General features: G+C 33.6%; 2 protein-coding genes across 9 annotated transcripts; one reads left to right on the top strand and one right to left on the bottom strand.

Annotated features, from left to right (window-relative positions):
* Positions 1 to 6,958: 6,958 nt before the first annotated feature.
* Positions 6,959 to 12,072, bottom strand: LOC132627289 (RNA-binding protein 2-like). Of its 8 annotated transcripts, none has more exons than XM_060342547.1 (7): positions 11,929 to 12,072; positions 11,719 to 11,822; positions 9,221 to 9,420; positions 8,844 to 9,123; positions 8,687 to 8,748; positions 8,524 to 8,605; positions 6,959 to 7,382 (listed from the first exon to the last, which is right to left on the bottom strand). In XM_060342547.1, exons 1-7 carry the CDS (start codon positions 12,045 to 12,047, stop codon positions 7,276 to 7,278), a joined length of 954 nt encoding a protein of 317 aa, XP_060198530.1. In that variant the 5' UTR covers positions 12,048 to 12,072; the 3' UTR covers positions 6,959 to 7,275. The 8 variants fall into 8 exon arrangements, with proteins under 8 accessions (XP_060198530.1, XP_060198529.1, XP_060198535.1 ...); XM_060342546.1 differs by having other exon boundaries at positions 9,221 to 9,426; positions 11,929 to 12,070; XM_060342552.1 differs by having other exon boundaries at positions 11,719 to 11,817; positions 11,894 to 12,051.
* A 31,411-nt stretch (positions 12,073 to 43,483) lies between these two features.
* LOC132627288 (PH, RCC1 and FYVE domains-containing protein 1-like) lies at positions 43,484 to 50,932 on the top strand. Its single transcript, XM_060342545.1, has 9 exons — positions 43,484 to 43,980; positions 45,027 to 45,113; positions 46,176 to 46,265; positions 46,371 to 46,457; positions 46,547 to 46,666; positions 47,079 to 49,187; positions 49,282 to 49,428; positions 49,725 to 50,260; positions 50,509 to 50,932. Exons 1-9 carry the CDS (start codon positions 43,933 to 43,935, stop codon positions 50,666 to 50,668), a joined length of 3,384 nt encoding a protein of 1,127 aa, XP_060198528.1. The 5' UTR covers positions 43,484 to 43,932; the 3' UTR covers positions 50,669 to 50,932.
* The last annotated feature ends 21,157 nt before the right edge of the window (positions 50,933 to 72,089 follow it).

Here is a 72,089-nt window from a genome sequence, read left to right as displayed (position 1 = left end):
AATGTTTTGGAAGGAAGGCGGGACAAAATTGGGTGTCAACATAAGGTATGAAACAAATTATATTAGGAAATTTCTTTTTGTTTTGGGCTATTAAAGTAAATTGGCGACACATATAATTTCTCACTCAATGTTACATTTAATAATTAGGTTATTAGATGTGTGCAAAAAAAAAAAAAAAAGGATGTGATTATGATTAACTTTTCAAATTTAAAATGATACTTGGTGGTTTCAGGCTTAACCTCCTATATATACCCTTCCAGTAACACATAAGTTAAATTAGGTTTGCTCCTTAAAGTTACTCTTCCTGCCATCACCGCTTCTTTCAAAATTATTTTTTCTCCGTCTTCCCTTTCTGATGGAAGGATCTGTCATTATATATGTATATTAATTCCAAACGTCTCCATTTATTTAAATTATTTTTTCATTTTCACTGTGTTTTATAGTGCCACAAATGTATGGGAAAGGATGAAGATATAATTTTTTTGTGTGAACTGATTGAATAATCTTTTTTAGTTTTGTTTTCGGCTGAATGATCTTATGTGGCTTTATTTTGTGATACACCGTTTTATGACCCAATTTGTGATATTTCTCTACCATTTTGTTGCATAAGTTACTTTCATGTTCTTAAATTTTTATCAATATCTTCAGAGAACTTATATCATTAGTGTTCTTATTTGTAAATCTTTTATGTCAATGCAGGTCATATTGCTTACTTATTTTCATATCATATTAGCAAAAAATAAAAAAGAAACTTTATTATAAGCATTTAGTTTACTTAGTTTCTTTTTGAGTTTTTGAACATCTCATAATACTTCGAATTATAGAAGGCATTAATTTGTTTTGTAGTGTTTGAAACTTGGATGGAGGAGTAGGAATTGGAGATGGTAGTGCTTAATTTTTGTCGTAATTTCGAGCTATTATTTGATCTTTTGTCTGATTTTATGTGTTTTTTATTATTGTTTAATGATGATGATAATTTATCTATTAATCCATTTTTGGAGAAATATGACTAGATTAAGTAACGTATAATGCAATAACAATAGACAAAAATCGTAGAAAAGAAATTTTTTTCTAAAATTATCTTCTTAAAGTGTAGATATATTTGGATAAGTTTTTATTTGAATATGAGATGAAAAAGCATTTGAAATATCATTAGAAAAGTTATATTATGGATAAAGTCACGTAACTGAAATCATAACAGAAAAAGTTAAAAGTAAGAAATATTGAACGACAAAAGTATTTCAAGCTTTGACAATGTAATGATACCAGTAATAAATAAAATACCTATATCGATAAACAAGAAATACAAATGTAAAAAACTTTAATGTAGAAATATAGAGGAATATGACTTAAGAATATATAAAAAGATTAAGCATAAAATTAAATAGTTAATACTTACCGCGCATCGCGCGGGTACGTACACTAGTATATATAAAAGGAGAGTAGTCTAACTTAATATTAAGTCAAGTGGCATAATATGAACAAGCCACTTGGCAACAAATTCTATTTGTATTAATTATAAAAGAGGTTATTAATTGTAGTTCAAAATATTACCTAATTTAATAATCTACTACTAATAATAATAATAATTAATAATAATAATATTAATAATAATAACAATAATAATAATAATAATAATAATAATAATAATGAACTCACGTAATGTACTCATACGATATTATCAACACATAGTAGTAGTGGTTGTTAATAATAATAATGAACTCGCCTAATATACTCATACGATATTATCAACACATAGTAGTAGAGTTGTTAATATAATAATAATATATATACATATATATAAATATATATATATATATATATATATATATATATATATATATATATATATATATATATATATATATATAAAAGGAGAGTAATCTAGCTTAATATTAAGCCAAGTGGCCTAATACGAACAAGCCACTTGGCAACAAATTCTATTTGCATTAATTATAAAAGAAGTTATTACTTGTAGTTCAAAATATTACCTAATTTAATAATTTACTAATATCTATCTATATCTATATTTTAATAAAAAGAGGGTAGTCTAGCTTAATATTAAGCCAAGTGGCATAATATGAACAAGCCACTTGGTAACAAATTCTATTTATAATCATTTTAAAAGAAATTATTTGTCGTTATTAAATGTACTCGCCTAATTTAACGGACTTGATTGGAGGAATATACTCAATTGATATTCTTGAATCTAAAAAATACTCCTTTGAATGGTAAGGTATAATATTACATGATAGAATTTAAAAAATAAAATAAAAGTATGTGTGTATATATATATATATACTATTTTGACTTTCTAGATCTTCCTAATGCAATAAATAACGTACTACAATTCGGTATGATTAATTTTTGAATTTGAATTGAAGTTTAAATTTGAATATGTGATATATAAACTTAAAAGGAATTCTATGTCAATTTGTTACCAAAATTATTTCTTATTGAGTAAATCAAAGAAATGACAAGCTAAAAAGCCACTTAACATTTTAGGATAATATTTCTTAAATACGATATATATACATTATAATATTCTATAACATCTCAATAAAATTGACTTTAGTTATTGAATCTTGCAGGAGAAAAAAAATCTGAAGAAGTAAGACTTGCAAATAAATCCTACCTTTTTTTATCCGCTCCTTTTGACTTTTTTTTTTTTTAATATGAATGATCCAAATCCACATTTCGAATTCGAATTTAATGGGTAGAATTTTTTAATCAAGGAATCATGACATGGCAAATTAATAAAAAAAAAATACTTGACATTTTTAGGGCAATATGTTTTTGCATAGGATGTATATACATTATAAGATTCTATAATATCCCCAACAATTGACTTTAATTATTGAAACTTAAGGGAGGAAAAAAATTTCGAAGAAGTAGACTTGCAAATTAAACCTACCTTTTTTGGCTCCTTTTGACTTTATTTTTTTAATTCGAATTTAAACATAAAGCTTTTGAATCTATGGTTAGAATTTTTTAATCTAATTAAAAGATTAATTTTTTTAATTTGAATTGTGATATAAAAGGACAATGAAGGATAATTAATTGGCACATCTATTTGATTCTTATAATGTATTTATAAAAGATTTAGTTGGCACATCTCTTTTCATTCTTCTCAATTCTCTCCTTTCTGTCTTCCTTATCTAAATTTTACATAAGTTTCTTATGGTCTTTGATGCAAAAAAAATTAGATATATATTTTTGTTATTTTTCTGTCAATTCTCTGTTGACTTATATAATATATACTGTAATTTTATGCAGGTCGAGATACGTATTTGCTGTGCAACAACTACAAATGAAAAATCATCAAAATATTATTGAGTTACAACAACCTTAAATTTACTACCCTATAGTTCATTATAAAGCTTATTTGTTTATTCAAATTGGCATGTATTTTGTATATCTCCATAGTCAAAAAAAAAAAAACTTTTGTTTTTATACTTTTAATCTTCTATATTTAAGTATTGTTTATATTACAGTACATACATCCGAAAATTCTCACTCGAGAATCAATATATTTGGCAATGCTTATGACTGTTTAGTATGCATAAAGGCTCACAAAGTTTTTAAATATTGTTTTATTTGTAATAATTTTATTTATTGGTAATTTATATTCAATTTTTTTGGGGGATCAAGACGCAAAAGATCAAAATTATGCCAAACTTTGAAGTAAAAACTTTATTTCCGTTGTAAATACCGGATAATTCCAGTAAGTATTACTAATTCTCCACTACTTTTTAATTTATAAATTTTCTTCCCAAGATTTTTAATTTTTTTGCTTTAAATTATGAAGTATTTTATGACAATATCAAGAAATAAGTACTAGATCATGCTATTTTGAAATCACCAATTAATTGCAAAAGTGAAATATTTTGGTCACAAAAGTTTCAAAATAGCGTCCGGGAGAGAAAAAATCCACCATAAAAGTTGTAAATAATGCTCCCTGAAAGACTATGTTGGTTGCTTAGTATAAGGTATAAGCATTGCAATTTCACTTTTAGTATTCATACAACAAACAATTATCATGTTGATGATTTTTATTCTATTAAAGTGCGAACATTCCCTGAGAATTTAAATTGAGAATGGGTCTAATAACATTTAAAAAAAACGTATGTATTCAGTTGAGTTCGCATCTGAATGTCATTTTAAATTATTGTTTGCGGAATAGTTACCAAAACTATGTCTATGAGTATAGACATCAACAAATCCACATTACTAAGGTGCTACTAAGTTGATAATTGATCCATATGCAAGGAGTCTACAAGGTTAGATGTTCTTTTCTCACCTTTATTTTTTAATTTATTATTTTTATTTTAAAACTTGCTTTGTAATCATGTATTCACTGTATATTTTAAATATTTGGCCATACTTTTTTATTTTTGTACTTTTTTTTTTCCCCCAAATTTTCAAGGAGCTGTTGAATAAACATTGTTCAGAAATATCCTTGATACACTAATTACTGAGGTTGATCCTTATTGGTCTTTTATCATCTTTAACACTCTTAGTAAATTTAGCACTAAATATCACAAGTTTAGATTGAAGTTGACGATAAGTAGATATGGGCAAAGACTGGGAGAACAAAATATAGAGTAGTACTTAAGGTCTAGGGGCAACTATTGAAGCAATTAAATTTGATATGATATTATAAATAAGATATTAGTACTAATTTCTTACGATTTTTTTAATATATCGACCACACATCGCGCGGATATATGTAATAGTTAGTATAAAATATAAACACACTGATTGTTATACATTAATTATATTTGCTAAATTTATATTTAAAAAAAATAAAGATTAGGGTTGTTTTTTGTTGTGGGCGTTGTTGGATTGATTTTTAATGTGATCCTCTATATAAATAAAGGATCTTTAGGAAACCTAGTTACATTTTTTATAGACATTTTAAAATAATTACCATAATTATCAGTATTTTTATTTAGTAGCAACTTACATCATATCGCTTAATTGTAGGCTTTAATTTTGGGAAAAACTTATCCTCCCATCTCCTGATATTCTCTCACTTTTGCACACTCCATCCAAATAAAATCATATATTTTCTTTCTTTAAATCTCTTTCATTTTCTTATTCTTGTTCATAGCTTTCTCCTTATCCGCGAATGTCCCTCTCTCAATTCACTAGGAACCTTTGAAAACTAATGTTTGAACTTTGTGTTTCTCGTTGAAATTGAGTTGGAATCACTAGTTTGCTTAAATTTGACGTACAAACACTCATTGGAACAATTTGAGTGCGAAATTCAAAAACTCCATTGTTGGATTTTAAGGAAACTTGAGGAATGTAATAGTTGAATTTGTTGGGATTGTTGTTTGGAAGTTGTGTATAAAATTTCAGAACATCTGGTGGAGATTTGGTCAAAAAAGGAGACTAAAATTTAAGGAATTTGAAGAAGAGCGGAAGTACAACTTGTTGTATATCCGTGTATATGAAGTATAAGTGATATGTAACGTGCATGTCATATGTATATCACTTTATGTCATGTGTATATATTGTATATACCTGATGTATCTTACGTGTATCACTATTATATACATGACATGCATGCGACATACAATGTTGCGGTGTTGATTTTCAGCCCTGAATTTTGACTTCAAATCACCTCCAATCTTCCTCAAATTGTATAAAGTCTCGTCCAAATGTTCCCCACGAATTCCAAGTACACCCACTCAAAAACACCAACTAAAAATTTGTATATACAAATTGAACGTGCAAATGAGTCTTTAATAGTGATTCTTCAAAAAAATCTGAAAAAAGAAGTAATTAGCCAAAGGAGTTTCTGGCATAAGTGAAAGAAAATGGAGAGAAGATTGAGACAGCTCTAGGAGTTGTGCTTGAAAAATATGTAAGAGAAGATCTTTAAAAATAACTAAATATGCGTTTTGTTGGAGGTTGTATATATTTTGTAACATTTTTGTTGATATGTTTTGAAAAATGGATGTGAGTTATTATTGATATTAGTTCAATTTCGTTGAGCAAGAAAATACCAAATAAAATGCTTAAAATATACTTATTTAGTTTGTAAAACCATATCTTAATAATGAGATAATGTCAAATATTATATGAGATAATTCCGTCAAAAGGTAGAGGTAAGGTTTACATACACTCTACTCTCCCCAAACCCCACCTGGTGGGATTATACTAGGTATGTTGTTGTTGAAGTATTATATAAGATAATAATTCATGACAAACAATGGAACTAGATGGAAGAAACTATATAGGCATAAGCCAACTTCCCAAGAAATCAATGTGCACGCTTTTCCTATAGATATCATCAAATACAAGTGTTCTGTTTTCAACTTCTTGTCCATTACATGTCGCACAATAAATATAAATAACACTGGATATTCTCCCAGACATAATATCCATAGGACAACTCACTAGAAAGACACATTGCCATTTCAATGCCCAAAACTGGTAACTAGCAATTGTTTTTGGTAGGAACTAACGAACGCTAATGGTAGCACAACCGAGGCTAGAGGAAAATCCTTTTCGTATGCTTTGAACTAGTTTAGTCTTGGTACAACATTTTCTATTTGAACACAAGGAAACCGGTTTCCATTAGGAGTTGCAAAATTAGCCCATGACTAGCCTAACCTATCATACATGGGACAGCTTAATGACCAACCCATGACCCGCTATTTATTAACTCAGCACATTTTGATTTGCTCAAGCGCAATTGATCAAAATATTGAATTGATTTGGACCAAGTACATATTACAAATTGACCTATGAACCTTGTTATATATTTAAACAATTTTATTTTGTTTGATATGGAACTCAAGCTAAATTAAGTGACTGAATGCTTATACCCTCCCCCAACTACGAGGGAAGTCACACTTTAACTTCCTATCTTGACCTAGCTCACATCGATTGTTCTGCCCACTGAACTACGCAGAGGACCCAAAGAGTGTAACATCAAGAACATCACTTGCCCAGAAATTTTCACTAACTCTTAAAAATTCACTGTCTGGAATAAACTTAGAAACATTTCTTCAACTAGAAGTAGTACTACAACCTGCGTCCGCCTATCAAGTTGTACGCTCTCAGAAACAAAGTTTCACTGGCTTTAAAGGCCTGTTGAAGCAGAAAACTCCCGCTTCAAAAACCAATAGTGTGCATATTACCGCGACCATGGTTAGCACCTGCTTTTGAGCCAATTGTGAATTGCATATTCCAGTAACAGTACATAATACATAAGTCAATTCAGACGGAGCAATATGTAAATAAAAAGCTGGTGGAGGTTATTTATCGCTTCCCACGACTTCCTGAGCCACCAGACCTCGGACCTGGAAACTTTGAGAACTGCAACCTCAAGTAGGCCGAATCAGGATCATGTTCGTCCATTTTGTAACCTGGTAAATCGTCAGCAGAGACCACTGGTAAGATTATTCCACAATAAACCACATAGATGATGGTAGTAAGTTCCAAAAAGTTGTTTTTTCATCCGAAATATAATAGCTATTGTGCAAGTGAGAGAAGCATGAAAGACCCGATCAATCATAACAGGAAGTATGAGGAGAAGATTTTCCCGATGGTGGGTAACAGAGTACAGGAGCAAGAAACCAAAGAAGAAAGGAGACCATGCCATAGCTGTAGATAGAAGGTATGCATGTCCTACAAATGGCCTCAAATGCAAGTAGTATCATATAATCATGTGAAAAATTAGATAACCAAAATAGGGGAATGAGAATTTGACACAGCGGCATGTCCTACAAATAAATGATCAAGAATGCAAGTATCACAAATTAATGTAAAATATTAAACATTTAAACCAAACGAAGCGAACGAGTACGTGCGAATTGTCACAGCAGCAGCTAGAGAGTAACCCCATCCTCTAAATAAATGATTGGACTGCAAGTATCATGTACAAATTCTGTAAAATATTAGCTATTCTTAACCCAAGATTGACATCAATTTTGAATGGCAGACCCAACAGCAGTCCTACAAGTCAATCTGGACCTCTAGGAGTAATAAGTGGAACTACAGCAAAATTTCTTAAATGATTTGGATGTTTTATTTCAAATATAGTTACATATTTTACACAAGAAATGGGTGAAGGAAATGGGCAGGATCAGAAGACAAGGACTACAAACAAAAGTCAAAGGAGGCAGTGCTTCTTCCCAAGGTACATTGCGCATAGGGACTTTTGCACGTGCACATAGAGGAGAGATCATCAATGGATATTATACAGGTCTATGGCCTTACAGGAAGATAGTGTATAAAGCAAATGGGTTTTACTCTACAGACTACCCCACAATTTGACTACATACAGGGATGAAGAATCAGAACTAAAGTACTCGTGCATCCGAAATATATTGAACTGCAATGATCTGTTGGTTGAAAAAGCAAAGAACGAGAATGGCACTTAAAAACACTCCAGCAACACCCACATACACAGAGTGATCATCATTGATCACATCACTGCAGCTGAGATAACTAGTCACTAACGGAAATTGGGCAGGGGTTTATTATAATTTTGAAAAAAAAAATCACCTTGCAACGCACTCAAAGCAGTAGCTGCACAAGCTGGATCTACGAAATCCACAAAACAAAGGATAAGAGGATCTCCACCACGCTGCAAAATGAAGTTTTTTATCAAAATACCACCTGGTAGATAAATACTATACTAATAGAAAAGGAATAAACATCAACTCACATGTTTTGATTCCTTTCTAACAAGTCTGACTTCTTTGTAGCCCACAAAAGGACGAAAAATATCTTTTAAATGCAGTTAGGGAACAAGCAACAGATATATTCAGAAAATAAGTAGAACTGTCCAATAATGATCCAGTAAATTACATCTCAAAGGATACGGGCTACTTCTCTCCTGGAGCTGTCTGAAGGAAGTCCCTCTATATAGAGGGTGTTAGAAGCATCAGGAGGGAGAGGCAGTGTTTCACGAGGCCTCGGCATAGATTCAACTGGCATTTGACCACTAAATACCATAGGTCTTCCATTTGGTGCTAGTTCTCGCCCACGAGCTGATGGAAGCGGATCACGAACAGGAAGGGCAGGTATGCCACCACCACCTGCTCTAGCCAATCCAACTCCCTTGTAGTTATTAGCATCTCCGACTGAAAGAGAAGAAAGTTGCTACAAGAGGAAGAGGGATAAGAAAACAGGATCAAAGTTAGCACAAAATCTAAGAATGCCTGATTAAAGGAGGAGCATTGTCAGCTTCAGTGATTACCGAACTCTGAAGATAACGATCATATGCTGATCCGATTGACTGTGTGTCCACTACTCGAGGTCCACCACGATCATATGCTGATCCAATTGACTGTGCTCCGATTGACTGTGTGTCCACTACTCGAGGTCCACCACGATCATCATCCCTTCCTAAGTAATGATGCATTTCATGAGCTTGTGACATCCCAGATGGTGGAAGATCTGGTACTGCAAAGAAATATGGTCAGACCACATACGCTTATCACAACATATAACAACATGAGTGCGGAATGTTACTCGCACGGTATATAGTTTGTCCTTAAAAGGAATAAATTTTCATTTGGCCTAAGGTGAGATAAAAATGGTCTCATTGCACATAAAAACTAGTAAAGAGGAACGAGATGAGATTGGACAACTATTTTCTAGACAAGGAGCTTCTGCAGTAATGAGATATGAGAAGAGGAAGTAAGACTAAGATGCAGAACTCTGCTTTAGACAGAACACTACTCAACAAATCCATAACCACTATAATCGTACAAAGAACTCCAACTCAGAAGGGGGAGAAAGCAAATTATTAGAATTCATTGGGTTGGTTGTGATCAAGTCAAAAGGGCTTGTTAAGGTTATAACCAATTGAAACACACCACAAAGTGGTAAGAAAAAAGAAACATATGAGGTTAAAGTTTGAGGTGGAGCTAAAATCCTCTTCATTTGCCACAAGAAGGATCGATTTCCAGCATTTCAGGTTTTCCATCCTCCTACTCTTCTTCTTCCTCTGTTTTTCTATCCTTGTTTAATTGACTCGTGAACATTCACTCCGTAAAATTAACTTTACTTTATCTTTTTTTTGCGTTTGGGACTATACATCTTAAGGTCTTTTGGCAGAAAAAGTCTATAAACAGGAGAATCTCAAAGAAATGGCGTCTTCCTTTGCTTACAAAAACAAAAAAATTCCGCACGTCTGATTTCTACTCACATGTGCCAAGAATATTAAAAAAGAAGTAGATCCAAATGACGATATGGATGAAAGGGGTGTAACTATATACAACACATGTGATGCCTAAGCATATATAACTATAACTGCAAATTGGTATGTACAACCTACATGAAGTCCTAGAATAGAGGGTCAAAACTCAAGATATGTCCTTGCTAATTCTAAACTTTACTCCTGATAGAGGCGAATCTATGATTTCTAGAACATGGGTGCACTACTAAAAAAAGAAGGAAAAAAAAGTATTAAGTGGGAATTGATCCTTAGTCCTCAAGGTAAACAACTCAACATTCAACCAAGTGCACCATTTAGCCTTCTTGTAGCATGGGTGCCAGCAGATTATATCATACCAATTTTAGAAAATATATATATATATATATATAATAGCTAGTTTTATGGAAAGACTATGGGTTCACGTGCCCCATAATTTAGCCTATAAATTCACCTTTGTTACTCCAACCTCAAATCGAGTTTTGTGTTTCCTTAAGAAAACACCATTTAATAGAACGATGATTAATTTAGCCATAAAGCTTAAGTAATTGATTAAGCTACCTTCGTAAGAGCCAAATCTTACCATTATAATCGGACAATATTAGCCATATTGTTCAGGCCAAGAACACTTCAGCCAGGACCAGAACTTACCATTTGTTCCCTCACAAACCACCACATGTGTTTTACCGTTTCCAATATAATGCTCAACAAACCTCCACCCTCCCAATGTTTTTCCGTTTCAAAACATCCACACGAAAACTATATAATCCACAATACAACCACTAGACTCTTCGATGTTTTCAATCCGTCTATCTCCAACCGTTCCGGAGCCAGGAATCGCAATAAAGGGATTCAAAAAAATGCAAGAATGCAACACCTAGTATTCAAACCTATGACAAAAAGCAATTTAGAACTCCCTTTACCACTACATTTAAATTTTCCCTTATGCCATGGGGATCCAAAAACTTATCTATAGACACCAAAAGATCTATTCTTTGCTATTTGTACAATATAATTTTTCAGTTCAATTGAACTTAGCTTCTCCACTGTCTCCAAAGTTGGATGAAAACGTAACACATCCTACAAGACTATTTCCAGCTAACTTACAAGGAATTTCCCTCGTTTCAAAAGCCCATCACATATCAATCTACAACTTGAAATATTCCAAATGTAATTCCCACGACGAAAAAAAGAAAATTAGTTCTGGGGTTTCATACTTGCCCAATTTCTTGCAATTAAAAGCCAATATCAAAACAGCACAAACAATTATTAGGAAAACGTCCTAATTATATAAGCTACAGCTTGAAATAGTCCAATTAGTTCTAGGGGTTCATACTTGCGCAATTTCTTGCAATTTAAGAGCTAATTAAAATCCAATTCCAAGAAAGAATATTTAAAGCAAAAAATTAGTTCTAGGGTTGCATATTTCTTGCAATTGAAGATATAATTACTAGCCAATTTCAAAGCAGCACAAACAAATTATTAGGAAAAAGTATATTTAATTTAATAAGCTACAAAAAAGAGAGTGTTTATTTTACCATATTCAGAACGAGGCCGTTTAAGCAATCCAGCAGATTGAGGAGGTAGCTGCTGCTGCTGCTGCTGTGGTTGACGATTCCAATACGCATCCCCCATCTCTGCACTTTAATAATAATAAACAATAATTACAAATTCGTATATATAGAATTAATTCACAAAAACACAAACAGAAACCTTGAGGGTCTTTGTGAAGAACCCTAGCAAACTACCCTTGTACTCGGATGTCGATTTGCCCAAAGCTAACTTTGTTTGGGGGAGAAGAGATGCTTAGGGCTTTATTTTCCCTGTATCTGCTGCACGGCAGGTGTATCATTTGTCTTGTTAACATGTTTGTAACAGCCAATAGTTACCTGACACGTAAGTAACGATGAATCACAAGCTATTATGCTGTTTTTTTTTTTTGTTTTTTTTTTTTTTGGGCAAAAAACAATATTGGTTTTTTCCAAATCTTTTTTCTAGAGCCAAACTATGTAAATTTGACCACTATTTTATTATGTATGTATTTTTTTCATCATATTGACATGATAAAAAGTTGCAATTTATAGTATTTTTATCTTATAATTTGTGAAATTGGGTAATAAGTTGAATTTGTAAGTGAGGTATAAGATATGTGGACAAACTTTAATCTATTTTGGTTTTTGAGGGAATATATATGTATATATATATGGATTCGTGTACAGTGATTTATATATACGAATATATGTGTTAATAACTTGGACAAATATGTTGCGTATGTCGTTATGGATGATTAAGTAAAAATGATATTAGAAAGATGAAGCTAAACAATAATACTCTACAGATTCGGATTAAAGAGAGAAATAATATTTTGACTTTCTATTACAATGCTCCAGATTTCAAGAAGCTAACCATCAAAAGTAGGAAAATGCCCCCTATTTATAGTTTTACCTTATGGGCCTTGCCTACAATACAAAGCCCTTTTAGAATAAAGAAAACTCTAAAAGGATAAGATTGTGCCGTACGGTCTGCACCCGTACGGTTGGCAGCACAGCGTGGCAGAACGGTCTTGACGCGTGGCATTTTGTAACTAACCAAATGGACTAACCGCCAGGATCAACTCGGCCATGGAGAAACCGGGCTAACGCCCACGATCAACTCGGCCATGGAGAAATCGGACTGGCCGTGATGAGGAGTTTGCCCCGGATAAATCGGACCATACGATTTTCCTCCGATTTATTCTGATCAACCACTTCTGTTGCAATACCCCCGGTCCGAAAGAAAATCTTTACGTTCGTGCTTGTTTCTTCCTTTCCTTGATCCCTGGCCTCACCGATCTAGCATTAATCCGATTTTTACCGTATACAATTTTATTATATTTTTTATGCATGTAGATTGCTTATAGAAGGGGACTTTGATGAGTTACTGAATAACTCAGAAAAATGGAAAGGCAGTAGCTTGAATCTTCGACGAACTTCTGAATTATTGAACTGCCTGAATGAGCGTCAAGTTACTGATTTAAGTTTTAAACGATGCAAATACAGTATGCCAATGATAGTTGGATCCTAGAGTACCTTGAGACCCAAGTTACTCACTCGCCTCGAATACGTTCCGATCATTGTCCTTTACTCTTTACTTTAATATTTATCCTATTATAAGATTATTTTTTTTTCTCAAACACCTATTAGAAGATAAAACCGTTTAAAGTAGAAGCCATGTGGATCTCATGATCAGATTATTTCAATATAATTTCTCAATGTTAAAGGCAAGATCTTTCTATACTGGACGCCATTCCTTTACTTTCAAAAGAAGATACCATTCTGAATGATGTTCATCTTGGTAACATCTTTAGGGAAGAGGGAGGGGGGATGTACCATTATAGCCAGAATTGGAAGCATCCAAGCATTCACTAATTATCCTTTTAGCTACTATGTTTTAATCAATCAAGGACTTTCTTTTACTGTAGAATTCAATGATATAAGAAAATGAGAGGAGGATCATTGAGAACTCGAATCACGTATTAGTTGTCTTAACGAGGTGACGTTGAACATTAAATTCTTTCATGATTTTCCCCTTAAATAAAAGAAGAAAAATAGATTCTTTCATAATTTTTCCCTTAAAGAGAAGAAGAAAAATAGAATCAATGCACGAAGAGAGAAGTTAGATTTATGGCCAATCTGCCATTTGTGAGATTACTTTCTATTTTTTTTTTAAAAAAAAAAAACTATACTACCAAACAAATCATTTTCTTGCTTTATTATAACTGTATTCAAAGTAATGTTCTTAATTTAGATGGTAGGACTTATCTTGATAGCATACCTAGGAATTCAGAAAATTATGCAGTTATTACGTTATTCCAACCTTCAAAAGCACCAAACTCAAATGACCTTCATCCTTTCTTCTATTAGAAATAATGACATATTGTGACTTGTGAGTAATTCAATTCATGAGTTTTGGTAGATGTTTTTACTAACTCATGTATTTCCGAAGAGGTAAATAAACTCATATTTGCATCATACTTAAATGTAGTAAATTTCTTTAAAAAACTTTTGGCCTATTTGCTTTTGTAATACTAATAACAAAATTATTGCTAAATTATTATTAATCGCCTGAAACATTTATTGCAGGAAATTATTGGCCTTTATCAATCAAGCTTCATGAAGCATCATCAAGAAGTTGATAATGTCATTATTGTCTAAGAAATTATTTATCATTTCAACAAAATGAGATATAAAAATGGTAATATGATTATTAAGGTTGATTTAGAGAAAGCTTTGACTGATTAAAATGGTACTTTATTCATCATAATTTCTTGTATTTTAATCTCCTAAGGAATCTTATTAGTCCTATTATGTTATGTATCACTACCAATTCTCTTGCAAAATGAGGTCAATTCGGGCAAACATTTGTACAATTCCAGCAGAGTTAAAAAAAAAAATTGACTTAAGGCAAACCTCTGCCTTAAGGCAAAAGAAAAAAAAAATGTCTTAAGGCTTGCCTTGCGAAATTATTTTTTTTTATTGAGCGGGGGTTCAAACCGAGAATCTCGGGGCATTTTCGGTCATTTTTTTAAGCGAACGACAAAAATTAAAGACCAACAATTTGAGGGGAAAAAATGAAAGACCGTCGCCTTTGAAGGGAAATTAGTGCAAAAATGCAGACCAACGAATAAGGAAACTTTGACCCACAAATTTTCATTAAATGAGAAGCAGGACAAAAATTAAAGACCAACGATTTGAGGATAGAAATTAAAGACCAGTCCGTATCAAGGACAATCCGCGCAAAAAAAAAGTTGGTATTGTTATTGTTGTTTCCGGAATTTATATCCACCGCTAACAGAGGATAGGGTTGGGATGGGTGGAATGACTTTACATTTGTTGTAAAGTATAGGGTGTGTGTTAATTTTAAAGTAGTGATAGGTCTAATTTTTAGGATATGGTAGGAATTTGACTAATTGCGATAAATAGTTATTGATTAATGATAACAGGTGTAATATCAGAAGTGGTTAAATGAATGTTACTTAGAGCCCGTTTGACTTATCTTATAAGTTGTTTTCAGCTTTCTAAAGTGTTTGGATGGTCAGCTTATAAGCCATTTTATGCTTAAAATAAGCCAAACGGGCCCTTAATATTTTTCACATGGCTACTTGTGAAAATTTCCCTTTACTACAACTCGAATTATGTGGGCTTATTAGACAAAACTATTTCAGAACTTGGGTCGAAAGTTTAGATTTTCATGGGCCTGAATGAGTCCACTAATATTGATTGTTTTAATTTTTGTGCACCTTTTCCCTTACCGCTTTACTCGAAAGTTGACTTCAAATATCTGAGTTTTAAAACTTGGCGTCTGAAAATGATATCTATTTGAAATGTAAAATTTATTTTTCTCTTGTTAGTAATCCAAAAGGGTAAAATTTTGGTGTCAATATTTTTCAGATATGTCCTTTTACCAACTCATCATTTTTTAGTAAGATTTTGAGAAGAGTTAAATATCACTGTCTATCTAAAGAAAGAATACAAAGGGCTAATTTATTGGCATATAAACTGTATAGGTGGAGGGAACAAATTAATGGGAATAAATGAAGACAAACAAATAACTAACTAGGACAAACAAATAACTAACTAGTACAAACAAATTCTGACAGGAATTTTAATTTGGTATGACATTTTTATTTTACAGTATTTTGATTTTGAAGAAATTTCATTTTGGACAAATCCCAACGTTTGCCATTAATTCAAGTACTACTTGTCAGTTATAACAAGAGAAAACATGAGATCCAAATGACCGTAAAATAAGGACATTTTCTATTCAACAAATAGAAGCATTCAATGAAATAAATACACTATTCTACAAACTCACGTGAATTATATTAATATACTTTACATCGCTTAGTCGTATTTTGGGTCCAAGGAATTTTAATTTTTTCATACTGTTTAGCATGTGGCATCCTTATATACTGCTTGTTTTTCTTGGGGAATTTAATAGGATTCCATACTTTTTCTGTACTAAAGCATCCTGGCCATGTCCCATAAATTAATTTGTCACATATCTACTTCTTTTTCACAACTCTGCCACCAATTTCCTAACTCCACTTTATAATGTTCTGGTCCCCAGGAAAATTTGCTCGGAGCTGATGCATGCATTGAATTATGCTAATTCATTATTAATAATAAAAAATAATAAATTGAGATAAAAATATATGTTAATTTATCTGACGAGAACAATATGTTTAATTAAATCCACTCTAATAGTCTGTTTGGCCAAGCTTCTAAAAACAGCTTATTTTAAAAAGTAGCTTTTCCAAAAGTACTTTTCAAAAAAGTATTTTTGGCTAAAAGCAGTTTGTGTTCAGCCAATTAATTTAAAAAGTACTTTTGAGCAGCAATTAGTGTTTGGCCAAACTTTTAAAAAAATGTTTTTATGTGTATCTTTCTCAAAAATACTTTTCAAAAAAGTGTTTTTGGGCAAAAACTATTTTTTTAGCTTCTGAAAAACTGTTTCTGCTACTCCCCAAAAACACTTATTTTCTCCCCAAAAACTTGACAAATACCTCACTTTTTTTTAAATAAGCACTTATTAAAAAAAATAAGTATTTTTGGGGGAAAAATAAACTTGATCAAAACAGGCTATAAATCTGCCTCAATCAAACATTACAATAGTGTGCTAGTATATTTTTTGTTTACCCTGTCTAGAATGTTGATTTATCCTCGTTTGCTTGTCTCCTGTCCTCTATTTAAATATAGTTAGTAGTCAATGTGGCTGAAATATCAAACCAAAAAAATGTAGCTGAAAAATGGAAAGACAAAAAAGACTATTCAGTAAAGTGGCTAAATCACACAGTACTATAGGAGGCAAGTTCGATCTAGCTAGTTAATTAATTTCCTTAGCAACACTCTGTATAATAATGTTACACCAACTCAGCCTGTGATGCTTACATCGAATATTTTCTAGCAAGATCATTTTATTCTATTATCACCGTTAAGTTAATTATCTTATCTAACTAATTAAAAGGTTCACAGAGCAGATGTATTTCCAGAACGTAAATTCTTCCTATGAGCATATTTTTCATTGTGATTAGCGTGACATGGGTAAATTCCACCTCACTTCTCAACCTAGATACTCATCCAAAAATACTTGACGGGCAGTTTGAGGAAACCATTTTCAGTGGAAAATATTTTCGAGAAAAATATTTTTCATGAAAAATATTTCCCTTCATATCAAACACACCACAAACTTATAAGATACATGATACAAGAAAAGTGTATACATAAAAATAAAAATAAAAAGTAAATCTCCAACAATAAACCCAAATTTAAATAAATCTTAAAAACGGGTTAGAATTGGATTAGTATTGGGCTAAGTTGGAGATTACTTTAAAATGGGTTATGTTGGGTTGGATTAAAATCAGCCCAATATGAAATTATATTAAGTCCAAAACCCATAAATTTTGGGTGGATTGGACGGCCCATCACCTTTTGGGTCATATTTGACACCCCTAACATACGGGATCCAAAAAAAGAAGAAGTTAGATTACATTAGCCCTATTGCATGCAACCTTAACTTACATTTTCTAAGAAGTTGTTGAACTCGTTATTCGTGACGCAAACATAAATTTAGAGGAGGGATTGAAAAATTAGTATCCTGAATGTCCGACCTAGGATTTACACTTGTGACCTAAATTAATAAATAAATTGTTGTGCATTATAATTTTTCGATAAAAGGGATCCAATACTTCCACATCCGCCCCTTCCCGTAACCTCCTGATTACATAATGATCCATCAAAAAATAGACAAATAAAATAAATAATTGAAAAGCTAGAAATCAATTTCAAACCCTTGGAGACAATTATCCATGAATTTTGGCCTTCCGGAGGTGAAGAAATGATGATCATGAAAAGAACCATTCACGAAAATGATACTTTTATGTACTTAACCTTAGCGTCAAGCTTGGGTTTTACCAAAACTCATCATTATGTGATTACAAGCCAATTTCATAATTTGTGATAATGAAAACGACCCACGACAATTAACCATCACTCCCCTACCCCAACCCCACACCCCAAAACATCAAATATAAACAAAATAAAAAAAACGCTCACCCTTTAAAAACGTAAATTTTTGACGACCGTTTCTATCGGAGCGCTATCAGAAATATGAAATTTTCGACGGATGATCAAAAACACTTTCGATGAACCAATTTCCGAAAGATCCTAACAAAATTTCGCATATGTTAAATACTGTCGCGCGCGTATATATATATATATATATATATATATATATATATATATATATATATATATATATATATATTATTGGCAATGGGAAATACAACTAGCTAGTCTAGTGTTCCTCCAAAGGGATGAAAATCAATAACAAATCAATAAATTAGAAAGGTGTTTATGTCAAGAAAAGGGAAGACAAAAGGGTCCATTTCTTAAATCTACGTAGACATAATTCTTCTTTATGCCTTGATTACAACTGTGGTTTCATAGTAAGGGCCTAACTTGAAGTATATAAGATTTTGATAAATAAATAAAGAAAAAAGAAGATTTTGTTCTATTTGGAGTTAAAGAGTGGTCCTTGTTTGCATGTTAATGCTACCATACATACAAAAAGAAACCCCTACATAGCTTATAGCTATAGTTGCTCTTTCATTATGCAGGTTGGATTGAAAATGATATGAAACCTATAAAGGGAAAAGTAGAAGAAAGCCATTAGACTTATGAATTTATATTAGTAATTGCTTCTAACTATATCGATGGAATGGGATAGAAATGACAACTTAAGTGAAAAATAATAACTTAAACACATAGGCATATCTAGAATTTAAATTTTATGATTTAAATTTTATGGGTTCAAATTAAATTCATAATTTGATCACTTTCATCAAATACACTGCGTTCAGAACTTGTTATTTAATTTAGTGAGCTTTTTAGCACATATACACAGCCCAAGTAAAATCTATGAATTCAGATGAACCCATAGCTATCATGAACCGGAGGGAATATTATTTTTCTTTAGATTGGATGATAAGATTTATGTGGTCCATAAAAAAAATAAAAAAAGTATTCTCAAATCAAATGCTCTTGATCAATTGGTAGCTGAATAGATGGATTTAGTCGTTTATATAGAATTAAATTTTAAAATTTCTTTCTTCATTTTGAAAAATATAAGAATCTTCTTGTCATAATCAAAATTGGGGCAGGGCTAGCGTGATTGAGACCAGACAATAACTACATGTCGAGCAAACCCTGAGCTACCTAACATGATAAATAATATTGTAAAACTGTCTGATTTAACTGAAAAAGCCAATGTAGTTAGCAACGCAAAAATATTTTAGTTTGAAACTGAATGCTAAAACTAAGAATAAGAATCCACAATCACCTACTAAAATCAATTATGGGACTCTAAGAATATATAAACATACCATCTTCGGAGCATATGTCAATGTAAGTACAAGATTTAAAGGCTAGACATTTCCGCATTTATCTATTGGTGAGCTCCGTCTTGTTTCCGCGGAGTCTTTCCTTTTGTCTTCATATCAGTTATTTATTTATTTATCATGGTGTTTGAGAACTAGCCAATGAACCCTATATCTTGAGCAGTTCATCAGTCATGTTGGTAGAGGCTTCTTAAACAATATCAATTAGGCTATGACGTCATCTTACATATATCCATTTGTTAGTATTTCAAAAAATAGAAGTAAGCTTTCAATCAGATGATAAGTTTGGAGCACATACTTTATAAGATTAGAAAACATTGCATTGTTGCATGAGCATGACAGTGTCAGAATTTATGGAATCGCATAGCTAAAAAGTTCGTTTGGTCAAGTTAAGGCATCGAGTGCCAGTCACGACTTGATAAAAAATTGGGGCGTGATATTTGTGATTTTCTAGGCCCAAAAACTTATTGTGCGTCAAACAACCATAGCGCCAAGCCAAACCTGAATTTTTTTTTTTTCCAGGTATTGTGTGACACACACCTATAGTACCGCAATACTGGAATATTATGTTTCAGTTCATGAGATGGTTGTGCAATGCATAGCCCCTATTCAGGTATTGGGATATTTTATTTTGCTAATTTATATTTTAAGACACCCCCTCGATTTTGCCAGGTTCAATATTATATTGTATGCTCATAAATATGTTTTAAATACTACAATACACTCAAGTGAATCCCAACTAATTATACGACATTACACGCCTTACACATTTCTCCTTTATTCAATAACATACTTGTTTATATACAAATTACGATATATGTAGAAAACAGTGAATTTATGTAGAAAAAATAGGTACGTGAACCCATGGTCAGCCGTTTAACGTTTTTCTTTTTATATTATCTCAAATTACCCAAACATTTTCCTTTTTATATTATCTCTAATTACCCAAAAGGCAAAAGCAGATGCGTAGAAGAAGTTGAAGCATGGAACAACCAAAGATCCAAAATACGGAACAACCTAACATCAACCTGCAATGTATCGTGAAGAATTTCTTCTCCTTTCTTTATTCCAAATCAAAAGGTCTTGTTCTCATAGCTAATAGCTTGGAAGTTGGAACACTTGAAGTGTTTTCTCCATTCTCATATATATTCTCTATTATGGTATTATTCTTTAATCCCAAAACAAAAAACCCTAGAATCATAAGGTGTCCGGTAAGTCTTAAATTCGAGTTACATCCACCTTTTTGGTCTTTTAATTGATTTTTGAATTTGAGTTTCTGAATTTCATTGGCTCTTTTGCGTTTCCGAATTTTGGGGTTTATGGGTTTTGACTTTTGGGAATTTTATGGTTCTTTTGAGTTTGGGGTTTATGCGTTTTGCTAATTTCTTGGTTATTTTGAGTTTTTGAATTTTGGAGTTTATGAGTTTTAAGGAATTTGAGAAATTTTCATTTTCAGGTTGGAGTCATCATTTTGTTTCGAAGAGGAAGTACCATTTGCACTATAGCCGTGAAATCTTGAACCTATGAGATCGTATTTGCACTAATTTTCTAGCTTGGTAATGTGAAAGGGGTGTGATTCCTCTATGTTATTATGAATGTGCAAGAGTATGATTCCCCCCCCCCCCCCCCCCTTCTTTTTTTTTAAGGCGAAAGGGGTGGGATTCCTCTATTTTATTATAAATTTGCAAGGGTGTGATTCCCTTATTTTTTAATGTGAAAGGGCTGTGATTCCTCTATTTCATTATGAAAAGGCGATTTTCTTATTTTTGATTGTGAAAGGGGTGTGATTCCTCTATTTTCTTATGAAAATGCAATATTTTTTAATGCGAAAGGGGTGTGATTTCTCTATTTTAGTATGAAGTTGCAAAGGTGCGATTCCCTTATATTTTAGTGTGAAAGGGGTGTGATTCAACTATTTTATTATGATAAATGATAAATTTGTGACTAAGTTGAATAGTAATTTAAATTTATAGGAATCAAAATGGATAAATACGTGACTGAGTTGTACATTGGACAAACAAGTTCTAGTCGTTCTCCATCCGTTAGTTAGCATATATCTCCGAAATTCAAAGAGAGACAATTCCACTCCACCCCGGCTTCAAATATCGTATATTCGTATTCTTGAGTTGGAATCTCTTCACTACTAAAAAATTACTGAAAACCGACCTAAAAATTGATATTTCCGACCTAAAAAAACTTGAACGCGATCCCAAAGAAAGAAGACTCATTTCTCAGTATAGTCCTGATATTCAAAATGATGTCAGTAGATATTTCTCACCAAGTTGATATCACTATAAAATAATGATGAACTCATCCTCTAGAACTTCTGAATTTACCTCAGAAAACCATTAAAGATATTGTCCCCAAGCTGAAAGACTAATATTTCTATTCTACTTTTCAATTTTACCTTCTTTTGCGTCAACCTGAAGAAATGCAATCTTGAGATCATCATTTTTCTTTGTTTAACTCATAACACTATTACAATCTTTCTCGAGATGTTAATTTTTACATTTAAGGAAAATAATCACTTATAAAAAATAGTCCAATCACTTATAAACTAATTGCCCAATCACTTATCTATGCATGCATTATTATATAGGGCACCTGGGAAAGGAACTGAAACCTTCGTCATCTCCAAGAACAGATATCCTTCCTTCTATAACATTATTTTATGTGTATGCTTATGCCTGAAAACCCCCTATGAAATAAAATTGTCTCAATAATTAATCCCTTTAACTTTTTATACAATTTCAAAGACAAATACAATTTCAAGGACTCCTACATTTCAGTGTCAATTTTAATATCTCACTCAAAGCCTGAATAAAATGTGAAGCAATGAACGGTAATTTGGTTTACTCTGGGTTATGCCACCTCTATTTTAAAACTATTGTAGATATTTCCCTGAAAATTTAAGAAACTATGCTTACTTCACTTTTTTCATTTGCATGATTAAAATCTCCCTCAACTTACTTTCTGACATTATTGTCAGAAATATAGCTGTAAAATAGGTTTAGTGTTTAATTAAAAAATAGTAGTAATAATACTATTCTATTTATGTAAGATTTTATACATATCGCATTTGATATTAACCAGAGAAAGTGAATACGACTGAATTTTATCTCATAAGAATAAATAAAGTAATTTAATTTTAATATTTTACATATCAAACTAACTTTGCAATAATTATTACTAACAAATCATATAATTTAAGTTAATATGTTTACTTTATATATAATCTTTATCTAGCGCTCATATAAAAGTATGAGAGATATTAAAGAAGGGACACTAATTTAGAAAAGTTGAAAAGCATAGAAACAATAGGCAGAAACAGAATTTAGGAAAAATGACATATAATAAAATAGTTGGAATTAAAACAAAAAGAAAAAACAACATAATAAAGTGGAACAAAAGTGGCATTGGTATTGCATAATGTCATCCACAAGCAGACCAAAACTGTTAGGTTGTGTCACAATCAATTAGGCCCTTCTACTTTTCTTTCTTTAAAGTTTGGCTTCTTGTCCGCAAAGTTTGCATTTTGCTCTTTACAAAGTTAATGCTCCCTTCCTCCTTTTCTTCCCCCCCTTTTTTTTTTGTTGGATTTGATTTTTCTTTATTAAAATTTATCTGATGTTCGATATTTGTTTTAGGGCTTCAATCAATTTAAATTCATATTGCGTAATAAGTAGAAAAAAAATCTTATTTTTTGGTATTTTCAAGATTCGAATTCGGAATGTCTAATTAACAATAGAGGGATGAATCTTATTCATAGTACCACAACTCTTAAAAAGCCTTTGGGTAAATGTAATAATTATGTGAATGCGACTACAAGATGCCAATATTACCATCATGGCAATCATAGTGAATATATGATAATTGTTGAAAGCCGTCATTTGAGTAAATGCGATAATTATGTGAATGCAAAAGGAGAAAAAAGGTGATGGCCAGACAGAAGTAATAATGAGACTCGAGAGAACACATCAAAATGGAGGAGTAGGAGACGAAGTTCCATGCTTTAACTGCATACTACATAGTCCTCCTATTTATACAATTGAATCACTTATAAAGTAACTACATATATTTTTTTATAAATAAATATTAACTACTAACACAATAAATAATAATTAAACTGTTATAATAAATTAACCTATACTAATTATACAAAATATTTATAATATCGGTATATATAACTTAATTTTACAATTTCACTACGAAGCTGTTTGGCCATGAGAATTATTCACTTTATTTCAAAATTAATGTTTGGTTATAAAACCAAATTTAATTTGGAATTAGATTTCAAATTTTAAAAGTGCTCCAAACCTGCTTTACAATAGTAGGATTTCACTGGATATGTTTGTTGGAGTTATGTATATATATGTTAAGTCTTGATTGGTAATGCAAACCCAAAGTTTCATTATGGGTTCTTTTTCTTTCACTTCACTTTTGTCCTTCATAAATGCAAAATGTCCCTCATAGGTGGTGAATTTCTTTTCTTTCCACTTTAAAATGAGAAGTCCTTTATTGGGTTAATAAATGGGCTAGAATAAGGGAGTGGTCTCGCGCACATGAGAATTGGGCTTCGTAGACAAAACGGGTCAATCCCCCCACCCCCCACCCCATCTTTTTAGGTATACGTGATTGGAAATGACTATGGAACCTTGGGGAGCGAGATCGGCTACAATGATTTGCATCCCTGTCGGGCCGAAATCGCTTTCAAGTTAACGGTTTTGTGATAATTTATTTATTGTTTTAACTTTCTGGTTTGAATCAATATTGTACTAATTGTTACTAACAATGTTGTTATGTTGTAAATACATTTAATTTGTATGTCAAAACTGGGTTCGGAACCTAGATGACCCAAAAAAAAAAAAATGAACCAAAATATCCCAAGAAAAAAAAACTGGTACCAAAGTACCCTTAGGACTTAACTGTAATGGCTCAGTTAAGTCCTTTAGCGCAATAAATTACTGCTCTATACTGACTTGTATAACGCAGGAATTTCCTGTGTTATATAAGTCAATAATTTCACTGATTTTTCAGTAGATTCTACTGCCCCATCCGTACTTGATTTGACGTAAAATTGCATGGCGCAATAATTTGTTGTGTTATATGGTACCTTTAAACTCATTCAAACCTTATATAAAGCGAATTTTGGACGAAAGGAAAACACAAACATTCATCCAACTTCTAAATTGGTAAAAACTGGAGGATGTTCCAACTGTTAGGGTTTTTATATTTTGGGATGGAGAAATTATTTATGAGTCTAATAATTTGCGTTATGATATTCTCCCAAAATACCATGTTAGGTTTTCACTCGATTTAAAATATTCAAGACTACTCCAAGCCTTGTATAGTAGACTTAAAGTTAGTAGGCGAGAATTTGATTTAATTGTGATAGGGAGATGTCCAATATCTTTTCACCGCAAGGATTAGTTAGTTATGGCGTGTGGAATATCGTAGACGATGTCTATTTGACTGATTATTTAAAGGCGTCGGATGATTATGGGGAATGTATCACTGTGAACGTCCTTGAGACGTATGTCGAGAAGGTCCTCATAAATCGTTTTGAAGTCCCTGCTAGAGCTCCTCGGGAAGCCCCAAATAGAACTCATCGAGAAGTCCCGTCTAGAATTCGCCGGGAAGTTCAGCCTGAAGTCGCTGATGCGGAGCCTGCTCATGTTAACACTTATCCGAACATGAGTACTTATGAACACATTTTGAGGAGTCAAATGTCTCTTGAAGCTTTAAGCCAGCAATTTGATGGACAGTGGTAAATATTTAATATTATTTTTAATTATTATTATTATTATTATGTGTAGTAACATATGTTTATTATTTGTATGGTAATAATGATGTTGATTGTAATTTTTAGGGTTATAAACCTAATATGAATAATATCGGCAGTCCTCTCAATCATGATGGATGAATCAGGATGGAACATACTCAGCCTATCCAACTATTCAAAACGATTCTCCTTCCTCGAGTTTTAGTGCAGTTGATTACTATCACTAGGTCTACTTTTTTAACATAAATAGTATTATATTGGATGTTTAGTAGTTAAAATACTCTACTTTCTTATGTAGGGAACTTTTTACACAAAATGAGCTCGTTGCACCAAATGTGGATCATTCCTCTAACTCATGCAATGTTTATCGAAAGGTCCATTATTTTTACATTAAATAATCTATATATTTTAATGTTTGCTAGTTAATATATTTTACTTATTTTCTGTAGGAAAATACTTTTACTGGATGGTGTTGATTATCCGAATTATATAGAATCATCATCGAGTGATAGTAACGACATACCTAATGCGGAGGAATCAGAGGATGAAGTCCCTTTTCAGCGAGTGAAACTGAGGATGAGGATGATATTAATCCTCAATGTCAAGTACAACTGTTAAAAGCGATGATGCAAAGTCCGTCGCACCAGGAAGAACTGAATTTGCAGCACCCAGTTCACTAGCAAGAGTCGATACGGCAAAGCCAATTTCAGCAGCAAGAACCGATGACGAAAGAAATCCCAATTCAGTTTCCCTATCTTGATCATCTTCAAGATCGCCCTGATGCCTTTGTTTTTACTAGGGATAATGATCATATTCGTCAAAGATTGTGGAAAGAGCCAAATGATCTTGTAAAAGAGGATGTTCATATTGAAAAATACATGATATTCACCTCCAAAAAGTCATTGCAAAGGGCTGTTAAGATTTTTTGCATCCACAAGATGAGGGAGTTCAAAGTTGATGATTCCACTCGAAAATATTGGTGATTGGTCTGCAGGCGAAAAAATAAGAGTTATCAATGGATGCTCTAAGGTAAAGAGACTGATGATAAGATGTGGACTATTGTAAAGTTCTACCCAAAGCACACTTGTGATATGGTTGAATGCCCAAATGATCATTTCAATCTAGATATCAATCAGTGGCGGAGCCAGGATTTTCTGTAAGGGGGTTTAAAAATATGAAGAAGTAAACATACGAAGAAGCCAAGGGGGTTCAACACCTACCATATATACACACAAAATAATTTTAACCTTCAATATACACTGTAATTTTCTGCCGAGGGGGTTCGGATGAACCCCCTCGGTTACACTTGGCTCTGCCCCTGATATCAATATGATTGTTGTTGTGCTAGTTGGAGACATTGCATAAAGCCTAAGGTACCCCCTTCGCTCAATTTTATTTTAATTTTGATGTTAATATGAGGTTCCTTGCTGCTAAATGTTGATATTGAAACTTCTCCAGGTTCAAAGTTAAAGACTACATTACAGCTGTTCTGAAAGTATATCGCAAAATCATAAGTAGGCGAAAGGCATATCTTTGGTATAGGCGTGCACATGAGATTGTCTATGGAAATTGGGAGGGCTCTTTCAAGATGTTGACGAGATATATGGCAGCTCTACAATACTTCAATGTTGGTACTGCTGTTGAATGGAAGCTCAAGTTGAATCCTGGTGTGGCCGGTAATATTTTTCAGTTTATGTTTTGAGCATTCAAACCATGCATTAATGGTTTTGCTCATTGTCGACCTGTAATATCAATTGATGGCACACATGTGTACAGGGTATACGACATCAAGCTACTAATTGCAGTTGGAATGGATGTGAATGGTCTATATTCCCCCTGGTGTAATTGCAGCTAATGAGAGCACAGAGACATGGAGTTTGTTTTTTACCTACATGAGGCAACACGTTATTAAGGATCGAATGGGTAAATGTGTTATATCAGATAGAAATGCTAGCATATTAAGAAATAAGTGGGACTTGTATGGGTGGCAGCTGCCCTTTGCCCACCATCGTTATTGTTCAAGGGATTTGAAGGCAAATTTTTAGAAGACATATCGAAGCCCAGCACTGAACAATTAGATGTGGGCATCTGCAATAGAGCATCAGGAGAAGAAGTTTCATTTGCGGATGGAGTTGATTAGGCGGGCGGATCATGAGGAAGCCTTCTATTGGTGGAATAAAATCGATAAAAATAAATAGACATTACACAAAGATGAATGTATGAGATGGGGGATGCTAACAACAAACAACTCTGAGTCATTCAATGGCTTGTTGAAATCTGCACGGGGGCTACCCGTTACTACAATAGGGAGAATGACTTTTAGGCAAGTTGTGGAGCGATTCGTAGCTAGATCAAATGTGGCCAAAGGATTTGTGGCAGACAGTCTGAAATGGATAACAAAACCAATACAATTGTTCGAGTATCACAAATTTAAGTGTTAGCAACACTCAATGACTGAGTACAACCCGACATAGTGTATATTTGAACTTATAACAAGTGTGCACCAAGATCGTGGAGGTAACATTTACAAAATTTGTGAGATATCAAGAACATGCACATGTGGCAAGTGACAATCATACCTCATGCCATGTGCTCATGCCTTCAAGTGTTTTCATACCATTGGAAGGAAGGCCTCGCAATATGTGGCTTCAGAATATACCGTAGAAAATTATGTAAAAACGTATGTCGGTTGGTTGGTGATGATAGTTATTGGCAACCAGAGCCATCTTCTGTGGTTGCTAACAAAGCATTTATTCGTAAATTGAAAAGGCGAGCATACTCCCGTATTCCTAATGAAATGGATGTTCAATTTGGGAGATACACTCGAAAATTATGTTAGTCTAGATCCCCACTATCATCATTAGGAGCACTCACTTGGTTTACGCAACAATATGGCACTCTACAATCTAATATTTGTGGTAAATATTTTGAAAAGCCTATCCTTTCTTGAACGACTAGAAAAACTGGATAAGAAGAATCTCGGTGAAGGTTCTTATTCTCTAACAGTTTCCAATGCTCTTCTTCATCCGCTCCATGAAAGTTAAGATCGTCCAAAGCATGATACATATCTAATGCTTTTTGCACTTCTAAAATTTCTTTCATCAAGTGTTGGATGACTAGTGATTCATCCTTGAATTTGGAGGTTTGAAATGTGGCCGACAATGCTTGTGGCACGACCAAATTATGCCAGCGACATATTACCTCATAATCATACCTTTTCGAATATAATTCAACCCATTGGAGAGTTTCACCCAAATTTGAACTCCCTCGGGTTTTGAGGAGTGTGCATCGCCCTCAATGATGTGTCCAGCAACTTTTAATTCAACATGGATACAAAGAAGTCGGTTTTCTAAGGGCCGAACAACACCATACCATTTTTCATCTTATAAATCTATGTCACATACTAATATATCTTTTCCAAAATAAGATTCAATTGTGTTTGTTTCTGTCCTACCATGAGATTCCTTGAGCTACCTCCGCCTTTTTGTCTACTTCCAAACCAATTATTGAATGTAATATTTCTAGGCATTTAGAAAATGTGTTTTTTTTTACCTCAATGAATACAATTATCGTTGTTTATAACGTCATAAATCCACCATGCATAACGCATTCAAAATTAGCATATATAGGTGTGTCATATAAAGTGGTCAAATGTGTGCATTATGTTGTCAATCAGTGTTGTCATTCAGAAATGTCTTAAATCCACCATGCATAACGCATCTAAAATTGATGCTATATAGGTGTGTTATATAAAGTGATCAAACGCGTGTATTGTGTTGTCAATCAGTGTTGTCATTCAGAAACCTTATAAATCCACCATGCATAACACATCTAAAATTGGCCTATATAAGTGTGTCATATAAAGTGGTCAAACGCGTGCATTGTGTTTTCAATCAGTGTTGTCATTTAGAAACATCATAAATACACCATCCATAACGCATGTAAAATCAACGTTATATAAGTGTGTCGTATAAAGTGGTCACGCATGCATTGTGCTATCTATCAGAGTTGTCATTCAGAAACATCATAAATCCACCATGCATAATGCATGTAAAATCAGTGTTATATAGAAATAAAGTATCAGCGAGTGTTATATAACGTAATTGACGAATAACTAGCAACCACACAAAATCGAGTTATTATGTTATTTTTTAACCAATTTAAAAATATTAGTCGTATTACATCGTTCTGTCTAGGAGATATATTCGAAGCAATGGGTAGGACATGAGAATTGGGTGAAGATTCTGAATACTCAAATAATCCAAACGAGAGATACAATCAACGTTACAAGAATACAATGACAGATGAGTGGAATTGGCGTGTTAGGGAAGTTGTAGCACTGGAACAAATCTTGAGGGCATTTAGACTTAAATGCCCCAAAAGTCATGCTACGCCAATGCCTCGTAGCACTCCACAAGAGTTGAATTTTACTTTTAATTGTTTTAGCGAAAAGAACAACCGAATGATGATATGTTGCATTAGGGTTGGACATAGTCGAAATGGTTACGTCACATCCAAATGAGAATCAGACTGTGAGATGTCCGATGACGATGATTCCCCATGATATTATTAATATTTGTTTTAAATAAAGTAGGTGGGGTCATAGTCCATGATTCCACAGCCTATTGAGTTTGATACTTATATAAGTAGCCTTTCGCTACCTAGTAAACTACTAAAAATTCAATGTCGAATAGTAGAAATATAGATTGGTCGGTATTTTTTCCAAAGGAATCGAATAGCAGTGGTGATGACAGCTCAAATCATAGCAGCTATTTCGGTGATTCCTTAACCAATAACAGTGAATTCGTGCTACACGATTTCAAGCCCCACCTTTTAATAGAGCATAATGACGATTTTCGCGAGCTGAAATATTCTGATCCATGTGAATATTATTGTGATTTACGTCGCGAATGGGCATATTGGTATGCCGAGTCACAACGTCTTGTTCGTGACTTGGAAAATCTTAACGCTCCAATCCCAACAAGATTCTCAATTAGCATGTCTAGAACTGATCAAAATTCTTGCGAGGTTGCGGTAAAGAGGATTAGGAAAGAGAACAACTGAATGCTAGCACGACGTCGTAGATTTTACATGCTCAAGTTGGTTGAAGAATAAGCATCATCAATCGGTAGACAACTAACATCTACAGAAACAAGATTTGTCTTAAGAAACCCCATATATTTATCTGAGGACGATATCGACAACTTCAATTCTGATGATTAAGAATATTGTGATTTTAATTAGATTTTTAATTTTTGATGATATCATTAGTTAAAAGGAATACTAGTATGTTTAGTCTTGCAGCTATTGTTATATTTTATTATTTACTTAAGCGTGTTAGAATTGACAAACATTATATACATAATACAAAATGCAACAATTCAATTTTTTTTATATAGAAAACACAAATAAACTACTACATAAAAAGTGACGATTACATAATACATTAGAAAAATCATAATACATAAAAAGTTAAACTACTAAAAATAAAAACAAACTACATAGGAAATAATAAACCTAGCCGACAATGCAACATTTCAAAATTACAAATAACAACAAGAGACCACAAATCATCCTCCAAAATTTCACTCTCTCTTTCAAAGCATTTGTCTCGCGTTGAGAGTCTCTAAGATTATCCTTGAAAAGACTCTTTTTTTCTTCCAATTCTTTTAGCAACATCTCTAGAAGTTTAATTTTTTCTAGAGCTTCCCTAAGTTGACACTGCAAATCAAACTTCACGGTATATATATTGCTTCGTGAAGTCGCGGTATCTCCATCAACCGGTGGCTTTTTTAACTTCGGCGCCACTGTTTTATCCACGAGAACTTGATGTCCCCACCAAAAATATGAGCACCCACCATTTTCCTTATAGGATAACAAATAAAAATAAGTTTTGTAAAGTAGAAAATGTGACAAAAACTCTATAAAAGTTGCAAAATAAACTTACTTCGGGCACTTTAGTACGCCAAAAATGACGGCCCGAATTTTTCTAGGTCCTTGATATTTTGAGCTGGCAATATACGCCGTAATAACATATGTGGGGTTCTATAGCATGAAACGACGATTCAGAATTTTGAGACATGATTTATAGGGGGTAAAGTATGGCAAAAGAGTGAAAAATGGAGGAGAATGGAGAAGTGTTGGCAGATGGAGATTCTGCCCTAGTTTTATTAACTTGTATAACGCAGGAAATTCCTGCCTTATACAAATCAGTATAGCGCAGTAATTTACTGGGCTAAAAGACTTAACTGAGCCGTTACAGTTAAGTCTTTTAACGCAGTAACAGTTAAGTCTTTTAATGCAGTAATTTACTGCGTTAAGGGTACTTTGTTACGAGTTTTTTTTTTCTTGAGATATTTTGGTTCATTTTCTCTTTTTTTGGGTCATTTAGGTTTCGGATCTCATCAAAACACCTCAAGTATCATAGATTTACGAAAAGAAATAAGACTACACGTAGTGTAGATAGTAATTTAAGAATCGCATTTTTATAAGCAACTCATACTTCAAAGAAAGAAACTTATGTGACGTGTGTGTGGTGGTGGGGGGGGGGGGGGGGGGAGATCCACAATGTTTTCACAAATATATTTGTTGTGACTTGTGATGCACTTAATATTTTACCTTGAAGATTTATCTTTTAGATCATTTTTTTAATATTTCGTTGCAATGTGGTTGAACCGGGTGATAGCTCAGTAAGATACGTTATTTCTAATTAATGATAAATAGAAAGGTGAAAGAGAAAGAGTATCATGTGACATTTGATTTCATTCTTAATATAGAACTGAACATGAAACTTGGTACATCATGATACTTTTTAGATAATAAGAGTTTACAATAATGCAAACACATTTTTGAAAATACAGCAAGTGACATGAATTAAGATAATTATAGAGAGATGACGTACGTCTATCGATATAATAAATCAATTTCTCCAGTTTGGAGTAAAATAATTTCCTCTTACGACAATTAAGCATGGAAAATCATCACATTTAGGTCGTCAGCAGTGAAAGAGTCTCAAGAGTCAAGACTCTATCGTGGAATAAAAGACTAGCCCTACCAATTTTGGTTCAAATGGTTTTCTTCAAAAGGAAAATAGAATAAGGGTACCTCTTTTATGAGATATTAAAGTTTATACGGGAAAGGTTTAATTTCCTTTTTTGTCAAAGTCATATGCTTAAAGCTTCATAATATCATATTTAACTTGCAATTTATCTAAAGCATCTTTCGTAATCATGAACTTGGTTACTTGCTAATCATGAAATGTGAGATTGTCATGTCTTGGTTCTTCCACTATACTTTCCAACCATCCATAATTGGCCTTTTCGGTTTTTAAGGTGTTGGGGTTGGAGGGGATGGTTGCCGATTAAAATGGTTGAATCTCAAAAGAATTAATTAAGCCATATACATTGTTATCGTATTTTTTTTTTAATTACACCATCAGTCGTCTAAAGGACATTTGTAGGTGATCCACATAAAAAATGAAACTTGAAAATTGAGAATCTTTCTTTTCAGACAACAGCACAGTAACATCTATACGGCAATGTAGTCCTTTAGGGTTTAAGAGTCATGTTTAGGGAAAATTATATAATTATTCTCATTTCTCTCTGTAGTTTTATACTTTTTTCTTATATTAGTTTTTTCACATATAAGTTAATTGGTTAAGTCATACTAAATTTATTATGCAGATTGTAGTATACTTCTCTTTGTTTTTTATTTATCGTAATTTAAAGTTTGTAATTATTAGTTTTCACATGTCGCTCTATTAGTTCAATCCCAACAATCCCATTGTCATTCAATTATTGTATTGATTTTGGATTTTTGCGTTTCTATTCATGGCAATTTGGATTCCTGGAAATTAACAACAACCACCAAATGGATTGAACTAACACCTCAAGATGTTGGAACTGAAGTTTTATATGATCACGGCGCTGGCAAGTCATTCACTTTGAAATTGTTTATCAAATGAAAAATAAATTCATACTTATATAGCCATTTATTGATTGGCATCTTGTCCAAAGCGAAACTTGTCACGTCACCCATTGTTTATGTAGCTCTTCCTTTTAAGATGTTAAATAAAAACGTGACATCATAAGTATTACAATAAATATATATGCGTTTGACCAACTATTCACCTTTATCTCATTAGTAGACAGCCTACCTTTGTTGAGTAGAGTCTTCGTGTGATATATATGGGGTAGATATAAAATGGTCCCCAATGTTTGGGGTAGATCTAAAATGGTCTTGCAGAGATAGTTTTAAGCAGTTTTGATTGTTTAATTTGTTAAAAATAAAATATTTTTAGTCTTCATCAAATATTTAATAGATTTTGATGCTTAGATTTAACAAAAACTGAGGCAAAAAGATTTAACAGGACTTCATATTTTGAAGTGCAATTTTGCAGTTTTTTGGTCTATTTCCAAAAGTTTGCCGTGGAATTTTGAGGTATAGTTTTGCTATTTTTTTTGTCTATTTCTGGAGTTTGATGTAGTTTTTAGTGTTTCAGTTTCTCAAATTTGACTAGCCTTTACTGGGATTTTTTTTTTCCTTATAGTTTCTGTTATACTTAACAATTATTACAATTTATAATATTTGACAGTTAAAACTGTCCAGAAGTATATTTAAGCGACTATTTTAAAGTTACGCCCAAATATAAGGACTATTGCCCAGATATTGCTTCATTTCCCTATTATTTTGAGAAAGTGAATTGTCTTACATTCGAGCTAATTTTTTTTTTTTTTTAAAAAGAGGATAATCTGAACTTTTTTTTTTCATTTCTATAATTCATCTCAACCTATAGCAAAGCAGATCCAAAAAACCATTTATGTTCGTGCATTTTCCCCATATAATAATTAATTAATAAAACTTTGCTAAAAAGTATTCTTGTCATTTGTCTCAGTCAAATAAACTAATTATAGAACACAAAAATGAGTACACATTTACGAAAGAAAGTAACATCAAACCATTGAAAATTTCAAAAAAATGCATAAAAATAAAAATAAAAATTACTTATTTTTCATTTTCTCTTCACATCTCATATTGTTTACTTTATTACTTATATATTATATATAAATAAATTCTATTATGGCAATAATTTTATTTGCTTACCAAATATTAAAAAACAAGTAAAAGACTATCTAATTTTTAATAAATTGTTTTCAGAAAAACATCTTTAACAAAATAATTTCCGTGAAAAATATTTTTTTTATATCAAACACACCCAATGTTTACCGCCAAGGGAAAAATACTGGATGGAGTATAAGGAGACGTCAAATACTTATGTAATGAAATCACGAGAAAAGGTCTGCCAAAAGCATACAAATATTCTTCTGGCTGACAGTTCTATTTGAATCTCCAAAGCTTGCGTAATTGAAGAAACTTATGAAGATTCAGAGGGAATCATCATCTTAGATGTCTTCTCCATGACGTGTGAATCTAGATGTAAAACTTTATCTGAGCTCTTTTGAGTTAGTCTTTATATGTTGCACATTTTCTGCCTCCCATCATATACTCATCTTTTTAATTTATCTTAAGGAAAAAAATAAACAAGGGAAGAAAAAAATCGCAAGGAATAAATATAAAAGTGTAATAACATGAACCTTGATTTTAGTATTTGCATTTTAAATGTGTGTATATATATATATATATGAGTTCGTATTACTATTCATGATTTGCGGTGACGGTATGGGAGGTAACCAAGGGACTCGTGATGATTACTAACACATTAGAACCCATAAATCAGCAAATTATTGTTGTTGTTCAGTTCTGGTGCACGACGCGATCGCGAGGGGTGAGACTGCGAATATAGGCGGATCCAGAACTTAAACTTTAGGACTTTAAATTTATTAGCGTTGAACTCATTTAGATAAAATAGGAGCTCTCGACTGTTGGTCCAATTGAATGATTTCAAAACAAAGCATTGATGTAATGCTTCTCTAATACCCTATAATGATTATATTGATTTTGAATTTTTGCCATAGAAACATGAGATTCAAGTGACATAATTGGTGGTTTTTGACATAGTTTTCAATTAGGAAATTATGAATTTGACCAGGCTAATTAAGTGTAACGACCCACTAGGTCGTTATGGGGGTGACTTAGTAAACTAGACCTCCGTTGGGAATTTCGAGGCCGCGGGTGAGTCTGTAGCTTGTTTTTATGTATGTGTGATGTTTAGTTTGCATCTGTAGGACCTCGGATTGGTGTTGGATTTTTGGGTGAAAACTGGTGAAAAACCCGAGCTACGGGTAGGGCCTCAAATCAACATTTTATATTCTTGTTTCCGAACCCATTCCCCACATAACTTCAAAACAGTTCCCAAGAACTCTTGTGGTGATTTTCTAAGGCTAGGGCTAAAAGACTCTTGAAAGGTAAGTCTCAACCCTTTACTTTGTTCATTCCATCATCACATTAAGTTCCATGATTAGTTTAAGGTTCGTTAATGGTGAATGAAAGGGCTAAAGTCCTAGAACTTAAGAAACCCTTAGAATAATGAATGGGTTAGTGATTTTATTGTTGTTTATTCATATGAGGTTATAGATTATCATTTCGTAGTGTGGGAATTCAAGTTCTAATGGATGAGAATGATGTATTGAGACTTAGGGTTTCATAAAAATGGTAACTTTGGCATAAAAACTGCTTGTAACTGGGATGAATTGATTAGAAAACCCATGAATGGAATAGTATGATGGCTGGGGTTGATTTTATGATGAAGTCACCCTTAGTGATAGTTCACCCATTTGAAAAGGGTAGAAGTAGTTGGGTTATCTTCCCCAATTGTTGTTTGTTTGAGTAGATGATCCATTACTGACTTAGTGTTATGATCGTTACACTTTGAATGTTCTGAAGCTTTGCGAAAGGGAAAAACTATTGCGGAGTGATTGCATTGTCCCATCTCTACATTGAGGTAGGTTACGGTCTACTTGAGATAGACTTTGATTAGTTGATTGTATATATTATGAAATTGATAGGAGAAGCATGATTAGGGCTTCAGACATAAAGTGTAGTTGGAAATTCCTAAGTTTGACATTGATTGATTTATTATGTGATGAATTGTTATGATATGATAAAGAAAAAGTTAATGAATACTCTTCTTGTTGACTTGGAGTAATCCCTTATTCATGCTATTGATGAATTGATTTTTAAGTCTTGATATGACTTATGACATGGTGACTTATGTTCCTTGATATTGATTTATTGACTGGTCACATTCCCTACTGATTGTTGGAACCGAAATACATTGAAATGAGAAAAAACATATAAATATGAAAATGCACATTTGACAGGGGGTGAGGATGTGGCCTAGTTATGGACTCGTGATCCGATGTCAGTTCCAGAGCGAGTGGTACTGGACACCATGGGTCCCCTGCAACCTGCAGGTCATGGCTATTTGGGCAAACAATACCATTCAGCATGTGTGTATGGATATATAACAGAGATGAGATAATTCGTGAGATACAGTTGTTTTGGTAATGACATGGGTTGAGTTAATCTTATTGATTGCTATTTGTGTGGGCTTATCTTATTTCGGTGTTGCTTGATTCCTTGTTGATAATTTCATATGGTTACGTGTTGTTGTGCCTATCTGTCTATTCTATTGATTTTATGATTTTATGCATGATACTAAATATAGTAGGCCTATGATATCTACCAGTATATAGTGTTTGTACTGATACTACCTTGTTGCATTCTTTTGAGTGCAGATTGTGATCCAGCGACATACATCTATCAAACCTCATATTTAGCGTGAGGCCAGTTCCGACAGATTTGAGGATGAGCTCCTATCCATGTCAGGCCGCCTAAAGATCTTCTCTCATTGATGTCTATTTTCATTCCAGACATTACTTATGTTATTTCAGACGGTTGGTATTCCCTTAGACAGTTTATGTTTTAGAGTCCTTGTACGATGACTTTCGGATTTTGGGGTTGTAATAGTTAGACTTCCGCATTCGTTATTTATTTATGGCATGAATAGATGGTTTGGGTGATTGTTATTTCGTTTTATCCTTGATTTGTCTAAAAGTGATTAAGTAATTGGTAATTGGTCGGATGGTTAGTTAAATAGATGGTTCGCCCACTAGGGGATTTGTGTGGGTGCCACCCACGACTACTTGGGTCGTGACATTAAGTCATAATTAAAACTTGATTATAAAATGAAACCGTGAGCTTACGAGTAATCTGATTCTATAAATTATTTTGGGGTTGGACTAGTTTGATCTTGAATTGACTTTTCATTGATTTTGATCTAGGCTTGACCTACATTTTTGGGACTGACCCCAATTAGTGTAATTGATGTTGTTTATCGATACTACACATAAACTGTGGCCTTTGAATATCGATTTGGTGGAAAATTCGCATGTTTGGATTTGGAAAGTTTGTCGATTTTAAGGTAAGTGAGACTCGAACTTCTTGATTGCTTGCGTTTTCAAAAGCATAATTTTTAACTTGTACAAATAATTTAAATTATCTAGTAATTTGTGGGATAAGAGCATGTATTTTTTATAGCTAAACCGAGTTAATTTATAAATATTTTTTCTCTCAAATCTATGATATATCCTCTAATGACTTAGCATGGCACACTGAAGGTTGACTATTCTAATTAGCAGCCAAAGTGCCTACCTGGTGTCATTTTTACAATTAAAGTAAATTTGCGCAAAGAAAGTTCACTCAAACATAAAATGCTTTATACCAAAAAGTCTTTCATCTCGAATGTTTGATATATGCGAGACCTTGACTAAAGGAAGAAAAATTACCATCACCTCACCAGTATATTTTTTTAAACTCGTATTTACAAACAAATATAATTTTTATACAGTACATATTTTTTATACTAACAATATGTTTCATATTTTATAAACATATCATACTGTTATTATCTTCTGAGTAAATTAATAATCTAATTTTCTTATATTATCATTACATATAAGTTAAACTCATTGCAAATTCATGATAATGAGTTTTAGAAGAGAAAAAGTGATACGACATAAAAACACACATGAACAATACAAAGACAATACTATCTTATGATTTAGACCTTACACCTACACATATAAGGAATATATGGATATAAGATAGCTGATATACGCGCTCTTATAACGTGCATTCACTTTGTAACTTCAGTCATTATTGAAGGATCATAAGACTCTCACATCATTTATGTAACTTGACAATTTCATTGTAGATTAGGCGTGTTTCTATGTCTTAATCCGGGAGAAAAACTCGAGTATAATCTCTCATTCTCATTGAAATGAGGGGGTTTGGTCATCTTCAAAAACAAAGAGGGTCCACATGGTTTTCTACTTGGTGGGACCCTTGTTGCTTTGATGATCATCATTAAGCCTACAATGGTCGCTCACCTACAAAATCCAAGATGGAGGGCTCATTCTCCAATAAAACAAAATTCTCCAATTTCTAGAAAAACTTCTCAAAAGCAAATGAAGATCACATTGATAATTACTTTAACTGTACACTTAGTAAATTAAAAGTACATACTGCAATTTGTTACCTTAAAAACCACACCCTTTTGGCCTAAATTTCTGAGAATTTTGATTTTGACCCCGAATCTTTATCCGATATATCCGATCTTGGGTTTAGTTCTTGTAGAAAGATTTGTTTCTTTTCTAGTTTTTTCCCTTCTTTGTTTGTCATATAGGACATTCAAATTAAAAGTATTTATTCCAAAACTATAAAATGGAAACTCAAAGTCTGACAAAGAAATTTGGCGTTTAAATTTTTGTAAACGACTAACAAATACCTAATGAAGGAAAAAGCAACGTTCGTAAAAGGAATAAGTTGTTCTTTGTTTTACTTTTCAATTCTACATTGGAGATTTTTCTTTATTTAACTAATCTTTGACTAGTCATCCTACTACTAATATTTGTTTTGACCTATTTAATTAATCTCTACTTCCGTAACGCACCTTTTTACTATAATGTTTGTCATTTTAATATTTAAACTTCATAGAGTAACCAAAACTAAACGGAGATTGGAATTGAAAATTAATTGTTTGATTTTACCTTATGCCTATTCTTCAAATGCCAAAAAGAATTTCTCCTTTTTGTTTGTTTCCCTCTCTTGTTAACCAGTAATCCAGCCAAATAATCTGATGAAATTGAAAAATACATGTCATTGGTTCCACTACATATTATATACATTTGCATTTATATACAGCCAAATTATAGGGGTGGGCACAGTTTGGGTCAATCCAAAATCCAAACCGAAATCTGAACTTTTAAAATATTTGGTTTGGATATTTGGATTATGGATTGGACTTCGGATTTTATTTTTATAATTTATGAATTTCGGATTGGATATGAATTTCGTACTACGGATTTTTGGATATCCGAAAATTCGAAATTTTTATACCTTATATCTAACCCTACCTATATCATATGTGTCCAGTACTAATAAGTCCGGTTTCTAATCCAATAGATTAGTACCTAAGGCCCTACCCATTAAAATATCAAGTCCAATATATAATTTTCAACTAAATCAAATATAATATAGGACTTTCTTACTTCTCAAGTCTCATGTTAGTGTCACCCACAGTAGAGTTCTTTGTTATTTTTCCAGATGATTACTTACATTTTATTTTGTTCGTTTTCACTTTTCCAGAATGCTTTTATTTGGTATGAATTTACTGTTGTGGACATGACTTGGATTTGTTAATCCTAATTTGAACTGGAAGGCTTTTTTTTCACTGAGCAATTAAGATTTAGATTTACTCTTGTGGAACTAACACATGAATTTCGTTCCTTATAAGTTTGCCTTAAGTCTTAAGAGTCAAATCCGAAAATCCGAAATATACAAACCGAATGATCCGAAACCGAACTTAAAATATCCAATCCAATCCGGACTTATTTGGATTGGATTTGGATTGTAATTTCTTCAATCCGAAAACCAAATATCCAAACCGAAAATTTTATATCCAATCCGATGGCCCGAACGCCCGCCCCTACCAAATTATATACATTTGCATTGAGAAAAACAAGGTGAAAACAAAACACAATTTGCCGAATATTCCATAAAATGTCAAGTTACGGCTCTCACAATGCTTCTAAAGAGTAATAAATTATACTTGTTTCACTTTCTTCCCCCGACAAGAAAATTCCATCGTTAATCTTTATTTTACAGAGGGAGAATTTTGTAATACTTTGTTTTGTTTGTACGTACTCCCAATTTTTATTGTAGAGAGATAATCTATCTTTGAAATACAGTATAATTTATCTTTGAAATACAGCACTTTCTTTGTACATAAGCTATTTTAACCATTCACCACTTAAGAATAGTTTAAACTTACAACAACAAACAACAAAAAGGTCGAGTAGTAGATTCAATTATGATATTCTCTTCTGCACAAGGGAATGAGACATCGACCAACTTAGCATTTGGGAACGATTTCTACGACGTTTAAAATTTGAAACAATTGCAAATAAAAAATAAAAGCAATAAGTTCCTATGTTATTTGAGTAACTCTACTCAACTTAATTTTTCTTACTAAATTTGTCTCAATAATCACTACTAGTGTTTGCCTATTGTTAGCTAAAATTTCAGAGCTAAATATCTTATCATCTTCAATAAAACTGATTATTATAGTCAATGGTCCACTAACTGTTTTTTAGTGCTAAGTACGGTTATATTTGATTCAAGTTATTAAAATGTGAGTGAAAATTATCTTCTTCTTTTTTTGTTTTTGTTTTCGTAAAGAAAGTATGTGATCCTTAGTACCAAATTAATGTCTTATTTTTACCGTGAGACCCACGTCTTATCACTTCCTAAATCTTTTAGATATGTTTAAAATACATAGACAAATATAATTTTTAATGGTTCCTAAATTATTAATTGTGTTCTTCACATATTAACTTAACCTTGTCTTATTTTTACTAGAAATTACTAAATAAAACACATGATATGCAAATTTGTGAAATGTCATCATCAATGGCTAGTTTGAGTTTCTGTTTGATGCAGTTAAAATACTAAGTCGTTTGGTACACGGTATAAGGTAATATCCCAGCATTAATTTTGGAATTAATTTTATATCATGTTTGGTAGAAGGTATAAATTAATCTTAACATAAATATATATCTTTTACCAAACAAAGTATAAAATGAAGCTCATACTTAAAGATGAGATATCTCACCTTATCCCATTAATCTTGAGATTATTTTATCCCATCTCTTAGATCAGATAAATTAATCTCAAAATTATAATATTGGGATAACTTTGTTCGCGTATCAAACGAACCCTAATGGTTTAAATTTAATAGGAAACTGAATCTACCACACAACTATTCAAGCCACGAGCATTTTCCCCATCACCATTATATGCCACGTCAACATACCAAATGAAAGGGTCGTTTCCGTCATTTCCTAAAAAGGAACAGACTTTCGCCCCGACCAGCATCCCTCGCCTGGTCCAAATCTGATGACCTCGGCATATGCAGCAGAGACAAATGTATAATCACTTTCACCCCCAACTTTTCCTTAAATTACTTAATTCACCCCTTCACTTTCATTTTTTCTCCCTCGGCTATATAACAAAAAGTGAGAGAAAGATGGAGCTTTGCTTTTGGGAATTATGAGTGGGTTGTATGAATGAAATGTTAACTATTTATCGATCACATTACTCCAATAGGAATACTAAATTGTTGAGATAAAACAATGTTATAACAAAAATATAATGATATTATTTTCTTTTCGAGATATGATAGTTATATCATTTTTATTATAACATAAAATTATATGATGATTGTAAAATTTAACTACTGTTTTTTCAACATATGTGCTCCAGAGCAATTCATGGACGCAATAACTTTATTAGTCATTAAAAGTTCTCTAGGAGTTGTGTCAATTGATATATATTGAAATGACTAATACAAATATACTTATATAAATTTAGCTGCATTTGTTGCGGAAAAGCTTCTGACAAATTATGGTGACTTTTTAATGCTTGTCAAAATCGATGGTAAAATTTGTAAAAATTACGAGTCATTATTGGAGAACACCCCTATAACTAACGAATTTTGGAGTAGTGTTTATTGAATGTATTTTCTTCCACTTGCGGTTTCATTTTCAATGTTTGACAAACAAGTGTGATAAAATGAAATGAGGAAATTATAAAATGAGCCAATCTTTCATTCTTCTCTTTAACTTAAAATTTTGTATATTATGTACTTCAAACATAGCGTATTCAACTCCGACTTCTCCATATGATCCCAGAGTTGTACTAATGTTGAATTGATGTAAAATATTATTTCAAGAAAAAAGTAACCTTTTGCTCTTATTACATGCCAAGTGAACATTTAAGGGCCACATATACTCTTCCTGAGATGTGACTTGTAATTTAATAGTATTTGTAATGGCAATAGAGAATTCTTTTAAAGAAATATTAAACAATATTCTAAAACAGTCTAAGAATAATAAAGGTAAACCTCAAACTCTGCGACTTCTTCTTGTTTATCGTGTAATACTTAATTTTAATATTTTTTATTTTATAAAGTGGTGATGATTATGTAATCCATTCAAGATTGACTATTTTTATTGGAGTAAATATTCATGTATCAATTCAGAAAGATCATATTTCATAAAAAAGCAAATGCTCGGTATTACTAGTGAACTCAGAATGAGAAATAATCCCAAGTGAGTTTTTTTTTTTTTTTTTTTTTTTTTTTTTTTATTACGGGGTGGTTAGGGGAAAGTGGAAATGGAGAATGAGATTACAACGTGGGGATTCGAACCCTCATGTACAAAGTGAAAGACCAGTTAGCCAACCAACTGAGCAGTTATATGACACGTAGAAATTATAAAGGGAAAATTTTAAAAATATACAAGTTGGTCGCTTATATTATAAAAAAACTAGCCCGAAATATACAAATATTTATACCAAGACATACAAACATATAAGAGGACAGAGAGAGTAAAAAAATAAGTCAATTTTAATAGCATTATTGTCTCAATTAATATTGAGTGTAATTTTCTGAATTATTATAAGTAGGCGATTGGGCATGAAAGAAACACTTTGTTCTAAACAGAAACCAAATTCTTATTTTTGTTTTTATTGGGGGGGGGGGGGGGGGGGTGAATTTGTCCAGTTTCTAAAACAGTTAAAAAGAAAAAGGAAAGAAAAAAGCATTGGAAATTTCTTTCCTTTGAGTACTAATTTTCTTCATCTGAGAGGCCTTTTGTTTTGTGTTGGTTCTCTGACTCTCTCTGTACTTACCACTTCAACAATCTCCTCTCTCTAAAAATCCCCATTTCCTCTCTCTCTCTCTCGCTCCACCTTTCTCCGGCCACCGGAAACCGGCCGGAAAGAGTTTTATCAGTACGATTATTGGTTGACTTATGTTTGACTTGAAGCATTGACCTGAGAAAAGAGGCAGGCAGTGGAGTTGTTCAGATCTGAGAATTTACTGATAGGCTTTGATTCATAGTGAATGGTAGTGTACGGACGGCGGAGGGAGGTGGTCGGAGTTGATGATGAGCGGAGGTGTAAGGTGGCGGAGGTGGTGGAGATGGTCTAAAATAGCTTCTTCTTTCACATGGAATGGCAGATCCTCTTACTTATGGTGATGCCCACCGTGATATTGACCAGGTTACCCTTTACTTTTCCAGTCAATATGAGATCTTTTTGTTTGTTTTTCTTTTCCGTTTGAAGAATTTCTTTGTTTGGGTAATTTAGAACACAGTGTGTAGTTTTAGAGGGCAAAAAAAAAAACATCTTCATTAGAAGCATATTGCACGGTGTTGATTAAATGGTGCATATTATCACTATCCTAAAGAAATGGGAGATCCCACCTAGAACTTGATTGATTGATTCTTAAAGTAGCTGTTAAAGAAAGAAGAAAGATTTGATCTTTGAAGTGAGATTCTTGTTATGGCACTTGGCAGTATGGTGGGGAGGGCACTTTGTGGGTCCCAATGTTTCTGTCCGTGCTTTTCGATGCTCTTCCTATGTTGTTAATGTTTTTGAGGTTGAGAATTTTAGACAAGGGCTGTTGGAAGGATGACCTTGTTCACATTTCCATGGTTCAAAGCTACAGCTTTATGTAGTTCAGGGCCTTAATTGGCTGTATTAAGAAGGAGTACAACTTATCTTACGCTGATCAATAAATGGTATAGACTGAAATGACTATTTCTACTGGAATTGCCAAGTGTATCCATAAATTAGTTGCATATAGAAAGTCTAGGACGAGATTAATCCGTTAGGATGTGATTCATCTAACTTTAACTACTATTCCAAAGGGGAGATAAAATGTTGATAGCAGAACTGTCTGAAATTAATGGCACAATCGCACATATCACTAGTCTATTTGCTGTGAATAACTGGCTGAAGCATGTGGATTACTAATCCCTTCGTTTAAAAGATAATTTTCCCTTTAATTCTCAGTTATTCATTTAACTCTTGTCATATATTTCTTAACTAAGTGTAGTCATATAGAGATGGGAGTTAGCTCAGCGGTTAAGTGGTTCGTTGTCCAACATAGGTCGTGTGTTTGAAGGTTAAAGGATTCAATCTCGTTATCAGTTCGTTGGGGGAAAAAAAAAACAAAGACTAAGTCTAGTCATAGAACCCTAAGGCATTATGATCTTGTTCAGAAGAAATGTCTTTTCTAGACTCATTTCTGTTACCATTTGCAGGCACTAATTGCTTTAAAGAAAGGAGCTCAACTGTTGAAATATGGACGCAAAGGGAAGCCCAAGTTCTATCCATTTAGACTTTCTAATGTAAGTTGACATTAGCATGTGTACACATTTTAGTTGATTAGGCCTTTATGAAGTAGGACTGCTGTGTATAGATCTAGAGGTGCATCGTGCTTACTATATTGCATTATCATTGGCTTGAGCTTCACCATGATCTTATGATTCTCTTGATGCTGTATAGTCTTTTTGATTGAATAATGAGTCTCCTGCTATGTCAGTATAATATTTCTCGGGAACTTTTTACTTTTATTTTGGTTCAGTGAATTGGAGATTTGAATATGATTATAATGGAAATAGGGAGACAAAAGTTGGAACTTTAAGGAGTATGGTCCCATTGTTTATAAGATTCTTGGTTTTGTAGGGTAATTGATCTAAGCCTCGATGAACAATGTTGTAGGTAGTTGTGAAGCTAATAGTACTTGTGGCTGGGTTTTGTATGTGTAACTATAATTGGATAAATCAGCAGTAACTTTTTCACCGGGAGTGAAATAATAAACTAAACAAAGTTGTTCCTAGGTGAAGCCTTGAATTTTTTTTAAATTTCTTATTTACCTCAAAATACATATATATTAGTTATATTTTTTATGCTCTTCAATGTTTTACTCATAATCATCTGCTGGCTCAAAAACTTCTGTGCCCACAATGTGTTTCCGACCCGCAACTTGATCTGAAAGTGGTTGCTTTCTCTTGTTGCTCGTTTGCCCATTACTACATCAGCTGATATTTCGTGACACAGAAATTCAGCATCCAATAAAGGTGTGAACTTCAGTGAAAGCCAGTAGTAATATATAGATCTTTCAGTTCATGGAATGGGAACTCTGCCAGTCTCCTAACCTAAACATAATCTCATCAACTTGTGGGCACAATCAGAAATTATTTTATTAAGCCCTGAAGTTTGGTGCAAATTAGTTTGGTTTGGTTACTTCCCAGTGTTGGCACCATGAGCTGTTCCTGTGGAACTTTCTTTTTTTCTCCACTAAAATGTCTCTTCAATTGTGCTTTCCCTCGGCAGATATTGGTGCTTCTGTATGATTTTTGTCTTTGACAACACTCTGCTCATGTTAGTCTGTATGGAAAAAATTTCAGGATGAATCATCTTTAGTTTGGATCTCTAGCAGTGGTGAAAAGATTTTAAAGTTAGCTTCAGTATCTAGAATCATTCCTGGGCAAAGAACTGTGAGATCATCATCTTCTCTACAAAACTCCACTTTGAATTTATGATGAATACCGCTCCCGTAAAACCTAATAATGTTAAGTCTTACCTGTGCTTCTAATTTCCAGGTTGTTTTTCGACGATATCTTCGTCCTGAAAAGGACTACTTGTCCTTCTCTCTCATATACAATTACGGAAAAAGATCCCTTGATCTGGTTAGTTATATATACCAAGTTTCCCTATCCTAGTTTCGTAGCTTTTTATCTGGTTTTCATTGAGTTACACATGTATCCTGTTATTTCAGATCTGTAAGGACAAGGTTGAGGCAGAGTTCTGGATCACTGGCCTAAAATCTTTGATATCTTCTGGACAAGGTGGACGCTCAAAGGTTGACGGTTGGAGTGATGGAGGCCTCTACTTTGACGTAACACTACCTACCTAACACCTTTGTTTCAATTAAGACTGTTTTATCCTATTTCTTATTTAATGTGTATGCTAAAGGATTGAGTATTCAGAAATGTTCTTATTAACCTTGAATCATTTGCCTCTGCATGATCCTGATTGGAAAATTCAATTTGATTGCAAGTAATATTTCCATTATGGTTCTATTGTCTTTAGGATGGTTCTTCAAGTTTTAAATAACACCAGTTGCAGAAAATTAATCACTTTCCGCCCCCTCCCCCCACCATAAAAAAAGAAAAAAGAAAATGATTTCACAGTCTCCTTTAGTCTTAAATCGTTTTTTAGTGTTCTAGTACTTCATTTGGGGTGCATTAGACATGCAAGTAATATCATATTTCTGATGTACTCACTGCTCTAGCTGAATAATTTTGCAGGATAGTCGAGATTTGACATCAAATAGTCCAAGTTCTAGTTCTGTCAGTGCTACAAAAGAAATTAGCTCTCCAGACGCTTCCTTAAGTTCCAACCCCAATACTTCTCCAAAGAGCTATCAACCTTATAACATTGTGCAGTCTGAAAGGTCACATGTAGCTTTGGATCAAGCAAATATGCAGAATATTCAAGCCAAAGGATCTGCTTCAGACGTGTTCCGAGTTAGTGTTTCCAGCGCACCCAGTACTTCTAGTCATGGTTCTGCACCAGATGATTGTGATGCTTTGGGCGACGTTTATATATGGGGTGAGGTAATATGTGATAATATTGTCAAGGTTGGACCTGAAAAAAATTCCAGTACGGTGAGCACAAGGGCAGATGTGCTTCTTCCAAGACCACTAGAATCCAATGTAGTTCTGGATGTTCATCATATAGCTTGTGGGGTCAAGCATGCTGCCCTTGTCACCAGACAAGGTGAAATATTTACATGGGGTGAAGAATCTGGTGGCCGGCTTGGCCATGGTGTTGGGAAAGATGTCACTCAACCTCGGTTTGTTGAATCATTGTCCCTTTGCAGCATTGACTTTGTTGCATGTGGTGAGTTTCACACCTGCGCTGTTACAATGGCTGGTGAATTATATACTTGGGGGGATGGCACACACAATGCTGGGCTTCTAGGTAACGGCACTGATGTCAGCCACTGGATACCAAAGAGAATATCAGGCCCTCTGGAAGGACTTCAAGTTGCATCAGTAACATGCGGTCCATGGCATACTGCTTTAGTAACATCAACTGGGCAGCTCTTCACATTTGGGGATGGAACATTTGGTGTTTTAGGCCATGGTGATAGGGAAAATGTCCTGTTCCCCAGGGAGGTGAAGTCTCTGTCAGGTCTGAGGACAATTGCTGCTGCATGTGGAGTATGGCATACTGCTGCTGTGGTTGAAGTTATCGTGACACAGTCTAATGCTAGTGTTTCATCTGGAAAATTATTTACTTGGGGAGATGGAGATAAAAATCGTCTTGGACATGGTGATAAAGAACCTCGACTGGAACCTACTTGTGTACCTGCACTTATTGATCACAATTTTCAAAAAATTGCTTGTGGGCATAGTTTAACTGTCTGCTTGACCACATCTGGCCATGTTTTTACAATGGGAAGTACTGTCTATGGACAACTTGGAAGTCCTTATTCTGATGGGAAGTTGCCTTGCCTGGTAGAAGACAAACTTTTGGGGGAAATTGTTGAAGATATTGCTTGTGGTTCATACCATGTGGCTGTTTTGACATCCAAAAATGAGGTTTATACGTGGGGCAAGGGAGCCAATGGGAGATTAGGTCATGGGGATGTAGAGGACCGGAAAGCTCCCACTTTGGTTGAAGCTTTGAAGGACAGACATGTGAAATATATTGCTTGTGGTTCTAATTACACTGCTGCGATATGTCTTCACAAATGGGTTTCTGGTGCTGAGCAGTCCCAGTGTTCAGCCTGTAGACAGGCTTTTGGCTTCACAAGGAAAAGACACAATTGCTACAACTGCGGGCTTGTACATTGCCATGCATGTACTTCAAGAAAAGCAATAAGGGCAGCATTGGCTCCAAATCCTAACAAACCGTATCGTGTATGTGATTCTTGTTTCACAAAACTGAGTAAGGTTGCTGAGATTGGAATCAATAACAGGAGAAGTTCTGGACCTCGCCTTTCTGGTGAGAACAAGGACAGGCTGGACAAGGCTGATATACGATCAGCGAAATCGGGAATGCCACCAAATCTTGATTTGATCAAGCAGCTAGATAGTAAAGCAGTCAAACAAGGAAAAAAAGCTGACACGTTTTCCTTGGGTCGTTCCTCTCAAGCTCCTTTGTTACAGCTGAAAGATGTAGTTTTGGCAACCGGTGGTGATCTGCGTTGGGCAGTTCCAAAGCCAGTTATGACCCAATCGGGTGTTAGTTCCAGATCTGTATCACCTTTCTCTAGGAAGCCAAGTCCACCACGCTCAGCAACACCAGTACCTACCACTGCAGGACTTTCATTCTCCAAAAGCATTGCCGACAGTTTGAAGAAGACCAATGACCTTTTAAATCAGGAAGTTCATAAATTACGGGCTCAGGTCTGTTAAGTTCTGCCTAGGTGCTTTACATTTTGCTTAACTTATATACTATTTCCTAGTTCCTTGTAACTAATGTAATTTTTGTTTAACTTAGGTTGAGAACCTGAGACATCGCTGTGAGCAGCAGGAGTTGGAGCTGCAGAAATCAACAAAAAAAGCCCAGGAAGCAATGGTTTTGGTGGCCGAGGAATCTGCTAAAAGCAAAGCTGCAAAAGAAGCTATGAAGTCGCTGATGGCACAGGTATGCTCTTACATTTCGTGCACACTCACGCATTCACAACAGACAAACATATACTCTCTCTCTCTCTCTCTCTCTATATATATATATATATATATATATGTTGTGCACATACACACACACACACACGCACATATATGTGTGTGTGTATTATATGCAAAGTGCAAACTCAAATTGAAATATAATGTTGGTTCAAATTTATTTTGGTATATTGCTTACTGACTAGAATTATGTTTTTGTACTCTTTTTCTTTTTGCTGACTGAAGGTATGTTTTCCCTATTATCTGCTCTTTTTACAGCTCAAAGACATGGCTGAAAGGCTGCCACCTGGGGCTTATGATGTAGAGAGCCTCAAACTAGCTAACCTACCGAATGGTTGGGACACGAATGTCATTCACTATCCTGATGCTAATGGGGAACGTCATTCGAGATCTGATTCTATCGCTAGCTCCTACATGGCCTCTCAAACCAGCATGGACTTTAGTACATACGGAATGCAAAGCCCTGGCAGACACCAAAGGGATTCTAGTAGCATTGAAGCTATTACAAGCAATCAAATCCTGACCTCCAATGGTACAGATGATCGAGCTGAAGTTAGACTACCTAATGGTAGTGGGGCGCAGGTGAGCATCAATAGTGCGTCTGAAGCCGTCGATAATGAAGATGCTGCATCTTTACAAGACAATAGAAACGGATTGAAATCAAGAAATTCGCTGCCTCCTGGTAACCCTAACCAAGTCGAGGCTGAATGGATTGAACAATATGAGCCTGGAGTGTATATAACACTAATGGCTCTTCGAGATGGCACTAGAGATCTCAAACGAGTGCGCTTCAGGTAATTGCTTTGATCACTTGTCTTGACTGATTTTGCTAAGTTACTAATTATATACTATGTTCCTAATACAACGGATCTGTACATATCTAGAACAGCGCCATTGGAGAATAAGTTTATCTTTTTATAATCGTCAAATTATTTATTTTGGAAAGTTGGCTAGTGTCACCTATTGATTAATCTGTTTTGCGCTAAGATAACATTGCTTAAAATGATTCTGATATAATAGTCGGTTGTGTTGTAATCTGCAGCCGCAGAAGATTTGGGGAGCACCAAGCGGAGACTTGGTGGTCGGAAAACCGTGAAAAAGTTTACGAGAGATATAATGTCCGTGGTTCAGACAAGTCGTCGGTTACAGGCCAGGCTGCTCGGAGGTCTGAAGGAGCTCTCTCTCCATCTTCCCAAATTTAGAAATTCGTTAAATAGATCTGTTGTAGCAATTCTTATCTACCTTTTTGATAACTGTGGTGCGGAATGCCCTCAAATTATTGAGGGGAGAGAGCGAAAACCCTTCACTTCCATTCTGACCCTACTGTTCCACAAGTTCCTCAGCCCTTCTTTTTGTGTTACTTTTTTGGTTCAATCGTATTTCTTTAGGGCGTTCACCATTTAACTTTATTTGTTGTTGTATTGTAGTGTATATAATAGTATCAATCAATTATATTTGTTGCCCAACAGGATCCGCATTCTTTTCCCTTTACTTCTTGGCCAGTGTTATTCTTGCTTAGCAAATTGTTAAGTGTTTACCTTTGCTAACTAGTAAGTTTTAACCTTTTGTAGCTTCAACATCGATTGGGAACTATGAACGTGGTCAAAGTTTTGATGTAGTGCCAGTAGATTTAGATGTTTAAATTTAGTATTGACCACAAAATTAGAATTCACTACACTTCGTTTAAATTTTGTTTTCTGTTTGTAGAGCATTTTGATAGGTTTTGGAATTTGAGTACTTGAAAGCAATAATTTCTATTTCATAAGTGAGACAAATTCATAACTCCTCCGCCTGAGTTCCGTTATTAATTCAAAATCAGGAAAACAACGAAAAAATATGAAAGATAAAAGAACACAAAAGAAGGCAATAAAAAATATTCTTTTAGGAACTAGGGCTTTATATCTCCAGACTTATTACAATCAAATGTTATCGGGGTATGAGACCATGGTGCTTATATAAAACTAATTGAAGAAGTGCAAGTTTGGAACAATGAATTTATAAGTTTTACGATTATAATAGGATAAGCATGTAGGAGAGCAAGCATGCGTTGAACAAGTGCAAGTAGCCATGCGTCAAATGGTCAATTTTTAAAGAATAGGTCAACCATATTAAGCCTTTATTATTAGTATAAATAAATAAATATAAAAGTAAGTTTGGTAGTACACTTTCAACAATCTGTTGTGTCAAATTTTACTTTGTTCATTTTCCTCGTCGTTTGTTACTATTAGAGTCAACTCGTGCTCCTATTATACGGGACAAGTTTCTTAGTTGCTGAGTAAGTAATAACAATAACAATAATAATTAATGTTCATAACGTAATGATCTAAAACACAAATCGACTGCACAAACCAAGGGGTCGAGTTTTCACAATAGATATAGCATCTGTGGTTACTTTTCGGCTCTATTTTTGGGAAAAAAATCATTATCTATCGCCCTAAAATTTCAACTGTGAAATTTAAAACTCCATAACATTAGTTATTTTTCAATTACAGAAGCTAAAAAGTGGCTATACCCACAAAGGGGTCGAGTTCATAGTTGATGATGTGTTTCTTTGATGGTCAAGTCAGTAAAATGCTCTGGAAATATGGCAGATGAGAAAGAAAAATGAAGTGAAAAAAAAAAAAAAGGTGCTCAACCAAGGCGATGAGATTGTGCTTCATTACAAAGAAGAAATTTAAATTAAACAGAGCTAGAAAATTTGATATAGGGATTTCACAAAAGAATCCAGTATGACTTAGTTATTAATTGAAAAGAATAATGTTTAGAACCTAAAACTCCTAGATTATAAGCCTCAAAAGAAAAACAAAGCTCCCTTACATATACTCACAAACAAAAAGATTGTAATGCGATAACCAACTGTTTAGAATAATGTCATCGAAGTGTGAAATAAAGTGTATGGTTGTCTGGTACTCCCTTTGATTTGGACTTGATGAGACAATAAAATCCACGCACGAGATTCGTTAGTATTATTTTATTTGTTTGTCATTGTGTTATAATAATAATGTTTCGTCCAAAAGTAATACTGTACTTATTTGGTGGAAGAAATCAAATAATGAAACAGTTAGGAATTTTGTAGCAGTTGTAGCAGCAGTTGGATGTTTTGAAATACTGAGTTTGTTGACAATATAATTGTCATTGTATTGCACTGATTGAAACCCAAGCATCTCTATGCACTTATGTTTCATGGAATAAGTGGGCGACAGAGAAAAGGTCATAAATAGTCCCTTATCTATGGAAGTAGGTCTAAAATGGTTCCTTAACTATACACTTATCGGTTTTAGTCCTTTAACTATCCAAAAACTTATCAAATTTGGTCTCCGTTTATTTTTTTATACAAAAAGCGTACAAACTCATAAACCTTCGTGAGATTAATCATTAAACCATTCTCAGACCTATATTTCTCTCCATGCTTCTTTTTCCTCAAGTTCCTCTTGTTATTATTTTTTTTTTTTTTAAAAAGAGCATTCTGGAACTGGTGTCGCTCTCGAGTCTCTAAAATTCGAAAAGACAAACTCAGGCACAAAATTTCTGTAACCATTCTTCTCAAACACTACTAAAAAACTGGTAAAAACCGATGGAAAGACCGACAGATTCTGTCGGTTTTTTCAATAATTTTTTTAATCTTTTTTTTTTTCTTAGCAAACCGACGGACTGCGTCGATTATTTGTTATATTATTTTCTAAAATAAACCGATGGAGTCCGTCGATTTTTTATTTCTATTTTTTATTTTTTAATAAAAAAACTGACAGAGACGGAGTCCGTCGATTTTTAGAGCGAAAAAACAGTATAAATTAAATCAATGTAAGTATATGACTAGTGGTAAAGCCCTTTAATGCCAAGGAACATACCCGTTTGACTCCAAGTTCCTACATTTCATTCTTTAATTTTCAAAAAAAAAAAAAAAAACCGACGTGAGACCGTCAGTTTTTTTAAAATTTTTTTTTTTAACAAAACCGACGGACTGGGTCGGTTTTAACCAACATAGTCCGTCTGTTACAAAACGCGAGAGAGAACTTGAGGAAAAAAGTTGAGGTTAAAGAATGAATTTAAGGAAAAAGAATCGGGGAGAGATAAATATAGGTCTGAGGAATGGTTTAACGATTAATCTCACGAAGGTTTATGAGTTTGTGCGCTGTTTGTATAAAAAAATAGATGAAGACCAAATTTGATAAGTTTTTGGATAGTTAAAGGACTAAAACCGGTAAGTATATAGTTAAGGGACTATTTTAGACCTACTCTCATAGATAAGGGACTATTTATGGCCTTTTCTCGTGGGCGACAGGACCCCCAAAGTCTTTTTTAGATGGTAGGGCCCCCATTTTATTTTTCATTTATTTTTGGTCCAGAAATTACTACTCACCTTAGCAAACACGCGGGGGCCTTTGTGTATTTTTCAAAACTTCGGGGTTCCTTTTTTTCTTTCCCTCTTTCTTCCCTTATATCTTCGTTCTTTTTCCCTCCAACTCCACTGATGATCTTGAGCTTCATCTCCATCTCCAAAAGACTTTGAATGTAGCTTTGGGATCGAAAAAAGCTATTTCAAGAGCCAATATTTCATTATTTTAGCTGAATAACAGTTACAGGTTACAGAAGCCCTAATTTTTTTTTCCTATTCTGATTTCTTTCGAGTTCAAAATGGTATTTTTAATGTGATGTTCTGAGTTTACAGTCATGGCGAAGCCCTTATTTGTTGATTCTGATTGTTTATTGATTCCTATTTTACAGTCATTGCAAAGCCCTAGTTTCTTTTTAATCGGATTTTTTGTTGAGTTCCATTGTGTTTTGCATGTCTTATTTGTAGATTCTTTTGAATTTATAGTCATGGTGACGACTAGAGGGTGTTCCAGATCACTTTGGAGAGTTGACTACAGGCCTTGTTCATCTAGAAAAAGGTTAAGAACAGAGGTATTGACCTGGATTATGACGTAGGTGAAGATGAAGTCCTAAAGAAGAAACAAGCACAAAAGTTAAATAATAGAGGAAAGAAACAACTAAGAAGTTAAACAATAGATCAAAGAAACAAGAAAAGTTAAATAATAAACGAAATGAAGAACCAGATGAGTTCATCAATAGACGAAATGAAGAACCATATGAGGTGATTAATAGATGAAATCAAGAACCAGATGATGTGATTATTAGACAAAATGAAGAATCAAATGAGATGATTAATAGACGAAATGAAGAAGAGGCAGAAGAGACATCTCTTGATAAGATTCTCAAAGAAATTGATGAATTTGAAGAAGAAGAAGAAGAAGAAGTAGCCAATTGTGGTGCTGGAGAAGAGGAATTTGGCGAATGCGAGGTTCCGGAAGATAAGACGCACATCAGTGATGAAGAAGTAGTTAATTGAGGTGCTGGAGAAAGGAATTTGGCGAATGAGAGATTCCGGAAGATGAGGAGGAAAACAGTGATCGCCTATTTGTTCATGAAATGTCAAGTCCATCGTCGTAGAAAAGCTGGAAAGGCTTGGATTGACCTCATGGATTTTGGAAGGAGTTGATTTCCCAGCCGGTGTCATGGTAAGGTCTTCTATGAAGTGGTGGTCCGACTATAAAGTTCAATTACGAAAGCATAAACTTGTAAATATATTTCGTAAAACTTGTTTTGGCCACTTCTTGGACCTGCCCTTACATTGGGATAAATTTAATGGACAACTTGTTCTTTCGCTTCTTCTACGTGAAATTATTAACTGAAATAAAAACCATGAGACGCGGTTTTTAATTGAGGATATGCCATGTTGTTTTGGGCTAAGGGAGTTCGCATTGGTCACTGGGTTGAATTGTGGTGCCATCCCTAGTGGAAAGGAGCTAAATTTTAAGGTAGGAAACAAGTTCACTAAAACATTTAAAAAAGTTCGTTCAGGAGTCACCCAGGATTTTCTCATGAAAAGCTTGAAAAACAAATCATTGACCAAATTAGACAAGCTTAAACTATCGTTGCTGTGGTTTGTTCACTGCCTTTGATTGGAACATGCCAAATCTAAAATAGTTGAGAAGAAATGGATAAACTTGGTTGATTTGTTGCCGCGCTCTAACAAATATCCTTGGGGCAAGATTTTCTTTAATCTAACACTGGATTACCTGATGAACAAGGTGTACATGTTGAAATAACGACCCCACTTAAAGGCCAAGAATATGTCTTTACGGGTTCCCCTGGGAATTGATGGTAAGTTATCCATACCAATACCATTTTATTATAGACCATTAGTATTCGGTTGACCCTATTATGTGTTGAATTCCATTATTGGCATGGGCATATAAAGGAATCCTCTTTGTTGGACATAATTGTGCCAAATCAGGGGTTGTTCCGCTTCCAACTCCAAGGATGCTGATATGGCGCACTTTACGCCAAAAAAAACCTAATCCATTCACAAAGAAAATATTTGCTGAAGAGCTAACAATTTGAACTTAAGTCTATTAGAATGTCAATATTGGTACATTATAAACTACTTATTTTATGAACTGACCTTGTTGATTTCTTGAAATCAAGAGGGTGCGTCCTTTTCTTTACCCAACTGTTGGTGAGATGGAGAAGGAGTACATAAGAAATTTTATGCCTTATGACAACGAGGAGGTGGATGAGGAAATAGATGCATAGATGCATTGAGGGAGGAGATTGCGGATGCGACATGGATCAATAGGCCTGGAGATCCCCACCAACAACGTGTAGTGGATGAGGAAATAGATGCATGTGCATTGAGGGAGAAAATTGCGGATGCGACATTAATCAATAGGTCAGGAGAGCCCTGCCAATAACGTGTAGCGAATGAGGAAATAGATGCATTGATTTCTAATAGTGGATTTTGCAAGGAGTGCGGTCGAGGGCCGAATACCGTTCTAGATAGACTTGCAGCAATTGAGAAATCAAATGTTGAGTTTAAAAAATGCATCAGTCGATTGATTTAGTTCTGGACAATTTGTGCTTTTAGGACAATTTGTAATATTATCTTTGTTTGTAGGAGGATTTAATGGATGAATTTAATAGATTAGGTTAATTTAAAGGTGGTTGCATTACTTTCAATTAACTTTTAGAATCAGTTGTACATGTTTAAATTAATCAATTGCGCCAATTACAAATTGATTTGTACTATTAGAAAAATTTGTAAAACAAAAAACAACATGTTTATCCAATGTAAACATAATCTCACAAATGGATATAGATTAAGATAAATTACATACTTTGAAAATGCATCGCCAATCGTGCACAAGTGATCTATGGATTAATTCTTTTACACGCATATAGTGGTAAAATCTGAATTTGCCTATATATTTTCTGCCAAAAAGGTAAGGATTACACCTATATCATCCCTTCCCAATGTGGCTTTTAAACCACTAAACAAGGGACGAGGGTTTTACAATTATTGCTTTGATGAGAAGTGTGAAAGACACTCGTTTTTAATCCCCATAAATAAACTCCTCCATCTTCAGTTTTTGATCATAAAAATTCAGCTTTCAAAAACTCTTCATAAACCTCCTATAGACTTAAAAATGGCAAACTTCAGTAATAACCCAGACCTTTCCAATGGCTTTCCAAATGGCCCTCATGACAGCAACCTCTCCCTCCCCCACCCCCCAAGCTTACCAAGACCCTCGGGTTAGTAGAATATTGTGGGAAGTTCCCGTTGTTAACCGGATCACCACCACACTATTTAGGCTTGTGCATCGGCTTCAAGACGACATGTGGTTTGTTCGTCACCTTGCTTTCACCACGAGACATGAGATGGAGCTAGGGGTGGACATGGTATAATAGATACCGATTACCATACCGAAATTGAAATTTTTTATACCGCGATTTCGGTATTATGATTTTTGGTACGGTATTTGGTATGCATTTTTAAAAAGTTTGGTATTCGATACGATATTCATAAAGAAAATACCGAAATACTGAATACCATACCGAAGTATATAATTACATATACAATTCATATATCTTAGTATTATAATACTAACAAATATATAAACTAGTATTATTAGAAAACTAATTGTTTAAACGTTGAAACTTTGACTACTCTATCTTGATTTAAATATCTTTTTTGTGTAATCTTTGAATATTTTTACATGTGTAAGGTGTTTAGTGCATAATAATTGAGACGTTTCTTAAGTAGCGGAAGTCATAATTCTCCATGATATGAATATATGTAAGTAGAAGTCGGAAAAACTATAGTGCCAATTTACCGTGCCGTAAAATATCGAAACCGAACTTTAAAATACTGGACCATGTCGAATTAATTTGGTACGGTAATGGTATAGTATTTTTTAAAATCGAAAATCGAAATTATCATACCGAAGTTTCAAATACCTACCATATTGTACCATGCCCACCCCTAGATGGAGTGGTATAATAGGAGAACAAATAGGATTCTCACAGAACTCCTAGCTGATCGGGGAGAGGTGCTAGAAGACTACAATACCCCTTCCCCCCCCCCCCCCCCCCCCCTCTTCTCCTCCACATTTCCCTGAAGCTTCACCCCCATATTCACCTCAAGCTTCCCCCACTCACAACCCTCAGTAGTTGTAGTTTATGTTTTTGTTTTTTAGGGTGTTGTTTTTGTGTTTAGGGTGATGTTTTTGTTGTTTTACTTGACATACCATGTAAATCACCCTATGTTAATATTAAGGCTTCCTCTTGTCTTTATCGCTATTCACTTATTTTCATTTTATTTCATCCACTCATAACTTAATAGTTCCATCATAAACACTAGACATAATTAAGTCTTCTACTAGACGTTGTTGAAAATGGGGAAAATAAGAAATAATTGCTAACTGTTGAAACATAGACACTAGACCTAATTTTATCTTTACTAAGCGTTGTCTCTAAATGTTAAAAAATAAGAAATAACTACTAACACCAATATTAATAGGAAAATAAGAAAAATTGCACTGCTATCTGCCATGCATAGACACTAAACTTAATTGTCTATTCTACTAGAAGTTGTTGAACAAAGGGAAAATATGCACTGATAACTTAAAAGTTCCACACATAGACACTATACCTAATTGCGTTTTCTACTAGATGTTATTGAAAATAGGAAAAATAAGAAATAACACCAATAATAATGGGAAATTATGCATGTTAAAATTGATGAATTAATTCTTGAAGTTTATATTTGTGGGCACTTAAATGGGCTCTTAAAAAAATATATAATGTCATGAATCTAGTTTAAAATAGTAGACCGAATTATATCTTCTACTAGATGTTATTGAAAATGGGAAAAATAAGAAATAACACAAATATTAATGGGAAAATTATGCACGTTAAAATTGTTGAATTAATTCTTGAAGTTTATATTTGTGGGCACTTAAATGGGATCTTAAAAAATAGATAATGTCATGAATTAAGTTTAAAATAGTTGACCGAATTGTACCTTCTACTAGACGTTATTGAAAATGGGGAAAATAAGAAATAACACAACTATTAATGAAAAATTATGCACGTTAACATTTATTAGTTAATTCTTGAAATTTATTTTTGTGGGCACTTAAATGGCTCTTAACAAATATATAACGTCATATTTGTTAATATAAACACCAATATCAATGAAAATAAGTATGACGTTCACATATAGTTATGTCAACAATTTCAAGTTGTTACATATGATCATCACAACCAAAGACTTTTACAAGCATACTATTGACATTGGTCAATTAGTGTCATTGTTTAGATCATTATAATGTTGTTTCACTAATTCCATGATGACAATATATTGTTTAGTCAAAAATATAAGTTTTAAATTCAAAAATTAGTGCAATTCTTATTTAATAAATGTTTTTTCTTCTACTAATACGTTGTAGGTGAATTATAAACTAAAGGTTTAGAACTCTCATACAACTCCAAACGGTAACTTTTTTCAAACCCAACGCTCAACAATGGTAACTTTTTCATTATAAATACCCTCATCCCCAGGCTTTCTACGAAAGAGTAAAAACCGACATTTTATTATAAACTAAGAGAAGATTATTAGAAGTGTCGCTTCATTAATTACTAAACTGTCACAGAAGTCATCGTCTAATTCGTATGGCACACAAAAGGGAGTATGCAGGTGTGGTGATTTAGCACCCATTAAGACTTCAAAGACACCACAAACTCCTGGAAGAGAGTTTTATTGCAGTGCTGAGGGAAAAGTTAGTATTTAATATGCTTACGTCTGTTTTAACTTGATACACTGGTCATTTTTATTTTTGATTTGTGCAGAAAGAAGATGGTGGTTGTGGTTATTTTAAATGGGTCGACGATGATACCCCATTAATCATTAGGGAGGAGAAATTTAATTTAATGTATAGGCTCCACAAAGCTGAAGAGTCATTGGGAAAGTCAGAAGCCTCTTCAAGGAAGCATCGAGGGATTGGTTTAAAGATCAAATGAAGGAAGCTCAGACTGAGAGGGATCAAGCAAAAAAGGAATTGAAGAAAGCTCAGGCTGAGAGGGATCAGGCAAAAAAAGAACTGAAGGCAGCTGAAGTTGGGAAATAAAAGATAAAGAGGATGTTGCCGTGTTTAGTGTCATTTTTAATTACCAAATGGGTCATTTAAGGAACATTTTGACTGCGTTTCCTTTTATAATCAATTATCAGCTTGTTTTATGTCTAGAGCGAATGCATTCGTTAAAAGTGAAGAAAAAATTACAATGTTTAACATAGACCAACAACAATTATAATAGACCAACAACAACTATAATAGACCAACAACGGTTATAAATAGACCAAAGGGCAATTAAAATACATTCCCTGCATCCAAAGAAGACAAAAGACCGATAGACCAACAACAAAAATACATTTTATTGCAGCCATGGCAAACAAAAGAGCAATAGACCAACAACAAAACTACATTTTACTGCAACCATAGCCAACAAAAGGGCAATAGACCAATAGACCAATGACAAATTCACTACTCAACTTGTGACGAGTTCTGCTCAACTTGTGACGAATTATGCTCAACTTGTGCTGAATTCTGCTCAACTTGCGACAAATTCATATTACAAGTGGTTCTCTTATGTTCAGGTTGTTTGCATATGGAGCATATGTTTTTTCTCTTGGCTGGTTTCTTGGTATAACTACGTTCTCCCTCCAAGACACTCTTTTTACGCTTATTACTCTTTCGACCCATTTTAGGAACGTATTTTGGCGGAACTTGTGCCCTCTGCATATATGAAGGAATCATCCGCTTGCTTTCATTAGGAATTTGGACAATATCACCTTCATATGCTTTGTAGTATGAGTAATATCCAGAAGAGTGGGTATAAACGGAGTCTCCAAATATATATGGATACCTCTTACTCAGAGTTGCTATGGCATATGGGCACGGGAGCTTTTCCACGTCAAAAACTCTACAAGGACATGACATAGTCGACAGGTTGACAGTTGCATGGCCTCCGTGTCCGCACGCGGTGTACTCGTTTTTGTTTACCCCAACGACAACTACCTTTTTGCTCGCTTCCATTCTCTTCCTTATCTTTGTTTCACCACGAGGCATGAAACGGTTGTTTAATAATAGGGAATTCTTTTCCAAGGTATGCCTTTCATTGAATTTGGTACCAAATCTCGTATCAATGGCATCGAAAATGGCAGTTATAAGGAACTATCTCTACTAGAAACATTGAGTTGAATGATTCGGCTATGTTTAACGTCGGCACTCCAAATCTGTTCCCTGAAAAAAATGCCCTGCTCCATTTAAGGCATCAACTACATCCGGTGCAACGCGCTAAATTTCACTAAAGTGATCATAGAACATTTCCTAGCTATATGCTTTTGTTGCTCTGTAAAATAATTTCTCAAACAATCCGTTATGGAACCTCCTATGCATTCTCTCACAAAGATGCCTTGTGCAAACACCGTGGTGAGCATTAGTGTAAACATTTCGTATTGCCTTCTTAATGTTGTGGTGCCTAATATTATGCACAAATCTAAGTTGTTGCGCACAATATCAAGCAACTGTTGGAAAAAATAATTCCAAGAGGTATCACACTTCAAGTTAACCACACAGCAGGCCACTGTGAAAACATGGTTCTCCACATCTTATGCCACAACAGTCAACAAAACGCTTCCATACTTTCCCTTTAAGTTTGTGCCATCAACTGCTATGCCCTTTATCATGTGCTTAAATCCCCTTATCCACACTCCAAAAGCCAAGACGTCATATAAGAATCTCCCCTCCTCATCGAGCTTTAAGTCTGTCTTGCTTCCGGGGTTTGTACTATGTACGATCTAACTATAAGGAATCAATTTCGAATACCCATCAGCCACTAACCCCCTTATTTCCTTAGCAATTATGCCTACCTAATAGGCCTTCCAATAGCTAATTTCACAACCAAATCTTTCAGAAACTTCCTGCTGTATTTGTTTAGGAGTGATCCCTGCGCTTCTTCAAATTTACCCATAATGAGCCTCGCTATAACTACACATGATGCTTTTGAATGGTTTAGAGAAACGTGTTGTATGCTGCATGTGTGCCCATTACATTACGCAATTATAATAAACCTAGAACTTGTTACATATTTATTGGCAAACAGTCTCCACTTGCAAGAATCATCAATACATCTAGCCACATATTTGTCTGATTTGTTCTTCCAAACATAGAAATTGAAGCGTGCCTTCAAAGCAGCCGTCCCAAGTGCTTCCACTAGCATACGCTTGTCCTTGAAAGTGTCGCCACTCTTAAAACCTGTTCCATAAACATAGCTATGGTTGTTGGAAACAGGATTCTCCATCAACATTATCAGGACAGTCATTGTCCATTGGAGGTATCCAAGGATCTTCATTGATGTCATTGTCAATTGGAGCTTCGCAAGGATCTTCATCAATGATTGGTGAGGCTGTCCCTGATAAATTCGCTGCAGCTGATGAATTTGGACTTTCAATCCTCTCCTTCAAAATTACGTATAAGCTAGGCCTGGAACCATCCTTATCAACATTCATAAGGTATAGACGGACTTGATGGTCATTTGTGATGTAGGTAGTAGGTTGTCCCTTTTTAGGAGCATTAATTAAGTAGCTAATGGACACTTCTGTCGACACGGGGTCTATATTACCATACATAATCATGCTCCTCAACAAATCATCATAGGCGTAATAATTATCCAATTCAACAGGTTGGATGTTTTGTGGAGAATTTCGTTTCCAAGCGGTTTTAATACAAATCCAATTACCATCGAAATCACCAGTTTACCCTCCATAAGAAACTTGAATTGGTCTATACTACACGAAAATTACCAGAAATTATAAATTTTGAAGAACACGAATTAAAGCTAACCAGATCACGAATTAAAGCTTACCAGATCAAACTATAACCAAAAAAGAGTAATTCCCAAGTTGTAAAACCCAGAAATAACCACCCAAATCGGAATTTGTTTTCAAAAGCTTCAACGGGTTTAACAATGGCAGCCTCAACAAGGGCTGCTGAAAAAGAAGGAACGGGAGGAGAAAAGGAGAAGGAAAGCTCTGCTATACTAGGGTTAACATCGAAAGAGAGGAGAAAAGCTGAGCTGATTTGGGAGCTTCATTTGAAGGAAAACGCAGGAATATGGAAGAAACGCATGGGGTTAAAATGATATATAATATATTTTTAAAAAAATTCTTGGGCGAAAATGCATTTTTTAAACTTGGGGGCTTATTTTGATGCCCCAATAACTTATCCACTTAATTAGCCTTAATCCTAAATAGGGTCCTAATACCTAATAATTAAAACTTTGGGTCCAGCTTCCTAAAAAAAACTACCTTTGGGTTCTGCAACCAAACTTCCCCATGTTTCTCATTGACTATGTAAAATCACAACTTTTAGAACGTCTTATTCTTGCAAGATCAGGCTTTCAATTTGCATAGTTTGAAGATGGAGTTTCCCTTGCAAGAAAAGGTATGTCAAAATTGGAGTAAATTCCCTGAAAGGTCACTCATGTATTGAGAATTGTCTATAAATATCACTTTTGTTTGTTTTAGGACTAGAATATCACTCAACTATCACTATTTTCCTCATAATATATTAAACACACAAAACTCTCATTCTCTCCTAGTTGGCATGTCATGTCACATAATTTTTTTTAATAACATATTTATTTAACTTATCAAATCTATTTAATTCAACCCAACCCAAAAGCATTTAATTTACCAACTCATGTTTTATGTCCATTTAACCCGGTTAGAAAACATCAAAGAAGCTTAACTTTTATACTTGATTTTGGATTTTTTGCGTTTTGCACCCTTAACGTATACTCTCTTTTATGATTTGCACCCTATTCAATTATTTTGTCGATATGCACCCTAATCTCTGTATTTTGTTACAAACCATAAAAGGTTTACTTTGTTTTATTATTTACAAGAGCAAAAATGAAAAAAAAAATACAATTAAAAGTTCCCTAAACTAACTTTTGCATCAACACCCTAAATTAAATGCTACTTATTGTTTACTATCTTCTTTGAAAACACTGATTTCACCATTCGCTCAAAGGATAGAAAACTTATTTAATTGTCAATGTTGAATATTCTCTCTTTACCTGCTTCTTTGTAATATTACAAACCAAGTTATTGTTCACTACATATTTTAAGTCTTTTCTCCAAACCACTGATTTCACCATATGGAGAAGGATGATGTATTTGACTTCTTGACAATCTTTTGTGCAGTATATTCTGGAAATAGAATCTGTCTTTCCCCGTGTATTTGGGGAGAATTATGATGTGTAATGTTGTGTCTCATGGTATTTACTACTGCAAAAGTTACGTTAAAGGTACATATCGTCAAAAAAAAAAAAAAAAAAGGACTTCAAATCATAAAAGAGAGTATATGTTAAGGGTGCATAACGCAAAAACTCTAAAATCAGGTATAAAAGCTACGTTTCTTATTTGATATTTTTTAACCGGGTTAAATTGATATAAGACATGAGTTGGTTGGTTAAATGGGTTTGAGTTGGATTGAGTTAAATTGATTTAATGAGTTAAATAAATTTATTATTAAATAAATAGAATTTTATGTAACATGGCATGCCAACTAGGAGAGAAGGAAGGTTTTTTGTGTTTAGTAGTAAAACAAACAAGAGTGATATTTGTAGGCAATTCTCAATACATGAATGACCTTTTAGGGAATTTACTCGTCAAAATTGACTAATTTATTAAAACAACAAAGTTAGTTTTTCTTCCAAATATTTGTCGTTTTGACGAACTGAAGTTGCTACAAAAATATTTAATATTTTAGAAAAACAAGAAGTGTTTATTATTTTTCTCAATTCAGCTTATTGCTTGAATTAGTGGATTTTTAATTGAGTGAGACGTTTAAGAGAGTGAAAAAGACTAGTAGTTTAGACAAATACTCCCTCCGATTCATAATAAATGTCCATTTAATTTTTTTATTTTGGTTCAAAATAAGTGTCCACTTACATAATCAAGAAGGAATTTATAATTTTCTTTCAAATTTACACCTATTTAGATGAGTGAGTTTTTATGTAATCAAGAAACGATATTAACTAGGTACAATTTAATTAAGGGTAGTTTAATTAAAATATTTTTTTAGGAGGTGGTATTAAGAGTTGTGCAAAAGACTAAGTGAACACTTATTTTAAACCGAAACAATATCATTATAATGAATGCTATTAATAACATGTTTGACCGAACATTCAAAATCTCCTTATGTTGAAAATGTTTTTGTTAGAATTGCATTTCGCAAAAATACTTGTGGAGAATAGCCTTTTTTGTTTAACTGATCAATTTAAAAATTACTTTTGTCAATATTAGAGCGACAATTTGTGCTGGGCTAAAGTTCCACTAGTGCTTCAGTGAAAAAGTAATTTAATAACTCGACATATTAGTAATTTAATATTCGATATTATAAAATATACTTTTAAATGACAAAAAACGAATATTCTGCAGTAAGTTTCGTTGGTAGACGTTTATTCTAAGTTTCTCACAGTGTATTCATGGTATTCTTCTTTCCACCAAACCATCATGAAATTTTTCCCTCCAAACGACAACCAAATTTCAATTATATTTAACGACCTTTGACATTGTGCAAATTAATTTGGTGGAGTCTTACATCTTGATGTTGTAAGCAATACTTTAGAAATTATTATTTCTTGCGGTGTTTTTCTGATTTGGTAAGCATGGTTTACTTACAAAGGGCCTTTACCGGCCAAGACATTTATACGTGGACTTTCTGTAACCTGATAAATTTTTCAACTCTCACGCTCTTACTAATTTAAAATAATGATTTATGTACTGTTAATTTCAACTATATGGTAATAATAATAATTCTTTTTAAGTCCTGTCAAATAGATGTTGACCAGTGAAATCATTTGTCAAATCATAGATTTCTCCAGCTAATAGAACATTATTAAAGTGTTGGGAAAATGGCGATTGTGGTCCCTATATTATTTAACTAAGCACATTTAATGTTTAATTAATCTAAATGTGCAGCTTTGATCCTTGATGCTAACAGAAGTTAAATATTTATCAGAATTGTTAAGGTAAAATAAATAAACTGAAAGAGAAGGGAAATGGGAGATAGAGAAAGAGAAGCATGGGCAGTCCACAGACACCCTGCCTGCAGTCATATGCTGGGCATCATCATCGATATTGCCGGTCTTCCTGCCTTGGGAGTGGCTGAAGAAGAGATCTTCTTGAAAAATACAAGTAATAAAAAGAACGAAACAATTGACTAAGAATACACGAATAGAATAATCCAATTTGATCGTGAGACTTTTTCTCTATCTACTCTTGATGAAGATAAATAATGCTAGAAACAAACATTATTTTGTGTAATGAATTGATGTGGTGAGTTTTTTCTAGCTGTTGTGGTATGTGATCATAGGAAAAGGGACATATCTATAACATATTAATAAATGAATATGTGGAAGCCATCCACTGGTTCGAAAGCTCCAGTATTTTATATGATTGTTTAACTTTGCCAATTTGACGTAATGAAGCTCCACTATCAACCTTGCTGCACAGACTTCCCAGAAGAAAGAGCAGAGCATTGTGATCGACATTACCATTCTTTAATGGCCAAAGGTCCAAATATACTCCTAAACTTTGCGATTTAGAGCAGATATACCGCTCGTTTCAAAAGTGGTGTATATATATTTCTGCCGTTACAAAAAGATGCAATTACAAAATGGTGCAAATATACCCTTTTCGCTGACGGATTTTTTTTTTTTAAAACAAATCATTTAGGTTATTTTGTAATTTAAAAAATGCCACGTTACTTTAAAATACCCATTTTTTTTAGTAGACATACTTATCTAAAGCCACATAGTATTTTTTTTTTCCTGATGGATCGGGTATGATTCATTTAAAAAAATATCTCCGTGACTTTAAAAAAAATAAGTCTACCCATTTTGTTAAACGAAGCAAACCCGACCACCAGAAAAGAAATTACTATGTGGCTTTAGAAAAGTATGTCTACTAAAAAAAAATTAGTAGACTTTTTTAAAGTAACGTGGCATTTTTTAAATTAAACAATAACCTAAATGATATTTTTAAAAATCCCGTCAGGGAAAAAGGTATATTTGCACCATTTTGTAACGACAGGAGTATATTTGCGCCATTTTGTAACGGCAGGGGTATATATACACCACTTTTATAATGAGGGGTATATCTATTCTAAATCGCAAAGTTGCAAGGTATATTTGCACCTTTGCCTTTCTTTAATTTGTAGTTTGGCTCATCTTAATTTTTCTTTATTATTTTATATTTTTTATAAAGAGTCTGTTAAGTATTTAACTTCTGTTAGCATCAAGGATCAAAGCTGCTCATTTGTATTAATTAAAGGTTAAATGCGCTTAGTCAAATAACATAGGGTCCTCCTCCATCTAATCTAATCCTACCTCGTTCGCCCAGGCCTGCCGGCACAAATCGTAATAACCCAATAACTCAAGGACCAAAATCGCCATTTTCCCTAAAGTGTTACCAATAAAAAATTCTCTAATTTTATATTGAATTTTCTTTTGAGACCTTCCCACAATGTGACCTTCGGTTTTTGATGTTCCAACTGTTATATTTTAAGTTTTGGAACAACTTGAAAAAACTAAAAGTTGCTATTACTTCGATTCCATAATCCATATTAGCTCCAAGCACCAATATGCTCTTAGTTTTTGATTCGGCGCCGTTATCCGTTTTAGCACCCGACTATTTAGTGCAAATAAGTCACATTTTGAATTATAAACCGTTCCTCATAAAAGCAACTTCATTAGGCTCGAACTCAAAATCACTAATTAAGAATGAATGAGTACTAAGTATTTATCCACCATGACTTTTGATGGTAAATAGTACTAATTTATTTTTAAAGTTCAATGTCTATATATTGACAGTGTAAAATGTTTTCATACAACCAAGACCTGAAAATTAGCTATAGGTAATCATTCATAATAAATAGGATTATTAACGTAAGAAATAAAATAGATAATCTACTATAACAAGTTAAAATATATTAATAATATTAAGTTTTTTTGTTTCCCTTCTTTTTATCTCATTTTAATGATATCTTCTACACTTCTTGATAAAATCGAACCTCTACTCAGCCTTTTGCAGCACCAAATTGAAGAAGAATATTTCACAGGAGATATATTTGGGGAAAAGCTGGAACATGCAAAAAGGATCATTTATTTGAAAGTACTTTTAACTAGAGGATATTAAAACCCAAATTTATTGCGTTCTCTTCCATGCAATAGTTGGATCAATTTCCCTTTATACGTAATAAACAAAACTGCAACACTGCAAACATGAATCATGAACATTAATATTTACTAATTAAATTTGGAATCTCGTATAACAACTAAATTATATATCTGGTGAAATATGTACTGGAGGCCGTATATTCTTCATTTATTGCATTGCAGCCCATCAAAAACCAACCCAAGAAAAACAAAAGAAAAAAAAAAGCTAAGAAAGAGAGATCATATTCTTTTCATAGTTTCATTAAATGATCAAAGAAAAAAATAAAATAATATCATGATGAAGTGCAAGAAAAAAATAAAATAATATCATGAAGAAGTGCATACTGTATGAATTGCTCTAGAGCTTCTAAAAAATACCAAAGAACTGAACCCAATTAGCCAAGAAAATCAATGGGTTCAGAAACATAATATGGTAATCTGGAAAACAAAAGAGTGATCATCTATGACCAATTAAATTATGCTGATGAGTGTAAAAATTCTTTACACTATCAGTCTATGTAATTTTTAAACCCTCTCAAAAATTACAAATCTTCAACACCTCAAACCTTACAAAAATTCCAAAGAGAAAAGTTCACAATTTCCCTTGTACCTATATGTGACTTGTCTGTCAATACTCAATGCCCTCTAAAGCATTATAGTTAGGCAAAAAAAAAAAAATCGTAATAAAATGTATACTCACCTAATACTGTACAATTTAAAGAAATAAACATGAGTAAAAATCCTCAATATAATGAAGGAAAATCCTGCTGTTTAATTTTTTGCTGCTTCATGGCCAAAACCTTTTGAGGTTGATTCCATTTTGCCTTTTAGAAGGAGCAGAAGGTGGAATTGGGACCCCTTTTGGCATAGACTCTGAGAATACATTAGGAGATTTACTAGTATTCGTAGGCAAAGGCTTAACCTTGAAAAAATTTGAATGCCTTGCTCCATAAGCATGCTGAATTATCACAAGAACCAAAATGATAGATATTATTGTTGTGGTTTTTATGCTCATTTTTCCCATTTCCCCAAGCTTGTATGGAATGTTATACAGTTGAAAGAACAGGGAAGAGTTGTGTGGAGAGGCCAAAGATTTGAAATAGAAAAAAGAGTGATGTTTGCTGTGGGATTGATTGTACACTACTATATTAGTAGGTGGAAATATCTTATTTGATTTTTGTATTTTTTTGGTGTGTGTTTTAAATATATAGTAGTAGTTTGAGGAAAATGGGGTGGTGGGTGGGATAGAGTGGGGTGACTTGTGTGTGAAGTTTACGTGTCTTTATGTCCATTCATAGATTTGTCCTAAGAAATTTTATTATGTAGTAAATTAATCAAGGACATTTGACTAAATTATTTTTATATCTTCGTTAATTAAATAGGTAATTAATAACTTTGTGCTCTAGAATAGTGAGGGTGAAATTAAGCTTCTTGATCTTATAAAGTAGAGACTTTTACTCTAAAAGTCGAAAATGGGATCCTAGTTATCAGTATTATACATATTTACACCTAATTACTTAACATAATAAGGTTTTTCAGAATATAACAACTTCAGGGATTGGGATTCGTTGATTTTAGGCTTCAGAAAATCAATTTCCAACATATTTGATTCTCCGGCGAAAAAGAGAAATTTCGGTGAAAATATGATGGAAGAAATAGCTTCGGCGGACATATCTAGCTCTAGCGAAACTCTCTTCTTCTTCTTATTGATTGTTTTTTTCTTGGAATAATTTTCTCATATGGTTTTGCATTGTTAAAGTGGAAGGACCGACGGTTATGGTGGTTTTGGTGATGGGTATAGTGATTTTTCTGGTGTCGGTTGCGTGGTGAAATAATTCTATATCGAGTGTATATTATTTGTATGTTAAATGTGTATGTTACTGGTATTGAAATGAGCATATGTCTGGTGTATATGGAATGTATGTCTGGTATATGTTGAGTGTTTGTTACTATACGTCATATATATGTTTGTTTCATTGTAAATACAACATACACACAATTTTTTTATTTTTTTATGTCGTGGGTATAGTTTGTGCATGTAACGTGTATCAACATTACATACATGAGATACATACGACGGATATACACATGTGAGAGAACAAGGTGTGACAGCCATGCGAGAGAAATCCAGTGGAGAAAAAACTTCAGGTGAAGAAAAAAACTTACAAATTTGATTTTTCATAGAAACTCCAGTGACACTCAATGGATGGGATGGGACAACAACGGCTAGAATTTGTGTGAAAGAGAAGAAAAAATCCTAATTCTATGAGATTTTATATATCTTTTTGTAAGAAAATATTGTTATTAAAAAATGAAATAGCATATTTTAAAATTGTCCCTATAATGTAACAAATGTTTTGATCCAAATTCTTCATGGTTGCATTTGGAAAAAGAATTTTGTACAAAGAAGCTTTTCTTTTCATTTACTCTATTTAGATCGTAATCCCTCATCGATCATTTAATGAAGAAATGACAAAAGAATGGAAGGATAGAAAGAGGGAAATGAGAGCATTTAATGCAAGAGATACAGCAAACAGAAGTGGAGAGTTATTGAAAGAAGAAGCATTAAATGAAGGAGGGCAAGAACACATGTTTTCTTGGACTAGCAGCCTTCGGTTTGGCATCACAAATGGGTCAGTTCGGTAAGAATCTCTATCTTCTAAAGACATAGGAGTAATTTTCCCACCTTAATAAAATGCACTTTATTCACATATATTAAAGGGAAAAAAGTCAAATTTGTTTCTGAACCAACGACAACAATGACATATCTGATCCGATATAATTCCACAAGTGAGGTTTGGAAAAAGGTAGCAGATACGCTGGGGCGGATCTAGCGGAGGTGAGGGATGTTCACCCAAACCCACTTCGCAAAAAGTTATATTGTATATGTAAGTTAAATTTTTGTTATTCTTTTTATGTACATATATAGATTTTGAATCCCTTGAACACAAGACTAGATCTTGGCTCAATAGTTTAGGCTGTTCAAAATTCACCTTGGGTCTAGGAGCTATTTTTTATTTTTCAATCCCTCTTGCTGAAAATTCTGAATTCACCACTGAATGTACTCAGATCTTATCCCTACCTTAGGTAGAGAGGTTGTTCCTGATAGGCCCTCGGCTCAAAAAAAGTGAAACCAAAGCTGGATTGAAAAGAAAATTAATAACGACAGCAACATAGCAAGATGAACAAAGCAAAAGAATTAACAAATTTCTACTATATTAGAAGAGTGGGTTGGATTGTCGTCCACCCACTCTTCTAATATAGTTTTTTAAAAAAAGGTGGGGCCCACTCTTCTACAATAGTAGAAATAAAAAAAATTAAGGTGGGGTCCATGTGAAGAAGTAGGAGACAATTGCAAAAAAAATAAAAAAAAATAAGGTGGGGTCCACGTGAAGAAGTAAGAGACAATTGCAAAAAAAAAAATATATAGGACATTTAAATAATGATAATAAGTTCAGAAAATGATAAAGGTACGCTTAGAGAAAATTTAAAGAAGAGAAATTCAGGAAAAAAGAAATAACGATTTAAATTGAACACAAAAACCGCTAAAGAAGTCATAAAACCAAAAGATTTAAAACTTATACCTTTGGGTATAAGTTTAGACACATACGTCTCATACAAATAATGAGGAATAACATCAAGAAGACGAAATATAAACGGTCAAGAAACGTATACACATATTTTCTTAAATTGATGAAGTTGGTCTATACCTAAAAATTTAAGACTACAACAGATGCTAACACATGAAAGTGTTTTTCAGTGTTGTTGAGTAGAAAGAGGTGATGGCATGAAACTGGGTAGGAGAAGCTATATTTCAAATCTTTCAATTGGAGAACCAAACCAGGAAAGTCATATATGGGAGAAGCGGACTAAGTAAAATAATTTATTGATATTTTCAATTAATTGAATTATAATACTTTCTATAATAAAAATTTCATAATTATATTACTAAAAGGTACCCTCTCTGTCCTAATTTATGTGACATAGTTGGACTAG

Source organism: Lycium barbarum, chromosome 2, assembly GCF_019175385.1.
Source record: "Lycium barbarum isolate Lr01 chromosome 2, ASM1917538v2, whole genome shotgun sequence".
NCBI lineage: Eukaryota > Viridiplantae > Streptophyta > Magnoliopsida > Solanales > Solanaceae > Lycium > Lycium barbarum.
The sequence above is the reverse complement of the archived record's forward strand: the minus strand, read 5'-3'. Positions and strand labels throughout refer to the sequence as shown.

Coding starts and splice junctions, on each gene's coding strand:
- LOC132627289 (XM_060342546.1), bottom strand. CDS start 12,047: ATGTTAACAAGACAAATGATACACCTGCCGTGCAGCAGATACAGGGAA. Junction 9,427..11,718: donor ACGGCCTCGTTCTGAATATG/GTAAAATAAACA, acceptor ATTTCTTTGCAG/TACCAGATCTTCCACCATCT. Junction 8,606..8,686: donor TTAGAAAGGAATCAAAACAT/GTGAGTTGATGT, acceptor TTCATTTTGCAG/CGTGGTGGAGATCCTCTTAT.
- LOC132627288 (XM_060342545.1), top strand. CDS start 43,933: ATGGCAGATCCTCTTACTTATGGTGATGCCCACCGTGATATTGACCAG. Junction 46,667..47,078: donor ATGGAGGCCTCTACTTTGAC/GTAACACTACCT, acceptor ATAATTTTGCAG/GATAGTCGAGATTTGACATC. Junction 49,429..49,724: donor TGAAGTCGCTGATGGCACAG/GTATGCTCTTAC, acceptor CTCTTTTTACAG/CTCAAAGACATGGCTGAAAG.